Raw genomic sequence first — 72,089 nt, 5'->3', positions numbered from 1 at the left:
CACATTTGAGGGGTGGAGGCTTTATAGTCCTAACTTGAGGTTGGCTTGGCACTTATGGCTTTGTATGCCAAGCTTTGTAGGCACAATCCCAAGTTGTCGTATTGTTGGGGTCAAGAAGTGGTGGCGCGTTTGTTGCCATGTTGTCCCACACCTTAAGAGAGGCAATCCATTGAGTTGTTGCATGTGTCGGTTCCCCCTTTCTTTGTGTCGTCACCTTGGGCCTTGGGGACTTGGGTCTCTTGGTTCATTTGCGAAGATGCTTCGCCCTCATCACCAAGTCAAGCACTTGGGTTGTCTTCTTTGGCCCCTTTACCAGATTTTTCTTGCTTGCTTTGTACTTAGACATGTTGGTTGGTTCAGCTTGCCTCCTTACACGTGCGGTCTTGGTGCATGGCACCTCTTTGACTTTTCTTGGCGTCATTTAGAGTTGAGGTTCTTGGCAGGAAATGGACTAAGTTATCACACCTAGATGAGATTGTGGTTTGCAGAAGTAGAGGTATCCTTGAGGTTCTTAGGGTGATGCCTATATGTGTGGTGCTTGGTGTGTCACAGATCCATATGATAAGGATGACAACTCCTTGCATTATTTGTGACTTGAATGTCGAGATCTCAATCTTTGTAAGCATTGAGTATGGTCCCAATAGGTTCTATAGTCCAAAGATATTCACCTTAAGAGTGAATTGGAGAGTTCTCCAAGGCTCAACTAGCAAGATTCCCTTCCATGGCATTAAGTCACCTTTTGGACCATATTGTAAGCACTCCCTTCTCTGAGGCTTTGTCCTCAAACTCCTTTCCAAGCTCATAAGGGTTTGCCTCTTTAGGCGCAAAGGCATAGCCAATGACTCCATTGTTGAAGTGCACTTGGTTTCTACTTTGATTCGAGTTGGTTGGGATGGGATGTGGCCTTGGATCAAAAGCTAGGGCTGCTTCGTCCTTAGCCAAAAGTTGAGTTTGAGGGTTTTGGAGGCATCTTCATATTCATCTCTCTTCTTGGCTCTAGTGGCCTGTCTCCATTTCTTGGTGTTTGGTTTTGGATTCTTCTTCGTCTCATTCTCATTCTCATTCTTCTCTATCTTTTGCTCTTCTTCCTCCTTGTTTTCTGTCTTTTCTTCTTTGGCCTTCATGCCTTGATCTATCTTTTCTTGCTCTCCTTGCTCTAGCTTATCTTCTTCCTTTGGCTTCCTAGTTCTGGATACTTGTTCTTTCACTTTTCTTTCTTCGTCTTTTTCTACTTGTTCAATCTTTTAACTAACTTTTTTCTTCTTGTTTTCTTCTACTTGTTTTCACCCATCATGGCCTAGCTTCTCTTCTTGTTCTAGCTTCTTTCTAGCTAACTCTACTTGTTCTTCTATTTTCTTTTCTCATCTTTAGACATTTTTGAATGGTATGTAGTGTGTCCCTATCACACCATGATTCCCTCTCAACTTTGTTGGCACATTAGGTTCTCTTCCAATTTTCAGTAGAAAAATGACCCTGGAGGGCGTCACGACGTGGGGCGTCGCACCTGTTGTGTTGCGTCGTATCGTGTTGTGTCGCATCGTCTCGTGTCGGGGTCGTGGTGTTGCATTGTTGTGCCTCTACATGGACACATTGTGAAAAACTCTGGAGTGCATTGCCATTTAACTTTCTTATTGATCTAGAGAGTTAATGCTGTATTAATCATTAGTGTCAGTGTTCGTAGTGTGGATAGTTAAAAAATACTAGATTTTTAGACAAGTTTAGCTTATTTTTGATATCATAGATATTATTTCTTGTAAATATCCAAAAGATGGAGACAACTTCTAGAGTAGGATGACATGTAGAAAAGCAAGTGGCTTTCAGCCATTTTTGGGGGATTTTATGCAAAAAGGAGGATTGGCGAAATTGCGCGATGCACGATCGCAGTTTACAGGTAGCAAACAACACTCTGAACTAGGAGGAGTGATCTGGAAGAATTCTAATCAGGTGTCTTGACATTTTATCCCCCTTGAGTCAACGGAAGCATCAGATTGGCGGTTTGAGTAGCACAGAAGAAGTTAATGTTTTATGTACGCTTTTGGTATACAAGAGATTTATCTTCTCAGGATGCAGAAATAAATTGATAGGCTTCATCTCTATGAGTATTCTTCTACATCTTCAATTTCTTTAAAGCCTTTCTCTTCCATCTACTCCTCTCCTTGAATCTCTCGTCACCCTATTGTCTCTTACCCCTATGGTAGACTTTTGATAGTGGTGAACTCGACGTGAAAGTCGGTAGGAGCAAGTGTGTAAAGATGGGGGATTTTGCAGGTTCAAGTGGTGGTGATGCTTTACAACAGATGATTGCTTTGTTGCAGCAGCAACAAGAGCAACAATTGTTGTTACAACAACAAATGCAAACTCAACACGAAGCGTAAAGAATTGATTCCTTACATGTGAATGCATTGCAGGCAGCGGGACATGAATTAAAGCAATTTAAGGGTAAGAATGTTTCGGCATTCATCTAGTTGTATGAAGAAAAGATGTTTCATGGGGTACTGTAGTATGCCTGGAGTCAGTATTTCTCAAGTTTGGCCATGCATGCGTTGCATAATCTGATTGATGAGTTACATAGAAGAGATGCTGATTAGGCAGCTTTTAAGAAAGCTTTGAGAGAAGATTTTTTCTTGGAAAATGTAGGATTGGTAACTAAAAAGAAATTTACAGATTTGATTGAAGATCCCAAAAAAGGGTTGATTGCTATAGCTTTACTCCATGAATTTGAAAGTCGGTATTTGCAGTTGGATGTCGATGAGCAACAATCATTGGAGAGTCAAAAAATTGATTTGTTTCTGAAGCCTGCAAATCCTGTCTTTGCAGGAGAAGCTGACTGATAGTTTAGAACATGCCTTTTCTAAAAAGGGACTGAAATCAGATTGGGCTAATGTAACTAAGGCAATGCATATGTTGGTAAAGAGAGGACGAATGGAATTAAGATGGGGTACATGCACCACACCTGTCAGTGCTCAGAAGGGGATTGAAATTGTAGCCAAGGCGCTTGTGGCTATGGCAAAACAATCAACTATACCTATTGGTCTGGCTCTTAAAGGTGATGATGTGGATAAATTAATCAAAGGCATATGTGAGTTGAGGCTCAATTTGACGGAATTCTATGCAAAGGTTGAAAAGTTGGATGTTAAGATAGAAGAGAAGGCTCGGGCAACAGCCCAAAGACCATACAAAGAAGGATACAAGAGGGGATGCATTTGGCGTGACATTTTACAGCATGAAAAGCGAGACTATATAGCCTATCATGAAGCAGAAATGTAAAGGTTAGTCTTTTGGAAAGATGGAAGAATACATGCAACAGAAATTAGTCTTCCAATAGAGCCAAATTTTGGAAATGGTGGCATGCAGAAGATGTTGGAAGATATGGGTGCAAGGACAACATTTGTTGCCATAGATGTAGTCACATATGAGTTGAGAATTGAAAGGACTAACAAAGCTCGTAAAGGAGGCATGACTGAAGCAAAATCTCACTTTTGGATGCAAGCATTAGATTGCATGGAATAGGGCAAAACAACATTGTTTGAATTCACTAATGCAAGTCAGAGTATACAAGGGAGAACATGATGGAGTGCCACAAACCTTAAAAAGGTCTTGGAAGATCACATACTTGGTAGTAGAGTGGATTTCACACTTGGCAAAGTTCTTAGAATCGCGAACCGTGAATTTCATGATGCAATCATTGATATGCGAAAACGAAAAAGGCAAATTGATGGTGAAGTTTTGCAAGCATTGATGTAGTTGACAAAGACATAGAGAAACAACTTCAAAGGGAATATGATAATGCATGTACTGTTGATTTGGAGCAGACTAATGTTGAAAATGGGTTAAATGGGAGTGTGGATAGCAAGCTTTTGGTTGAAATTGGTCTTATGGGCAATAGTAAGCATAGAGAGAAGGCTATACATAATGGGGATGTCCATCAACAAGTACATGAAGAAGAAAATGCTCATTTTATTCAAAGCAGTCATTATTCATGAACGCTTTGGGCTCGTGCTACAACAGAGAGAATTGTTAAAGTGGGAGAAAGAGAGATGCCTTGCATAGCTTTCTTGGATCATGGTTCCAAAATCAATGTTATGGCACGTAACTTGTATGAGAATGGAGGTTGGCTGATTGATGTTGATCCGGGTAGTGAATGCGGGCAACAAACAATTCATTAGGGGATCTTTATGCGGCTTGTCCACATGTACCGGTGATTATTAGAGACGTTAGGGATGAATATCATTTTTTTGTGTAGGATTCATGTGGTTATCCAGTGATTTTGGGGGAGCTCTATATTTCGGAATCAAGGCTGGAAACAAAAGCCTTTGATGATGATTCTTCATATGCTCGGGTTTGAAGTAAAGAAATACAAAGGTGGTACAGTTTCTCATCACTGTTTGTGTGAATCATCTCCGCAATCGAGATAGGCTACGTGATAATCCCATGCCACCTAATGCACAAATATTAAGGGTTTTTAGACAGCACTGCTGTAAGTGGAGGCTATGGCAATGCCTCTAGGAAGATAATTATGCCTCCAAGAAAGGGGGAAATTGCGTTTGTGTCTGGATTGCAAGAATGGATAGCATATAGTCTTGGCAGTTTCAAGAATATTTCAGCCATGTGTAGGGATGAAAAGAAATATGTAGAATGGGCTGAAAAAAAGCTGAAGACATATGGTCTGATGGTTGCAAATGAAGGTATTTCGGGGCTATTTTCAGGATTGGTTGATCTTGATATAGTGGCTGGGATTTTTGCAGCAATTAATGCAAAAAACAGGGCACAAAAAGAGGTTATTTATATTGACACTTTAGAGATGTACGAAGTCATTCAAGAGTTTGCTAAGCATGAATGTTATGGGCTACAATATGGGCTGCAAAACACGGCTGAAGCAAGGGTGGATACAAAGTACAAAATAGTTGCAAAGAAGGTTAAGCATGTGGCTTTGCCTTTACCACCTGAAAGTGATGGCTTGGCTGAAAAGGTGACTCAATAACCTAAATTACAGGATCCACATGGAGTAGGACATAAATTTACAGTTGAAACTTTACAAGAGCTGAAAATTGGTGATACAAGCTTTCTTTTGCTTGCAAAAAGAGCTTGTTTCTTGTAGATGTTGGTAAGGCATGGGAAAGCCTTTGCATTTCACCCAGATGAAATTGGATGTATTGATCCGACCATAGTTACACCTATGGTGATCTTTACAGTACCTCATGTGCCAGATGAAATTGGATGTGTTGATCCGCACCTATGGTGATCTTTACAGTACGTCATGTGCCATGGAATTTAAAGCCTATTTCAGTGCTGATATATGTGCCTAAGCTGCTGGAGCTTTTGAACGAGAAGATCAGGATGTGGAAGAGGAATTGAGGGCACATTTGCCAAGATCAAAGAGAAGTATTGGTGGCAGAACATGTATAAAAATGTGGAGCATTATGTGGAATCATGCAGTGATTGTTAGATGTATTCCATGATGGTAAAGCATAGAGATGGGTTGCAACTGACCTATCCATTGTTTATGTATTACAAATGGGCAGTTAATTTGGTTACCATGCCTATAGGTTTATGAAATATGAGATTTCTTCTGCATGCACGAGAAGACTTGACAAATCAAGTGGAAGGTTGAGCTCTTAGTACAAAGACTACTCAAGTAGTTTATAGGTTCTTATTGGAAGAAGTCTTTTGCAGGTATGGTTGTGTTGGTAAAGTGGTTGCAGATAAAGGAGAATCGGATGTGGATGAAGCTCGTGACTTCTTTTCATGATTGGGTATCAAGCTGGCTTTAACTTCAGCCTACAATCCTGAAACAAATGGCAAAAGTGAAAGAGGCCATTAGCCTATCATTAAGGCATTAGCAAAGTCATGCAAGGGCAAGATGAAAGAGTGGCTAAGAATGTTATCCTTTGCTTTATGGGGTGATAGGACCACTCATAATGCAGTTATAGGGTACATGCCTACTGAATTAATGTATGGACAACAACCAATCATGCCTATTGAGGAGACTATTGCTACTTGGATTGTTGTACCATGGGAAGAGGGTTTGAATAGAGAAGAGTTGCTGGTCCTACACATTAGATAGTTAGAAAGAAGGCTCGAAGAAATTGAGACAACCATGAAAAAGCTGAAGACTACAATGATCAAGAAAAAGAAGAGGTTTGACAAGCGACACAGACTTTGACCACTAGCTATACAAGAAGGGGACTGGGTGCTACTTGGAAAATCAGCATAGTGTCAATCTGAAGATGGCAAAATGGTGGTTTGGTTCATATGTGGTAAGGTTTGTTTTTGACAATGCTACCTATGCATTAAATGATATGGATGGGACAACTCTAAGGATTCAAGTGGTGGCTGGAAAACGTATCAAAAGTAGGGAGTCTTCAGCATATGAGTTGAACGAGTTGCTGCAATTGTCACTCTGTATTCGCACTTACATTATTTTCCAACACTTGAATTGCACTTAAGAAAAGTTGAAAGCTTGATTTCACACGCTGCACGAAAGAGAGCATGCGCACACACAGACCGAGTGAGTTTAAGTTGAGGACTATTTGTAAATAATAAGTAACTAACTCAGACCTAACCATCAGAATGAACCCACTAGTAGAAGAAGACCCTAAAACATAGTCGGGTGATTGAGAACCCCAAGCGTAGGACCAAGCAAGGACCCAAAATTTCATCATGGACGTGTGAAATTGTTTCCACCCTGTTATTGGACAACTCCATTATTTCTCCTTCAACTAGCTTTTCCTCATGTGCATTTAACTCATTTGGTTTTTCAGTCCCATGTCTAGTTTGCCTCGCTTCAGGCACTATCTTCACTCCTACTCAGGCTCCTCCAAGATAGTGTCCTCTCCACCTTCCACTAGATGTGTTAGTCTTGCTTCCCTAGTCTGCATCACTTTAGGCACTATCTTCTCAAGATCCTCTAAGATAGTGTCCTCTCCACCTCCCACTAGATGTGTTAGTCTTGCTTCCCTAGTCTACCTCACTTTAGGCACTATCTTCTCAAGATCCTCTAAGATAGTGTCCTCTCCATCTCCCACTGGATGTGATGGTCTTGTTACCCCTTCCTCTACCATATGGCAGGGCTTGTTGTTGCCAGCCTCTCCAATATATCGAGCATTTTGTTCTAAGATTTATCTACTCCCCCAGTGATGGGTATTATCAATGTCAGAGACTTTCTTGAGGACCCAACCAAGGAGTGCACTACACAAAAGACAAAGTGATAATATTTAGTATTAAAGTTCTCTAAATAGTTCAAGAAGAGAATGCACAATAAATTTTCAAAGTATTACCATTGTTGTCAAATAGTGATTTGAATGTTGCATCAACTAGTTCTTTCTCCACTTTATCTACATGGGAAAAACAAGAAATGTTTAAAGAATGAAACAACAATGAGAAGTCTATATAAGCTATACAAACATGTATTACCTACATTGTCATCATCCACACGTGCATCACCAGGTTCTAGCATTATCAATGCATCATTCAAAAGCTCTTTGCAGCCATGCATTAGACAATGGGAACAAGAGATACATGCAATTACAAAGCAAACTAGGTAGAATGGATCTAGAAACTAAAGTATGTAGATACCATAAGCCTTAAGCCTCTCAAGTGAACCTTCTTCCTTTAATATAGTTTATGTAGCCAAACTCAACTATTCTAAGTATGTACAATCATTGTCACAAAGAAGTTTGGGATCTTGCCCAACGTGGCTTAACCCATATTCTAATTTGAAGTCTTCCCTTGTAAGACAAAATCTAGTTTGATTTGGTAACGTTGCTCATGTTGACCACCTCTCTACAAGAACCGTATATAAATTAAGTATAGAATGAAACATAACAAATTGAAAACCTTACAAAAAAGTAAAAACACCATTTTGTTAGTGTGTGCAACACTGCAATGATGCTGGAGTGGTGAACCATTTGAACCGTGTAGTTTCTCTAAGAGTTAAAAGTAGTGTGCAACTATTAAATGCTAAGTGGTGGAGTAAGTGGTATTGCCACTACTAGCAAGTGATATTGCACTACTAGTAGGTGAAGACACATTGAGCTGTGAACGACAAAATGCAAAAGAATAGTGGCCTAACGAATGCAAAAAAATAGTGGACATTAAGCTATGTGTCTTCATGTATACCTCGTTTACTAAGTTTAGGCTAGTACACACCGAGCCATAGACAAACAATGCAAAAAATAGTGGTTGTTAAGTTAAGCCACGTGTTTTCATGCATGATTTGTTTGCCAAATTTAATTCGGCTATAGTTACACACCGATCCATGGATAAAGAGAATGCAAAAAAATACCATTAAGTCCATGTTTTCATGTATGACTCTTTTGCCAAATCGAGGTGATTCGCAAATAGACAGAATGAAAAAAAATAGTGGCCACTAGGCCACATGCCTCCACATAATTTGCTTTGCTTTTTGTAGTCTTATAGATACTTTTGGACAAAACCTTAAGTGTGTGTTAAGACCAAGAACGGGCTTGACACTAGCTCTAAGACTCTAGTCGAGGCTTCCACACTCTCCAAACAATCCCCATGGCCTCGTGGCAAGGAGCATCTAGATAATATGAAATGGTTTATCTAACGAATGTATTTGTAGACACGAGTTTCAAATGTTAGTCCAATGGTTTGTCCATCTCGACTCCAAGTAGAGGGAGTATCCCATATATATAGGTGACTGACACCTCGTTTTACATACAAATAGAGCACCCCCCATTTTATTGATGTGGCTCCTATGGCTCTCCTACATCCTAGGGATGATGCATCTTCTTAACACATAAAGACCAACGAAACATAGTCTACTCTTTTGATGTTGCATGATCCATGATATTTATTATTTCCTCACACAAACATTCCCTAAAGATCATAGCCCTATAGCAAAGGAACATCACACACTCAACGTTGGTCACAAGTAGGCATACAGGTGCAATGCATCTAGGAGTTATCCTTTTGATACCATGCTCAAATGCAAATGCAATGTTTATGACTCATTGTGCTCAAATAATTTTACTATAAATTAGTCAGGTGTTATGCGAGAATAGTCTTTTCGTAATTTCTTCCCTCTAACATTATACAATGTTGCAAAGGGATACTACAGGACTAACTTGTATTACTATTCCTCTTCAAACTTAAATAAAGTGAAATCTATCTACCATAATATCCAAGTAAATTAGAACTTATTCAAATATTTTTCAAGACCAAAACAGGCCCGACACTAGCTCTCTAGCACTAGCTGGACCAAAACGGGCCCGACACTAGCTCTCTAGCACTAGCTGGACCTCTAAGACACACAAGGCACACCATGCGGCCTTGCGGTGTCGTGCTACTGCGCATCCGAGCTGTATACACCTCCATTTCTTTTGTTGTGCATTTGTGTTATTTTTTGCGTGTGATTCATTGTGTGTGTGATGCATTACGATAATCCGCATCCAATGTATATATTCCGTTAGTGTGTGTGTGTGTGTGATTCTATTTGGATGCATGATGTGTGTGTGTTAGAAAAATATGAAAAAACTGATGCCAAAGGACATTATCAAGCTAATAATTTCAATGATGATCTCTAAGAAAAGTGCAGGGAATTGTGGAATCAAAGGAAGCTTTGTGGAAGCCGATCATCTAATTAAATAGAGTTGAAGGAAGTCTCTCAAAAGCTGCTTAAGCGAGTAAAGGAATCCTTCAATGGGGCTATTGACAGCACTAGTGAAGCACCGAGGGAGCATTTTGCCACCTAATCCTCAAAGCTGAAGTCGAAGTTTGTGTGCAGATCATCGTAAAGCTGACTGTTAATGGGGCAATTCATGACTCCAAAGACACCCTACATTAGTCCTTAAGGTCAAAATTAAAGTTGATGCATAGATCTCTTATGGGGTGTAAAAACCTAGAGTTATTTTTGCCAAAGAGGAGTTTTTGGTCGCTCAGCTAAAAGAGGAGAAGGAAAAACTAATTGAGATTGGCACGTCTGAAATGGAAAAAGCAGATCGTGAGGGTATTGCAGAGAAGAATTGGGACAGACTGAAAGCAGGACTTGGCTGAAAGGAGCGAATGTGTGTGAGGGTGAAGAGGGTGATGAAGATAGTGTGGAACAACCTCAAAGCTCTTGTTCAAATGATGATTCGAGTTCTTCAGAAGGTTCTCAGAATTTCAGGAGAGCAAAGGAGTTGAAGGGCAAAAACTATTCGTGGGATTTTGAAGCTGACATGCTGTCTGTGCTTGATGTGGACATTGTGCTTTGCTTAAGAGCCTTCTGTGCACTCTATAGGCTACAAACAGAGGACGAGCAGAACACGCAATAAGGGGTTCTCGCATTGCAGAGTTTCTAACTGATGGCGACCCCATCAAGGAGCACCAGATCGTTGAATTCTTCCTCGGTTCTGCGCTCAAAGACGATGTAATGAAAATCATGGCCGCCTAGAAGCAGACCGGAGTCGGCTAGCGTACCGCTTCAAGGTCTTCGTTGTCGTAGGAGACAACAATGACCATGTTGGCCTGGGTGTAAAGTGCAGCAAGGAGGTTGTGACTGCCATCCGTGGTGCCATCATCTTGTCTTCGAGAAAGTAAAAATTAAGCGTGGAGATCTTTAATAGAAAGAGATTCTATCCGTTCACGGGATCTTAAACATAAATGAGCACAGAGTTCACCTGAAAATTTCGAGGAAATCTTCGACAGGTAGGGAGTTTATTCTTTCAAGGGATCTACAATGAGAGGAGCACAGAGTTCACCTGTGCTCAACTCTCCATACGAGACATACAAAGAGCCTCACACAACGCTGAGTTGTAAAGTGAGATAAACCAGTCTACGAACAGAGTTAGACTGATTGTGAAGCATTAAGTTGAAATGTCCCGGTCAAGCAAAGAGAGATCTTACCTGAACCAGACCTGAAAGGTGCAATTGCTTCCTGAATCTAAAATTTGCCAGAAGACATCTAGAATAGTAGCTGCTTTACTAATGCAAGGTTGTGGCCCCAAGACAAGGATTCGTCATCCAAACCAATGCCACGCACAACACTTAATCCACATGCGGCAAAGTTTGTTCCTAAGGAATTGAAGCTTTTAGATGGGAAGGCTTCTTCAGTAACCAGTTCAACTTCCTGATGATTTGACACCAGAATTTGAGTATCTATCTGAGATAGTAGATGACTGATTAGAGTTTCAGCAGTTAATGCTGGAAGAGAATGCAGAAATAGACTCCATCAACCTACTTGTAAACGAGTTTCCGAGCTTTGGAGCAGAAAGTCTTGCTGATATCTATTTGGCAAATAATGGTGATCTTGGCCTCACCATTGAGATGTTCCTCCCACCACTGTGATGAAGAAAAATCAGGAAAGGGGTCTGTTGCTTTTCATGAAAATCTCTCTCACTTCTGGATCTTCTGAAATCCTCTGCTGATCAGGCAACTACCAAGTTACAGAATGTACATGCTGATGTGAAGAACATTTTTCTTCCTACTACTAAGAAACTGCTTTGAGATCCTATAAATGACTGGTTTTTCGTATTTGAAAGAAATCTCTGAGAGCATCAGAAATCAGATGTGTTGTACAACAGATTGTTCTCTGCACTAAAGGACATGCTTGGTTGGATTATTAGTTAATGCCCATTATTCTGTTCAATGTAACAGTCATCATACACCTGAATGTAAACAGTTTTTGAGATACTTTAGATTTTTCTGAACATGAACTTCATGTAACTCGCTTGACAAGGAATATAGTGAAATTTTGGCATCAAATATTTGAGTTCTTCTTGTTAGCCTCTTCCCTTGCTGTATCTTGAACTCCGTGTTCTGCAGCCTTTGTGTGAACTCTACGACATTTCTGGTGAACCCGACGTGAAAGTGCTGCGTCACTTTTCAGCAAGATGGGAGACTCGCAAGAAGAGACGAAAAATGACAATGTCATGAAGAACCCGTTTCAGTCATTTACCACTTATATCAGCAGCAAGCTCACGCGAAATGTGACAGTGATGCCATGGATGCCTTGAAAGCTGTCCAACAGGAGATGAAGCAGTTTAATGGCCAACAAGTGTCAACTTACCTGCATTTGTATGAAGAAAAGATGAAGTTTTTTGGGGTTTCTCAAGATGTTTGGAGCCGCTACTTCTTGCGGATCGTGGTGCGCGCTCTTGAAGTCCGAATTTCAGAAATTCAAGTAACACATGTAGGTTGGGTAGAGTTTAAGAAGGCATTAAAAGATGAATATTTCCTAGAGGATATAGGTCTTATGAATCACATGAATTTCTTAGCATGGGTTTCTATGCCTAATAAGGGACTTTCAGTTTACCGCCCTTCTGCGAGAGTTTGAGAGCCGCTATGATCAATTGGATGGAACTGAGCAGCAAGCTTTGGAGATGCAGAAAGTGGAATTATTTTTACAGGCCGCTGATGCTGATTTACAGGAAAAGTTGAATGATCTTTTGGAAGATCAAGCTACCGATTCAGGTTTAAAGACCGAGTGGAGACATGTCATTGATGCTGTGAATGCTCTTGTTAAGAAACAACGCAGGAGAGTACGATTGCATCGTAATGCAGGATCTGTTCTCCTGAAAAATCCTTGGAGACCTCTTCTTCTACCCCTGCTGCAAGTTCTATGCCTAAGCCTACTCCTCCTGTTGTAAATCCACCAGTTTCTGCTGCTCCAGTGCCCTTATTTGTAGATGATGTTATTAAAGGCTTGGCAGATTTGACGATTGAAGCAGTCAAAGCTGAAGTTGGTAAGTTAAAGGAGCAACTTATGTCAGTACCTGCTGTAGCACCTGCTCCAGCGAGACTGCTTTTCCAGCTGGTCAAAGAAAAGGGAGACGATGTATTTGGTGCGATAGTACAGAGCACCAACACTGCAGAGATTGTGATGCTTTTCAAGAAGCGCGTAAGAAGAATGTAGTGTTCTGGGGACAAGATGGGAAGATATGGCTGACAGAGACTGGCACTCCTCTTGACACGAACTTTGGTAAGGGAGGCATGAAGAAGCTTGTTGATGATATGGTTGCGCGATCAGCTTATGTGAGTGTTAGAGGAGATGCTTCAGCTTATGGAGTCCAGCTTGAGCAGAAATCAGATGGAGACTCTGCTTTATGGTCCTTTGCCTTGGAGATAGCAAGAAGAGGGAAAGTTCAGGCATCTACTATGACTTGTGTGGACTCCAGCATTCGAGGAGAAACGGGATGGGATTCGCCTGTTGACTGGTATTCTATCTTTGCTTATATGGCGAAAACACAGGGTTTAGATGCCATGGTTGAGGAAAAGAGAAGAAGAGATGAGGAGGGTCCCAACACCTCCAAAAAGACTAGAGGGGGTGACTTTGTTTCACCACCTGTTACAACTCCACCTATGTCAAGTTCTCCAGCTCAATCAGGTCCTGAACAACCTATGGGAGACAAGTAGATGAAAGAGAAGAGGCAACCAAGAAAGGAGCCAGGATTCAAGCTCTTGTCAGACCTTGATATGCAGATGGATATGAGTAAGATTTTTCATGAAAGAATTTTGAATAGTGAAGTCACTTTTACTGTTGGAGAAGCTCTTGGGATTGCTAGAAGAGAAACACATGATCAGATGCAGGATCTTTTGCGGAGGAAACGACATGCGATGGAAGGACCTGCTTTACAGGGATTATGGCATGGAGCTCTTGGGGAAGAGCACGATGATGCAGTGATGGTTGAGAATGCTTCTGTCAATCTGCAATTGGAGAAAATAGTTCAGCCTATGTAGTATGAAGATGATGATACCCCTATTCTCATTCCTCACAGCCATTTTTCACATAGTCATTGGGCTAGAGCAACCACTGAGACGGTGGTAAGGATTGGAGAGAAACAGATTCCTTTGGTCGCTTTAGTCGATCATGGTTCCGAGATTAATCTTATTGCTCGAGGTGTTTATGAGAGTGGCAAGTGGCCTATGGATGTAGAGCATGGCTGGCGCATGAGAGCCGCCAATAATACTTCTGGTGATATGTATGCTGCTTGTCCGAGCATCAGAATTTCTATTGGTAATGTTGAAGAGGATTATCATTGCTTTGTTCAGGATTCTTGCTCTTATCCGATTATTCTTGGATAGCCTTTCATTATAGAAGCAAGAATGGAGACGAAAGTGATGGATGACGGCTCAGCTTATGCACGGATACGCAGTAAGGATGGTATGCGAGCTGTTTAGTTTATGACTGTTGGGGTAAATCATCCGAGAAACAGGGACTCCTTGCGTGAGGCACCACTACCTACGAAGGAGTTGGATTTTCATTAGGTACCGCTATCTTGCGAGACGCTAGTGGTACGGAGCGGAGAAAAGAGGGGATCTCGCCTCCTAGCAGCCAGTCTTTCTCCACTAATTTTGTTGGTTTTTCTTCAGATAGTTCAGTGAGTTATTAGAGAATTTCAGATTTGCCTAGAGCTTCCAGGCAGTACATTGGTCGTAAGGAGAAAGAGTTGAAGATTGCAGGTATTTTGCAAGCAGAAGAGCATGTAGATGGATTGTATGAAGGGATGTCTTATGCAGATACATTGTTTGAGATGGGAACAATGCTGAAAACTGATGTATGTAAGGGTTCAAAGATCATACCTATGCAAACCTTGGATATGTTTAAGGAAATTTCTGATTTTATGCTGAAAACAGAGTTAGAGGCTGAGAAAACTCAGCAAACTGAATTTATGGCTGATCTTGATCAGCTTACAGAGTTGCAGAGGGCTGAAACCTTTCAGCCAACAGAGTTAAATGCTGGAAAAATTCAGCATATGGAGTATGAGGCTGCACCCATGCAGTCCATAGAGCCGAGAGCTGAATCCATTCAGCCAACAGAGTTGAATGCTGAAAAATTTCAGCATATAGAGTTTCAGGCTGCACCCATGCACTCCATAGAGCAAAGGGCTGAAATCTTTCAGCCAACAGAGTTGAGAGTTGCCGAAAATTTACAGAAATTGTAGCAAAGAAAAGAGTGCCTGACTGATGCCAAGGTTGACACGAAGTATAAAACAGTTGATAAGAAGGTTAAGCCGGTTGCAGGGCCGCTTCCTCCTGATAGTGATGAGCAGATAGAAAAAGCTATGAAGCAGCCTATGTTGAGAGATCCTGCAAATATTGGACATAAATTTACACCTGAAACTCTTGCAGAATTGAAGATTGGAAATGATGATTTCTTGCTTCCAGTGGAAAAAGAATGTTTTAGAGAGATGCTTGGACGTCATGGTAAGGCATTTGCTTTCTTTCCTCATGAAATTGGCTGCATTAGTCTCGAATTGGTTGCACCTATGGTCATCTTCACTGTCCCTCATGTACCATGGAATATACGTCCTATCCCTGTGCCTAAAGCACACTTGCCAAAGCTGATAGAGTTGCTAAATGAGAAGATTAAGATGGGGATTTGGAACCTTCTTTTGTGCCCTATTCTAACAGGTGGTTTACTGTACCAAAGAAAAATGGTACTTTGAGATTTATTCAGGATATGCAGCCCGTGAACAAAGTGACAATCAGGAATGAGGGAACGGGTCCAGTTGTGGATGAATTTGCTGAGGCTTTTGCAGGACGAGCCATCTATTCTCTAGGTGACTTGTATTCAGGTTATGATCAGTTTCAGCTTGCCTTGAAAAGCAGGGATATTACTACTATGCGGACACCTATTGGTCTTGTGAGGATGTGTACCTTGCCTCAAGGTGCCACCAACTCAGTTGCTCATATGATGAATGCTATGCATAGAGTTCTATGAGACTATATTCCGTAGTATGCCATGCCTTTTCTAGATGATGTGCCTATTAAGGGTTGTGCAGAAGAAGAAAAGAATGAAAGTCTTGATTTGCGAGGATGTAGACAGTTTGTGGCTGAACACTTGGATGCTTGTGAGCAAATATTGACACGATTAGAGGAGGTAAACTTGACTCTTTCAGGGCTGAAATCTGTCTTTGGTGTTAATGAAGTCATCATAGTTGGTTGGTTATTATGGCAGGAAGCCTTCACCTATAAAGGTGGATGCCATAAGCAGGATTGCAGAGTATTGCTCGACTACTTCAGAGGTGCGGAGATTTGTGGGAGCTTGTGTATTTTACATGATTTGGATTCCTCATTTTGCTCACATAGCAGATGTTCTCTATTAGCTGCTTCAAAAGGGGTAGAAATTTCATTAGGATGAGAAGCATTCGAAAGCCATGCGTAAACTCAAGAAGCTGTTGCAGTCAGCTCCTACTCTTCGCAAGGCGGATTATCAGTGTGGACGGCCAATCATGTTGACAGTTGATACTAGCCCTATTGGCATAGGCTGGGCAGTGGGACATGATGAAGCTGATGGAGAAACAAGTCTACTAGAAACTGATGAAGGACTCGACCTGTTTGTGGACTTGAATGATCCTAGATAGTTGGCTCATCCGGAGGATGCGCAGGTTTAGAGGGGGTGGATGTCGTGCTGCTGCGCATCCGAGCCGTATACACCTCCATTTCTTTTGTTGTGCATTTGTGTTATTTTCTGCGTGTGATTCATTGTGTGTGTGATGCATTACGATAATCCGCATCCAATGTATATATTCTGTTTGTGTGTGTGTGTGTGTGATTCTATTTGGATGCATGATGTGTGTGTGTTAGAAAAATATGAAAAAACTGATGCCAAAGGACATTATCAAGCTGATAATTTCAATGATGATCTCTAAGAAAAGTGCAGGGAATTGTGGAATCAAATGAAGCTTTGTGGAAGCCGATCATCTAATTAAATAGAGTTGAAGGAAGCCTCTTAAAAGCTGCTTAAGCGAGTAAAGGAATCCTTCAATGGGGCTATTGACAGCACTAGTGAAGCACCGAGGGAGCATTTTGCCACCTAATCCTCAAAGCTGAAGTCGAAGTTTGTGCGCAGATCATCGTAAAGCTGACTGTTAATGGGGCAATTCATGACTCCAAAGATACCCTGTGTTAGTCCTTAAGGTCAAAATTAAAGTTGGTGCATAGATCTCTTATGGGGTGTAAAGAAACTAGAGTTATTTTAGCCAAAGAGGAGTTTTTGGTCGCTCAGCTAAAAGAGGAGAAGGAAAAACTAATTGAGACTGGCACGTCTGAAATGGAAAAAGCAGATCGTGAGGGTATTGCAAAGAAGAATTGGGACAGACTGAAAGCAGGACTTGGTTGAAAGGAGCGAATGTGTGTGAGGGTGAAGAGGGTGATGAAGATAGTGTGGAACAACCTCAAAGCTCTTGTTCAGATGATGATTCGAGTTCTTCAGAAGGTTCTCAGAATTTCAGGAGAGCAAAGGAGTTGAAGGGCAAAAACTATTCGTGGGATTTTGAAGCTGACATGCTGTCTGTGCTTGATGTGGACATTGTGCTTTGCTTAAGAGCCTTCTGTGCACTCTATAGGCTGCAAACAGAGGACGAGCAGAACACATAATAAGGGGTTCTCGCATTGCAAAGTTTCTAACTGATGGCGACCCCATCAAGGAGCACCAGATCGTTGAATTCTTCCTCGGTTCTACGCTCAAAGACGATGTAATGAAAATCATGGCCGCCCGGAAGTAGACCCGAGCCGGCCAGCGTACCGCTTGAAGGTCTTCATTGTCGTAGGAGACAACAATGACCATGTTGGCCTGGGTGTAAAGTGCAGCAAGGAGGTTGCGACTGCCATCCGTGGCGCCATCATCCTGGCTTCGAGAAAGTAAAAATTAAGCGTGGAGATCTTTAATAGAAAGAGAGTCTATCCGTTCACGGGATCTTAAATAGAAATGAGCATAGAGTTCACCTAAAAATTTCGAGGAAATCTTCGACAGGTAGGGAGTTTATTCTTTCAAGGGATTTGCAATGAGAGGAGCACAGAGTTCACCTGCGCTCAACTCTCCATACGAGACATACAAAGAGCCTCACACAACGCTGAGTTGTAAAGTGAGATAAACCAGTCTATGAACAGAGTTAGACTGATTGTGAAGCATTAAGTTGAAATGTCCCGATCAAGCAAAGAGAGATCTTACCTGAACCAGACCTGAAAGGTGCAATTACTTGCTGAATTTAAAATTTGCCAGAAGACATCTGGAATAGCAGCTGCTTTACTAATGCAAGGTTGTGGCTCCAAGACAAGGATTCGTCATCCAAACCAATGCCACGCACAACACTTAATCCACATGCGGCAGAGTTTGTTCCTAAGGGATTGAAGCTTTTAGATGGGAAGGCTTCTTCAGTAACCAGTTCAACTTCCTGATGATTTGACACCAGAATTTGAGTATCTATCTGAGATAGTAGATGACTGATTAGAGTTTCAGCAGTTAACGCTGGAAGAGAATGCAGAAATAGACTCCATCAACCTACTTGTAAACGAGTTTCCGAGCTTTGGAGCGGAAAGTCTTGCTGATATTTATTTGGCAAATAATGGTGATCTTGGCCTCACCATTGAGATGTTCCTCCCACCACTGTGATGAAGAAAAACCAGGAAAGGGGTTTGTTGCTTTTCATGAAAATCTCTCTCACTTCTGGATCTTTTGAAATCCTCTGCCGATCAGGCAACTACCAAGTTACAAAATGTACATGCTGATGTGAAGAACATTATTCTTCCTACTGCTAAGAAACTGCTTTGAGATCCTATAAATTACTGGTTTTTTGTATTTGAAAGAAATCTTTGAGAGCATCAGAAATCAGATGTGTTGTACAACAGATGGTTCTCTGCACTAAAGGACATGCTTGGCTGGATTATTAGTTAATGCCCATTATTCTGTTCAATGTAACAGTCATCATACACCTGAATGTAAATAGTTTTTGAGATACTTCAGATTTTTCTGAACATGAACTTCATGTAACTCGCTTGACAAGGAATATAGTGAAATTTTGGCATCAAATATTTGAGTTCTTCTTGTTAGCCTCTTCCCTTGCTGTATCTTGAACCCCGTGTTCTGCAGCCTTTACGTGAACTCTACGACAGCGGCGGCCAAGAGCATCTAAGGGACACGATACACTAAACTCTAATATCTAGCTTGCATTTGTAATAGGACACAATCCAATGTTTGCCCTCCCCTACTCCTTAGAGGGAGATCCCATACACATTGGTATAATATACCATGTATCGCATACATAGGAGGCAACCTCTCAACTGAGTGCCGCCGTGGCCCCACTGCAGCTCCCACACCTCAAGGATTGGCCCTTGATGTGTTACTCCAACATTAAAAACAATCGTACAAGCTCCACTCTTTTGTATATTGAACAATCTAGGAGTTGATATTTTCTCAATGAACTTACCCCAAGGAACCGCTTGTCTATTCTACAGTGCCTAAGAATCCTCACGCACTCCACATTGGTTATTTATTTAGGCAATCAAGTGCTATGCATCCAGGTTTTATACCATGTGGCATGCAAAATGTAGAAGTGTATGACCATTGTGCAAAATCATTCTATGATTAGAAATCAACCACATGGTGTGAAAACAATCCTTTAATGATTTTCGATCTACTCGTTGTTGCTGCGTTGCTAGAGACTAGCACCGAGTTTCCTCGTGCTACTAGTCTCCTTGAACTTAAATTATTATCAGTCTATATGCTATGCATAAACCAAATGAATCATAATTTGATGTATTTCCAGCAACTAAACACACTCACAAATGCTCTCTCCCCCTAACCGTTTAGGTTTTGCAACATTGCATAGATTCAAGGTTCATTTGTATGTCATTTTTTTATATGGAAAGCAATAAAAACGCACTAAAACATACAAACAAAGATGAGATGAGGCTTAATCCTCATGCCCCAACCTTGTCACACATCCACAAATATGGATCATATTTTTTCTTATTTATTTATTGAGAAAAACCAAACTTTTTCCATTTTTCTCTATTTATTTCTTCAAAAATTATGAAAAATAAGAATTGTGAACTCTCACTCATCAAAAGCACTCAGCCCCATTTTTATATTCATTTTTATTCCACGAAAACTCAATTCCATGATTTCTTCGAAAATTGCACTTAGTGGATTTTATGTGTTTTGAGGAAAAATCATTATGTCATCAAAATTTCTAGTTTTCTCCTTTCATTTTAGAGATAATTTAGCATATGCAACCAAGATCAATCATGGTCAATCATTTCCTTCAATTATCTTTCATAAAAAAACAAAGAAAAAGAACACTTGCCCATAGAAACCTATGTGTTCAAGGAGTGTATCCCGAGATTGAGAGGTCGCCAACTCTTCCCTCTTGCCACTGATGCACTCTCCAGTCCCAATCTACGTCCTCTACTGCTCCATTAGTATCATTTGCTTCAATATCGTCATCACCCCCACCCCCCTTCTCTCTTTCATCGATGCATATGAACAGCCTACAAGAGGAGAGAGGAGGAGGAGAGAGAAAGACTAAAAATCAAAATTTCATTCCCTTCATCACATTACACCTGGTTACCATAAAAATCTTGCTATCTCTGCATAGATTAGGGATCTTCCTCTCTCTCTCTACATGATTGAGAATCGAAGAGGCACAAAAGTCCCCAAAAAATGGGGCACCAATAAAAAAATGGCCCCTCCCTATATCTTGACATGTTTTTTGCATGTTTTCTTCATTTAGAGTTTCATTTCATTTCATTTATAAAATGTCTACTTCAAAAAAACCACTTTCACACTACCGCAGAAGGATTTTCGGCATGTATGGGAGATGCAGACGGACTCCGATTCGTGATCCAATTGGACGACTGGCTTCGTGACATTGAAATCTATAAATCACATACTTTTCGACTCTCGGATCCAATAGCTGCTTTATAATGTCAAACCTTGGGGGGTCAAATGACCTCTGATTGATGAATCGAGACTTGCGTTGGATTCATAACGTCAAAATGCATTTAGCAATACTCGAGATTAGCCATGTGCCACAATTTGATGTTTCATGAAAATTGACTCTTCAACGCCTCTTCGGCACTTTTCGGCTCCAAAAAGGGGCTCCAATGCTTCAAGAACGGGTCCAAATCAGGTCTTAAAATCCAGCTCTCATTGGAGACCATGGGATAGGGCAACTCAGCCCATCAAATCCCATGAACAAACTTGCATATAAACACAGCCACAAAGAGGATCAAGCTGATACAAAATAGATACACAATAAAACCCACACCAGCTCTCACCCTACCCCTGACAAAACCAAGGCATGAAATCCACAAGGATTAGGCCTAGCATAATCTGGCAAAAAGCCCAAAGCTAGTCACTAACCGGTTGCTCCAACACGGCCAAGCTCAAAATAACTATCAAAGAGGTCGTCCTAAGTGGTGGTCTGAACTACCTACCTAACTGAGGACAACTCAACCAAGAGCTCCTCCTAGGGGCGAGGATTCCTATAGCCTAAGAAATAAATATTTTTATTTAATACGTTTTCCTTTGGCTTTAATTCTTCTATACTCGAGCGTGTAAAAAGAAGGGAACTGAGCGTAGTGATCCAAGGAGAATAGGGTATCGGCCTCAAGTCCTGTCTCGGTACCCTAGAACCTACCAAGCCCTCGCAAGGCGACACTTAATCATTTGTCCTTTTCATGTTCCGCTCACTTTTATTTTTGCTCCAACCTTTTCTTATTCTTATTATTCAACTAGATGCCACCCCTAGGAAGACAAGGCATTAGGCCTAGGTCTTGTCTTGGACCCAGGAACATACTAGACCTTCGCAAGGTGATGAACAGCTACTCGAGGATTTTTTGTTCTTTTCTTTTCTATTTTTATAGGGATTAGAACCCCTTTTTACACGCCTCTATATATTTTTATTCTTCAGCTATTCACAATTTTCCTTTTTTACATATATTTGTTATGGCAGGCTTTTCTAAATGCCTCACAACTAACAAAAACTCCTAGAATGGCCACCTAAGCATGTCAACAGAACAGGGTCACTAGGATTGCCTTCTAAAACAGGTCTTTCAATGCCTGACAATGCCTTTGCAGGAGGCAACGACTACTTAGACCTCCCTCAAACATATCTGACCTATACCTAGGACTTCATGCCTTGATTGTCGGTCCCCAACAAAAGAAATCCCTCACAAGTACACAAACATATGTAGCATAAAAATATGGTACTCATAAAGGAAAGATATTACCTATGGATTGGGCCATAAGAAGCTCCAACATAGCAAAGGCTCCCCCCAGGTTCCCGATAATCTGTCTAGCAGCACAACACTAAAACAAAACTTGTAAAATGCATCCGTACTAAATAGACAAATGGCGCTCTTGGCCTAATGAAATAGAACATTTTACTGCAAACTAACTGGCCCTCTTGGCCTAACAAAAATAGCTCATGTGGCTGCATCTAATGGATGTTCTTTTTGGTATATATACTGCATCTTATCTAGCTAGTCGAGACCAAAGATATCATGAGATGTGAGGGCTAGCCACATACTACTTATGTGAGTCAACTCAAAGCTTGATATTGGGTTTTTGTAGATCCACTGGCCTAAGCCATTCTACTTATATCTCACTAATAAGGGCCATCTCTTCTTGGGTACTATGAGCTAAATGAATGACCCTGTTGGGCTTGTATATCTCATCTCCTTGGTTATTATTCAAATGAACCGGTTGTCCAAACTTTCTAGAAACTCCCCCTATAGGGAGAATCATAGATTTATGATCATTCAACCCTTCCCTAATTGGATCATTACCTATTTCAATGATACGACCCAAACTAGGTGGAGCTTCAAGCCTAGGCCCATCACCTAGATGTATCTTAGGGTGGTGCATATTGTCAAATGAATCAATATGACCTTTGGTCTCCTCCTCAAAATTCATCAAAGCATAACCACATGGAATTCTTGACCCTTCATCTAACACACCAACCACACATTTATAAATTTTGGGTCTCCAAACCCATCTCATATTACTTTTCGTATTCTTAGACTACCTCATTTTGCCACACTGGTCTAATTGACTCAAAGTGGACTTATTGCTATAGCCAGATGGCCTCACATCCTTATGACTTCCGTCGAGCACAGATGGACCTTTGGCATCATGTATCTTTGTCATATGAGATGTCTTTACTTGCCTTTGTCCACTCTGCGGCAATTGATTATTCATAGGAACCATGCTCTTACTAAAAGGAATAGCATCTACTTAAAAGCATGGTTCATCCATAAATTGGAATGGTCTTTCAAGAGCCCTACTAGGAGCACAACAGGAACCACGCATAGCACGCATATCCACACTTGTGGGCCCAATGGTTCTATCACTAATGCTTCCACAGCTACCTCTCATGGAAGTGTTGCAAGCCTTAATGGGACTTGCTTGGCTTGAAGTCTTTTTACCAAGAGGCACACTATCCCTCCTCATAGGATTCCCATTTCTTACTTGGAGGTTTTGGCTACCAAGATCCCCTACAGAGGTTTTCTAGGTATCAACAAATAAATTATCTCCTTGTAGAAATGGTTGGATATTAGGATGCACTTGCAAAAATGGTTGGATATTAGGATATCAACTTCCATCAATCGTTAACCCATGCTTACATAGCACATCCTCTAGCAACATAGTGGCTCTTCTTGGCCAAAGCCTAAGAATATCATCAAAGGCTTTAGCATATTCTTTAGTAGAAGGATAAGACTCCTGTCTAACCTACATTACCTATCCTAAAACGTGGGTCATAGGCACCTTCTTTTCATATTCATCTAAAAATTTACCACATAGCTATTGAATGCTAAAATGACTAGATTTTTAAGTTGATTTTTGTTATTTTTGAGGCATGAATGGTTGATTTTTTATGGATTTTGAGAGATGATTAGTTGTTTTAGAAGTGTTTGAAAGTGTTTTGGATGAGATTGATTATGTTTTGAAAGCTCATGATGATTCTTAGTAGAAATATGAGGCTCTTGATCCTCTGATAGGTTCTGTTGAGGTTCTAATACCTTCTGTTTAGCTTCTGTTTTGTTCTGTTTTTCTTCTGTATGAAGCATGGATTAATGATTGATGGAAGTTGATATTGTTTAAAAGATCATTGAATGGTTTTTGATAGTTTGTAATGGTTTTAGTATGATTTATGAGGTTTTGATGCTTTCTATTGACCTTCTATAAACCTTCTGTTGAGCTTTTGTAGAGCCTCTGTTCCTGCTCTATTTCCGTTCTGTTCTGTTATGTATGCTTCTGTAAGTGTTATGTGAAAATTTTTCTAGCCTTGGAAAGAGGTGAATATAATTTCAAAAGATTTTAAGGAAGTGGAAGAAGAAGCTGTTGAAGACTCAAAAGAAGACTGGAGTGAAGTGACAGTAGTGAGTTGTGAGAAGTCATTGTAGTGGCTCTGGTGACCTTTCATATCAAACATACCTTTTGGAAGGGTCATCCACAACCAAAGAAGGATTATTATGAGTAAGTATTGAGCATTGTAGTGAGGAGATGATGTACTATTGATTGAGAGAGAAAGAGAAGTTAGAGAGAGCCAATTCTATGCCAAACAATGTATCTTTCTATGAAAGACTGTGAGAGAAAACTATGAAGACAATGAAGATGAATATTATGTGATATTTTTCCATTCAAAGTGGTGTTTCTCTTGTATTCTCTTTGTTTGTTGATGAATTCTATGAAGAATATGAAGATAATGATTAATTTTGTTGAAGATAAAGATGTGGGAGATTGTTTGTATGATACTCCATGAAGATTTCTTGCTAGTGGTGTTATTTTCCTTGTTGTGATTCTATAAAGAATGAAACAAAAGCTTATTGATGTTACAAGATAGATTTTCTTGCAGTAGAAACCCCTTTTCCTTGGTGTCTCTCTTGGGGCTCCATGTTTTTGGTGTGTAGCTGGGAAAACTTGCCATCAGCAAAGCATCAGAAGAGGTTGAAATGAAGGAATGGCAATGCCAAGAAGAGAAGAACTCAATGGATGTTTGCGAAGTTTCTTATTCCACTGAAGAGTTGAAGATTCTTATTATCAAAGCCACATTCCACAAGAATTTCATCCCACAATGGCAAAAACATATTACCATTATGATGCAAGCTCTAGGTGGTGGACTACTTCCCCTTTCAATTGAAGCAACAGAGACGTGCATCTTGATGGCAAATTGTTTGGGAACAAACTAAAGTGTAGAAATAGAGAGAATGACCATCTATGAAAGATTTGGCATCCATTGAGAAGTTTCCAAACATCATCAAGTGGGAGATTGTGAAGAAGCTTCAAGAGTCATGGTCAGTGGAGATTCACGAAAACAAGAAAGAAAAGAGTTGGAATTTGTTCATGGATGCTCAACAACAGGACATGTGGGATGTATGGTGCACTGACAATCTCATGTTTGTCCAATTAGCAACCCACTGGAAGTTGGTAGATAAAGTGTTCTTCACAACTTACACTATTGAAACTATTAGAAGATGGCATTATTATGATGATGGCATAACAATGATCCTCAGAAGAATGAGTTTTGATACCTTCAGAACAGAATATCTCCCCCTCTGTAGTGGTTTGAATACTAAATTCAGAGACACAGAGAAGAAGGAAGTAGAAGAAATGTTGGCCAAAGAGTCCCACAAAGTCTGAAGCTCCCTCTGATTCTGTTCTATTGAGTATAGACCAACTGGTTGGACTTAACGCCCCCTGATGAATGACATAATCAAGAGGCAAGCACTAGAACGAGTCCAAAGGTACGTGAGAAGAGAGAAGGAAAAAATCAAGGCTGAGACTCCTTTGATGCCTTAAAAGCACTCTTTACATAAGTCCCCATGGCAACTCAATTTCCCCTTCCTAGTCAGATTCATCCATGACAGGCCAACAAATGTAGTCCCATTGCCAATTTTTAAGGGAGAGTACAATGAAGACCTTGATCTTCATATAGTAGAGTTTATGGTAGCATGTGTGGCTAACAATGCTAGAATCCCTGAGCATTGGTTAGCAATATTCCCCACCACTTTTAAGGGCGTGGCGTTTTAGTGGTATGAAAGATAAGAAATAGGAACTTTTGGCATATGGGGCGACTTGAAGTTGGCCTTCCTCACTAAATTCAAGCGTGAAGGTTTTTAAGAGCGGATGTGAGAGGAGTTCATGAATCTAAGTCAGTCCTTTGGAGAAAGAGTAGAAGCTTATGTCTCACGAATGGAATCTATTCTAAAGAGATAAACCAATCATCATTTGAATGAAGGCATCTAGAAAGGAGTGTTCCTCAGAGACCTACAACCAAAAATTCGCAAGTTCGTGGAATTGAGAAGATTGTATGATGAAGTTGAAGCAAGATTATCAATGACCTCAAGAAGAGGAGTCTTACCTCCTTCCATGCCAAGAATGGTATACCCACGAAATGCAGTCCCAATGAAAGTTCCCTACCCCTACCCCCAAATGCAAACAATGCCGCAATACAATGCACCTAATCCACAGTGGCCGCAAATGACAATGCCTCAAATGATGGTTCAACCACAACAGAAGTGGTCTCAAATAGTTCCTCCGATGGCGATTCAATAACAGTGGAATCCTACCCACTGGAATCAATAACCCCAAGTCTCAACAGGAGCTCTGAATCAGAACGAGAACAGAGGACCTCTTGGATCAACCCAAGCAGTGTATGCAGTAATTAGAGAAGCTTCTCAAAACCCTACTACAAGTACTTCAGGAGGTGAAAATCTGAAGGACTACCTGTCCAATTCAATGGCAAGTATCAAAAAAGAGCTTATGGATGTGATTACAAAGTAGCTATAGATGTTGAAGGTGAATACCGCCCATATATTCACTCCTGCATGAGGTGAGAGAGATGTGATGCATTCTAATACATGGTGCGGAAAGTGCCATCAAGTGAGACATTTAGCCACTGAATGTACATGAAAACCAACCATTCTTAGAGCCTTTTGTTCATATTGTTTGAGGAAGAACCATACAAAGGATATATACTCTCTGAAAGAGATACACGAATGAAGAAAGAAAGATGAAGATGCAAGATTCAACTTGTTGGAATCCAAAATGACAACGCAGGACATTGGACCAAAGCCTAGGAAGTTTGGTCCTAATTTCGGTCCAAGGAGATTTTCCTCCCAAAGTTACAGAGGACGATAGTTTGGTGGTGGCCAAAGATCAAAAGTGGAGAGTTACAGATGTGGGAAAAATGATCATATCTCACCAAATTGTCCAAATCCTAGAGGGTTTGTAGATTACAAGCCCTTATGTAGTCGATGCAAAGGAAAAGGCCACACTGCAAAAGATTGTCCAAGTCCAACCCTTGTGAAATTTACTTCTGATACCCAACAGAAGACCCAAGAACCCACTTCCAATTTGGTGGAATTGGATGTGGTCACCATAACGCGTGTAAAGAAAGGAGAACCTGTAATTCCAAAAGAGAATGTTCCTTTTGCTAAGACTGTGAAGTTCAATCTTCCTCGGGAAAAGTAGAACATTGCAGTCTAGAACAATGAAGTACAGAGCACTACAAAGCCACAGAGAGCTACGGAGATAGTTGCAAAGATAGGGCCAGAGGTCTAGGAAATAGAGGATGCAAAAGGACCTCCTCATGAAGAAGAAGTGTAAATGTTGTCGCTCCAAGAAGAAAAAGGAAAGATAAAAGTGGGTGTGGTTCCATTTTCCAATCGCTTGGAAAAGCCTATGGATCCTATCAAAGAGTATGATTTGGTCAAAGATCTAGACACTTTTAAATCAAACTTAACATTTCGACAGTTGTTGATGTTGTCTCCCAACAGTCGACATAAATTCAAAAGCATACTGACTAGAAGAAGAGGCTTAAGAATTGTTCCCTCCGTGGCGACTAAGTCCAACAGAGCCTCATAACCTTTAAAGGAAGTAGATATAGCTAATGCCTTCCTGGATCTTGGAGCCCCAGAGATTGGCGTATGGATTGAAGGGTGCTTTATTACATATGCATTGATTGATGGAGGCTCATGAGTAAACATAATAATAGATGTGACAATGAAGGATCTAGGATTGCAAGGAATGCAACCTACATAGTGGCTTATCAAATTGGTAGGCTAAAGCAGAATCAAACCGTTGGGCATCCTCCCGTACGTAAAGACAACCCTCGCAGGAAGATACTATTGGTGGTTCACATATTTGGTGGCCAAACCAAATTCCTACGGGACATCATACCCTCTGCTGTTGGGAAAACCTTGGCTTTTTAAAGCAAGAGCAAGGATAGATTGGTTCAAAGAAACCCTAACCCTTAGTAGAGGACCCAACAAAGTGGTGTTGAAGTTGTATGAATTGCAAAAAGACAATGGATCCACATCCATTGAAGTTGTAACCGACTCCTCTAATGAAGTAACAGATGGTACATCAGGAGATGAAGAGGCCATCAAACAAATATTTCCTAAGAAAATAGAGGCACAGTCCCTAACAGTGGGCACTGTAAGCCAATTACTGATAGAAATAAAGTATGTTTCTATGGGTGAATACTTGCTCTCCCTGTTACATGGTAGTCGCAAAGACATGAGCAAAGACAAAGCTAGAGACAAAGGCAAAAGTAGAAGCAGAAGACAAAACAAAGGGCTTATTCTTCTCTTATAGAGTACCCACAGATGTAGAAACAAAATATGAAGAGGACAAATGTGATAATGTAGAAGAAGATTATGAAAGTGAGCTAGAAGGATCTATCCTACTCACAGAAGGTAGAGATGAGAAAGAAGTTCCTAAAGTCTCAAAAGCAAAAGATCCCTTTCTGTTTGATAGAATGATTGTGGTACCCTTTGAACTAATTAATGAGTCACGTCATGAGCAAAGTCTTATAAGAAATGGATTAAGAAGAATAGGCCTTCCTTTGGTAGTGGCTCTTGTCGTCCAAAGTTACTCTTTCTTAAAGAAGATGATGACGATGCACCTTGCCAACAACCCTTAGCCTTGCAGCTCAAACAGAATGCAGAAAGTTCCTATTATGTGATGTTCTCTTGGATGCATCTTCAGAAGACGAATCCTCAAGCCAAGAAATAACTCATCCCCAACCCAAACTCGAAACCTCAATGATACCCTTTCAGCCTCCCAAAGAGCGAGCTAGGCCTCCATTAAAAGACAACAGTAGTTCAGTGTATCATGAGTTGGGGGAAGAGCATACTCTCATTGTACGCAAACTCAAGAATTTGTTAATTTTAGCCCCCAAAAGGGTTGATTATTCAAATGGTCAACTCATCATCCTTATTGTGGTTACAAGTCCCATTGGGATAGGATGGGCTATTGGCCAAGAAGACCTTGAAGGTAACATGTATGCAATTCATTTTGGAGCAAAGGTTCTCAATGAACATCAAAGAAGGTATGCACAAGTAAAAAGGGAATTGTGGGGAAGTGTGATCGTGAATACTTTATAGGTGCTTCCGTAGTGGTAGAAACTGATTGTGTTCCACTCTTGGGCATGATTGCCAACTGCTCTACACCTGACATTACTATGCTAAGATGGATTGCATATATTAAATCTCTCAACCCTAAATTAAAGCATATTGTAGGAAAGGCAAATCCAGTTTGTTGACATGCTGTCACGTGCAAGATATGACAATGAAGAAGAGTTAATGGAAGAAGATGAAGCTGAAGAAGCTATACTTGCTGAATTTCATTCCATGACTACTAAAAGTACATTTTCAATTGCTACATATACAAACCCAAATCTGAATCTTGTAGGTGAATTTGATCTTTTTAATGGTATAGCATTAAGTACAGTAAGAACAGGAAAATATATTGTTGTAAATTAGCATACATCAACAAAGATCAAAGATTTATCTATGGAAGAAGGGTGGTCAACTAGAAGCCAGCATGCTCATTGCATTGCTCAAGTTCTAGTTCATTTCCTTGAAGAAGATTGGTTGAAGATCGGCCAATATTTGAGCACAATGAAGAAGAAAGAGACTCGGATTGATGAAGAGTTCAAGCATATTAAGAGGAAAGCTTATGGCTTCTTTCTTAAAAATGGGCATCTATGGAAGCACGTAAAGAAAAAGAAAGGACGAGTTTTAGGTAATAAAAGGTTGCAACTATAGGTAATGAAGAAATTTCACGAAAGCTTGTGGGTTGGCCATAGAGGTATATGGGAAACCTTTATTAAAGTCAAAGAAAAATTCTAGTGGCAGAACATGTATCAAGATATAGAGCATTTTCTTGAAACCTGTTATGTGTGTCAGATGTATTCTATGGTCAAGCATCGAGATGGATTACAACCGACTTATTCCTTGTCTATACATTATAGATGGGTTATTGATCTTGTAACCATGCCTACAAGGATATGGAATATGCACTATTTCGTGCTTGCAAGAGAAGATCTAACCAATCAAGTTGAAGGTAAAGCTTTAACAACCAAGACCACTCAAGCTGTTTGTCGCTTTTTGCTTGAAGAAGTATTTTGCACATATGACTGTGTTGGCAAGGTAACTACAGATAGAGGAGAATTGGATGCCGATGAGGCACGCAACTTCTTTGCTCAATTGGGTATCAAGTTAGCTTTGACATCGGCCTACAATCTTGAAGGAAATGGAAAGAGTGAGAGGACATCAACATATTCTCAAAGATCTAGCAAAGTGTCTTGTAGAGGAAAGATCAAAGAATAGCCTAAAACACTACCTTTTGCATTATGGGCTGACCGGACTACTCACAATATAGTGATTGGTTATATGCAAGATAAACTTATGCATGGATAACAACCAATTATGCCAATTGAAGAATCTATTCTCACATGGAGTCTTCTACCTTGGGAGGAAGGCATCAGTAGAGAGGAGTTGCTGACTTTGCGCATATGGCAGCTAGAAAGAAGGCCTGAAAATGTTTAAGCAGCTATTAAGAAGTTAAAAACAACAAGACTAAAAAAAAATAAAAGAAGATTTGATAGGCAACATCGACTTTGGCCAAGAGCTATCCAAGAAAATGACTAGGTGCTTGTCTATGACAGCAGCATAGATAATCAATACAATGCTTCTAGGAAGATAGTAAAGCGTTGGTTTGGCCCATATGTGGTAAATGTCATTCATGACAATGCCACATATTCATTGGCTGAATTGGATGGGAAAAGCATGAAGATACCCGTAGCTAGAAAAAGAATCAAGCTCTTCAAACAAAGAGAAATTTCAACATATGAGTTAGAAAACTTGGATATAATTCAAGAGTATGAAGACAAAGAAGAAGAAGAAGAGGCAAAAGATGAAGACATTGACATGGTAGAAGATACTTCTTTTGAAACTGCAGATCCGTAAGACTTTGGCATATGCTAGAGGATGTGCAAGTTAGGAGAGGGTGAATGTCGTGCTGCTACATGCACATCCTGTGAAAAACTCTAGAGTGCGGCTTCCTTATAGATCTAGAGAGCCAATGCCACTTTAGGCATTAGTGTTAGTGTCCATGGTTCAAAAATATTAGCTTTTTGGACAAGTTTTAGCCATTTTTTGATATTTTAGACATTATCACTTGTAAAAATCCATAAAACTGTAGACAACTTCTAGATTAGGATAACATGGAAAAGAAAGCATGTATCTTTTAGCTATTTTGAGAGGATTTTATGTAAAAAGAAAGATTAGCAAAATTGCGCAATGCACGATCGCTATTTTCAGGCAATGAACAGCACTCTAAAGTGGGAGATGAAGAGGGAGTGATTTGGCAAAATTTTGGCCAGGTGTGTTGGTATTTTACCCCCCTTTTGGAGCCAATGGAAGCATCAGATTGGCGATCTGAGTAGCATAGAGAAAGATATTATTTTATATACGTTTTTGTCTACAAGAGTTTTATCTTCTCATAATGTTGAAATAAATTGACAGGCTTAATCTTTGTTAATATTCTTCTACATTTTATAATTCTTTCTGTAAGTATTCTTGTAAGTCTTCTACTTCTTCAAACCCCTTCTCTTCCGTCTACTCCTCTCCCTGAATCCCCCATCACCTTGATATCACTTACCCCCGTGGTAGACTTTCAACACCAAATTCACCGACACCGTGTTAGGGGAAGTTTATGCTATCATCAAAGGTGAATTTTGGAAGATATTTGGACTGATTTGGGTTTGATATCTTCAATCATATTCAGAGAATTAGCTAAAGCATTGTTCTTTTAATTTATTTCTTACTCTACAGAAGACATATTGTCAAAATATGCAAGTATTATGTGCCCTATGGCAAGGCAATGTTTGCAGATCATTCATAGATGCTTTGAGTGGAATTAAGAGGAACTTTTTCTCTTATTTCTTGGCTGTGGTAACTTATCCTTATCAGGAACTCAATTTGAAGCTCTCTTGAAGCAAGTCTCTTTGCCCTATAAGCCTTGTAATTGACTCATAAGCTTTTGTCCCTAACAGTCTACATTGAATGTAATCATGCAAAGTTTATTCATGTTATGGCATCATGTATGAATGATGGGATGCATACTTGTTTATGATTCATGACAGCATATTGTACTTGATTTTATAATTTTTGATTGCTCTTAAAATCAAGAAAAAAAGCTTGATTTGAGTTAGAACTTATGAGATAATACTCTTGTGATCTTTATTAAGAATATGCAGTTGGAAGGTATATTAACATCTTCAAGAACTTGGCTTGAAACCTTCAACCCTTCTCTTATCTTTACCATCTCCGGAGTCTAAGCTCTTGAACCCCCATACATTCTTCTCTCTCAAACCCTTGTGATTGACCGTGAAGTACCTCTTGAACCTTTAAACATTCATTGTAATCTACTTATCTCTTGAAGACACATCTCTAGCTATCTTGTCCAATTTTCTTGCCAAAACCCTGTGGTGACCTTCAACCCTACGTGCTATGACAACGTGCGTTCATGGCCTATTTATAAATATCCCAATATGTGAATTTTTCTAGGATAAAACACAACCCTTTTCTATTCAATCTATAAGTAACCCCTTTATATGACACCCTTCTATATGTAAAAAATGTATAAAAATGGTGTTTTAAAAACCCCTTATTTTGAACTCACGTTATATATGCATATATTTATGAGTGACCCCCCCCCCCCTTCCCCGAGCCTGTTCATGGGATAAAGGCATGCTAGCTCTTTTTATTTAAGAAAAATAGTACTTGAACATCCATGACAGGTGCTTGGTTGATGATATTGGCTACTTCATTTGTAATCCCCGTACTCGCCATTCTATTTGTAGTAATTGTTTCTACAATGTTATTGGCAACTCTCGCCTCTGTGACCTTCATGGCTTTCTTCTTTGGGGCCATGGTCTTTAATCGCAAGATCAAAAAAATGGAAATTTGGCGAAGGAGCTTGGGGATATTTAGATTGGCGGAATTTTGATTGATGGGGGAAAAGGTGATCATCAAGAATTTCAAGAAATCAAGAAGAGGCTTAATTCCATAGGGGAAAATAGAATAGAAGAGATGGAGGAATTGAATTTGAGTTCGCGAGGTATCCTCCTTGTCTTCTTGACGAGAAATTCCCGTGCCCTCGATTCTCTTGCCCCACTCCCTCTTGCTCTATACTCCTGAGAAAGGCCTCTCCCCTCTTGCTCGAACTACTCTCCACGGCTCTGTATGCCTCTTATTTATAGCTAAATTAGAGAAGAAGGGTTGTGGCTAAGAAGAAGAGCTTTTTATGGAGGGGATCTTGGCAAAATTAGTAATTTGAAGCTTCCAAGATGAAATCCGATGCTAACGATTTGATATTTGAGGTCCAGAGAGTTTACCAGAGATGCCATGATTGATTTGCCTGGCTCTTGGATGATCTTGCTTCATCCCAAGCCTCTCGTTGAACTAAAAAGAAGGGGAGATTGCTCGAGTTGATTGTTGAATCCCTGGAGTTGAATTCGGGCTTTTTGTTATAGAATTGGAGATATCAATTTGGGGGAAGATTGCACCATTTTTTTAATTCCAAAAAGGGGGAGGGGGTGACGGCCCTAGAACTATGTCATTCTCTTCTTTTCTCTTCATTCCCTTAAGCTTTTTTAACCTTTAAGGATTAAACTTACCAAGTTTTAAATGAGTGTAGTCATATTTGACTTATGGCTCCTAACTCTTATTCGTGTGGTCACTTTCACAATGGATTGCTATAGTCTTTGTTAATTCGGGAGAATGTCGGGTTATGATCCTCGGGTTTTTTTGCTTGAGATCTTCTCTATTGAATGATTTTAGAGTTGTTTGAGTTCATTCTGTGAGAAGTCGAGAAGATTTTAAATCAAAGCCAAGATATTACAGATACAAATTTGATAGGGCATATGCAAGATTTCTTCTTTGTAACAAAATTTCAATCTAGGGGTAGCACATATGACCATGGTCTTATATGGATTAAATATGCAGCACAACAAGGAAAAAATAATTGACCTGAAATTTGTAACTTTATTGATAAATACATATCATGTGATAAACAATTGCTACCAAAAAAACTACAATCAATATATTTAACACATGTGCTTTTCCATACTTGTAAAAAACAAGCATCAAAATTATGTAACTTTAACTTCCCTCATTTTCCACATTATTACACAACAATAGTTGATCCAATCAAAGAACCAAGTAATGACTCAATTTTTTAAAAAAAGATTATAGAATATTTGCAAAAAATATAGAAAAACACTTGAAGTAATGCTTGATAAGCTTCAAATCTCAAAAAATGAATTAAAAATAGTGATACAATCAACACTAACATGCCCCACAATCTTATTACAAAGAACATTATCCAACACAAATACAAACCCTTTTCCAAAGAACTTCATACATTTATGGGAAGAAAATATGGACATGCAATACATTTTAGATCCATATGTTGTTGCTGCCTACTATACATCATATATAACAACAATAGCTACAACTCTAACAAAAGTATTAAAAATGATACTTGAACATTGTAAAAGAGGAAAAATGATACAGCAACAAGAATAAGAAAACTAGAAAATGCATTTATAACAATACAAAAAATGTCCATCGAATGCAACGTGCTCGACTGTCCAGACATGTTTTTAGTGGTCCATCGAGAGAGGAGTCTAAGTGACGCCACTCGGCACTCCCATGGAATGTCGCGGGGTTTTTCGCCTAGGGTTTCCTGAGTCTACCTCGCAACAGAATGTCTATGATCAAATCCACTAGGATCGACCTAAAATTTGGGTTCCTAGTGGACAAGGTCTCCTGACAGCATCCTAGGGTCAGATTCTGGACATCCTACTTTACGCAAAGATACCCAAAATCCGAAGCATATCCATACTACACTTGGTTCAAAGAGAATGGGAAATGAGAGGGATGCGCCGCTCAACCTCTCTGTCCGTAGGGAAAAGTCCCATTCCGGTCCCCTAAAATGGTATGAATTGGGTTCTAACTTAATAATACCTAAAGGTTGAACGATGGTAAAACCTTGTGAGAAGCCTCCCATTTCTTGGGGAGGACCACCCTGCTGTAGAACATAACCATGAGGGTTCCACCCACCCACTTCCCTTGATAGCTTTGGTTTTCTAACTAGGTCCTACCACAATTACGTGTGACATTAAAAACCAGCTTCTTTAATTAAGCCCTTAGGGAACAAGGTTTGTTTGTCTAATTTACAACACTAACACGAATACAGAGTAAGAAACCTTTGACAAACAAGTTCAAACAAATTCCTTAACTTATCTTCACGTTAATCTTTGTCTCCTGCCCATACATAAGAAATTATGTATCCCTTTTGTCTAACAAAAGTACCCAGTCCAAATCACATGGCACCATAATTTCCATCCATTATCTAGAATAGGATCTTCCAACACCCAGAGCTCCACTAACCCCAAGTGACCTAAGAGTGAGACACAACTTCCGTGGTTGGCCCTTTTACCACCTTTTTACCACTCAACCTTCAGCCCGTGAATCGAGTAGTGCCCTCTCAGGTTGAAACGTGTTGTAACCTTGGAGATGATTCACCTGTGCAAAATATCCTTCCTTAATTAATCCAATTAAGAACCAAGCACAATCAAGGCCATCAACCTATTATCATCCTCCAAGAAAACATTCCTTTATTTCCATGGCAACTTGTCATCATAGACCCCTGCCATGCATTTACTATCAAATACAAACACTTGGAATAATCATCCAAATCACATCCCATCATCAGTTTAATGCAAAAGCATTTAGAACGTTCTTTGATCATTCGACAAAAACAATGGTTTCCTTTTCCAAACATTGTAGGAATAGTTGCAATAACCTTTCCATCGCATATTTACTCTCCCCCTTGGGATGAGGAGGGGTTTTACATAAAATTTACTTAACACACCCTTCTTTCGACTAAGGCATATGTTAGGGGTTTTTAATATTGTACGTGATGTAAGTTCTATAGGTCACTTGCAACCCTGAATTGGATTGGTGGGAGTCGTAGTTAATAGATGAATCTTTAGACATCTCAGTTCCAATCTCTCGTGATTAATTACTTGTACTAGCCCCTAGTCAAGCCATGAAGCAATAGGAAATTATTCCCATAAATTGAACATGTTTAGGCATAATGTGTAAATACTTGATAAGATAAGTGCTAGATAATCTCAACTAAACTAGACTCTATTAGGCCTTGCATTGAACTAGAATCTAGGGCTCCTTGTTGTTTGGGCCCTTAGGCCAGGTACTTTTGAAGTAACCAAACTGTAACTAGAACCTTCTATTTCTTGAATCTTAATGTCATGTTCTTTTGTCAATTATGCTAGTTGTAAACCTTGACTATGCTTTATTTTAGCACTTGTATACACAATCTTCTAGTGTCATTCTTAGCAACTATACCGTTCATAGCCCTTGACTTGTTCCTCCTTGTAATTGTGCGATTAGCAATCACGCCGTATGCAACTAAGTTGGGTTAAAAGGAACAATTGGAATGCCAAATTATAATGATAGAAATAGGTTCAAGCCACTTGCACATATTGAAATGATGTAATCTATGACTCACGAATAGGGAAGAAGGCAATTTATACTTGGGTATTCAGAGATGGCTTAACCATACCCAACGTTGCATTCAAATTGATGGTATCGCCCTGACCGATGGCTCCATTGTCGGATGCAGGATTTCCATTGCTGCGTGCCATCCTCCATTTTGGTGCCATACTTCGGCTTGTAAATCTCTTTCTTCCCTTCTCTCATTGGAGAGATGGCGTGCGGGTGACTTCCTTCTACCACAATGGGAGGGGTTAGGCTTGCGGATAGAAGGGGGGTAAACACGTGTGGTCACTCTCTAAGGAGGGGAAGGGAAGGAGAATCCTTAGAGAGTCTCTCTCTCTCTCTCTCTCTCTCTCTCTCTCTCTCTCTCTCTCTCTCTCTCTCTCTCTCTCTCTCTCTCTCTCTCTCTCTCTCTCTCTCTCTCTCTCTCTCTCTCTCTCTCTCTCTCTCTCTCTTCTTCTTCTCCTCTCCCTCTCCCTCTCCCTCTCTCTTCTTCTCCTCTCTCTCTCTCCGCAATGTGTCTATTTGGTGTGGGTGCATTTGATGATTCTTTGTTTTAGTGCTGCACTAGATAGTTTTGAAGGAGCACTTGAAGGGAGCCAATTGCTATGTGAAAGATTTTTGCCACTAGTCCAGGTGATATCTTTTCTTTCCAAGTTATTTTCCCTTAAGTAGAATGTGTTATGTGTATTTTGGGGATTTCTCTTTCTTGTGTGGGGACCGCAGTAGTCATAGCATAAAGTCCCAAGATCTCGGGTAAATTACTCATAAATATATGTGTGCATCACGTGGGTTCAAAATAAGGTACTTTTAAAATACCATTTTTATACATTTTTTACATACATAAGGGTGTAATATAAAGGGATTATTTACAGATTGAATAGAAAAGGGTTATGTTTTATTTAGGAAAAGTTTACAAATAATGATTTTTACAAATATCCCTTGAACACACATGATGTAGAGGATATACACATAGTAACTTCCACGAGCCCAAGATTAGGTTAGGTATGTCTGGGGAGCAGTTGTCTGTCTCTTGTGAAGACATTGTCAGGCATATAAAGAGTTGTTTTAGAGGGTAGTTCTAATGACCCTGTCCTTTTAGCCTACTAGGGAGTTGGTACTAGGAATCCCTATTAGTTGTAAGGTAGCTAGGGAAGTTTGCCAATTATATATATATATATATATATGAAATATCTATAGTACAAAGATGTGTAAAAAGGGGTTTTAACCCTTGAAATAAGAAGATATAGAGATTGAAAAAAAATCAAAAGATCATGTATTCATTGCCTTACGGAGGCTTGGTAGGTTCCTAGGGATGATGCCTTGTCTTCCTTTGGTGTTGGGGGGGGGGGGGGGGGAGGGGTGCATTTTGTGGAGGCTTGGTAGGTTCCTGGAGACAAGTCAAACTTGCCTTGTCTTCCTGGGGGTGGCATTTTTCCAAAAAGGAAATAAGGATGGTTGGAAAAAAAATAAAATTGAGTAAGAATAAAATGAAAAATCATGTCACCTCATGAGAACTTGGTAGGTTCTTGGATACCAAGACTGAACCTAAGATCAATGCCATGTTCTAATTGGGTCATAATATGCTCAACTCCCTCCTTTTTGTGACACATCTGAGTACAAAATAATGAAGAACAAAGACTGAGATAAATGGAAACAAATATATAAATGAGATATGCTATAGGAGTACTCACCTAATAGGAGTTCTTGGTCTAGGTGTACTAGGTTAGTTAGGTAGGTTACGCAGACCATCGATTAGGATGGCTCCTTTGATCGTTCTTTTAGGTAGTTTGTGTTAGAGCAGTTGGTTAGAAACTAGATTTTGACTTCTTTGTCAAATTATGCTTGGACTATTCCTCGTGGAATTCATGCCTTGATTTTGTCAAGGGGTAGGGTGAGAGCTGTGTTGTACTATGTTGTGTATTTCATTTGAAGAAGATTGATGCTCTTTATGTTTTGTGTGTGCAAATCAATTCGTAGGTTTGACGAGCTAAGTCACCCTATCTTTTACTAGGTATGTAATAAAGGGTTGAAGGGACAAAATACTAGCCATATGTAACTCTATTGCTACAAATAAAGCATGGAGGGGAACAAGACTCTGAACTGAATAAGCTAGTCATAGCTAACAACATAGAAGAAGAAGAAGGAGAAGAAGAAGAGAAGACAAAGAAGGAGAAGAAGACTTGGAGAGAGAGAGAGAGAGAGAGAGAGAGAGAGAGAGAGAGAGAGAGAGAGAGAGAGGGAATCTGAACACTCAAATGACTCTATCATTTGAGTATGTGTAATGGCATCCTATAAGAGAACAAGATTGTGGGGGAGATATAGGGAAAGGGAGGGAAAATGAAAACCTCAAATGGTAGTAGCTCAATGATAGACCATAACGACTTTAAGGGTCATTATAGCACACTAAAAACCCATTTCTAACCACGTCCTACCCAATGTTACTCCATGTCCAGCCCATTCTTTTTCATGCACCTCTTCATGTGATGACTACACTTGGCTCTCTCTCTCTCTCTCTCTCTCTCTCTCTACTTTTAAATCTTAATTTTATATATGCCCTCTTGTCAAAGACATTCCCAAGGAGACCCCCCCACCCAAAACCTCCCCCTTATTTTTAAGCTTGGGGGAGGAAATTAATGGGGATCTACCCCTAATATATACACTAATGTGTGTTTTGAGAAACCCCCCCCCCCCTTATATTTCACTTACATCATTGTATAAGTTATCTATAATGAATCCCCCATGGTATTTTCTATATTTTTCCTACTTGAAAAAATACACAAGTTTGGCTATTAATTATTCTTTAAATGTGTGTGTGAGAGAGAGGGGGGGAACGGAGGGAGGGAGGGAGGAATTCAATACGAGAGAAGAGGGGTTATAAGAAGAGGGAGAGGGTAATCATAAAATTTGTATAGTGCTGTAAATAGGGAGAAAGAGAGCTTTAAGTAATGCGAATGGGCTTTAAATCTTGCATCAAAGAACAATGAGAGCTGATTTTAAGACCGAATTTAAAGGGCAAAAGTTATCTGAGAGCTGTAAAAGTGATGTTTCGGCAAAAAAAGTGCAGATATCATAGATCGAGGAGATAGAATTTTCTTAGGTGGATTTTGACATTAGGAATCCAACGCAAGTGTTCATTCGTCGATCAGAGCCCATTTTACCCCCCCCCCCCCCCCCCCATGTAATGGCCACAAGGTTTGGTGTTACAAAGCAGCTAGTTGATCTAGAAGCCAAAAAGTAAGCAATAAAGGCTACGGTAATAGTTTTCGATGCTAGGAAGACACCGTCCAATCGGATTGTGAATCTGAGGTCATTTGTCCCTCTCTTTGGCCTAGAACTACTTGCCGAATAATTTCCAAGTTAGTGTTTAATGAGGCTTAAGAAGCCTCAAAAATCTCAAAACTTCATGAATGGAAGGGGGCACATTTTTCTCGATGCCCCATTTTTAATTAAAAAATGGGTTTTTGCACCCCTTTGAATCATTCCTCATTCTCTAGCAGTGAGATCTTTGATTTGGATGCTCTGTTTTGGTGTAGATAGTAAGAAAAATGATGCATTTAATGAAAAGATCAAAATCTAGTATTTCTCTCTCTTGTTTCTCTCTCCTTCTTATTCCTTGTTTCTATGGCTATATTTGAAAGAGAGAGGGAGGGATGATGTGATGGTTTTGGCATGAGTGATGATTGCAAGGCATGTAGATTGAAGGATTTGGAAGTGTTAGCGGGTAGTTGTGTGATGGCGTCACAATGGCTTTGTTATTTTGAAATATGATGCATCACATGTGTGGGATTTAGTGTAAGTGTCAATTTATTACATATTATGTCGTATCTTTTGTGTCTATCGTGAAAAATGGTTAAGAATGCTTGAGTTATATTTGTCAACATCGAAAAGCACAAAAAACTCAGTCACTTTCAATCATTTACATAAAACAGATTAAAACCACAAAACTTGAGATGTGGGATTTAATGCGAAAAAGGGGATCTTGTTGGATTTTGAGGGTCCAATGTTGTTTAAATGGAATAATAATTGATGTACTTATGTGGAGGACAATCGATACTAGTCACATAAATTAAAAAATTAAAAAAATTAGTAATCTATATTCAAATAAACAGAAAGACAATGAGAAATAGTCTTTTTGAAGGGAAAAATAGAGAAACTTTAGTTTTAATACACTAAAATTTATCAAAAATTAAGAGAGAGTGTGTGTGGATGTACAATGAGGGTAGATCATAAGGATTTGACTCAACTTATCTCGATTTATGCGTGAAATTTGCATATTTACTTCCTATTCATACAAAAATGACGACAAAACCCTTTCACACCTATGCACAAAAGCTAAACCTAAGTGATAGGGAAAAAAGGGGCTAAAAAGAGATAAGATTGTCGGGACCTAAAATAGGCCCGACACTGGCTATAGGCACTAGCCAGGCCTCTATAACACTCACAAGACAACCCCACATGGCCTCACAGCCAGGAGAGTCCGAGGGTACACTACCCTAATCGCTACTAGAGATATTGTGTTTGTAATGGAATGTAGTCCAGTGGTGTGTTTGCTAAGAGCTGCCTATAAGTGGCAATCTCTGAATCTAGGTCGTGAAGGGACCTATGTCTATTATGTCCATTAGGAGTGTGCTAAGCTGCCCATAAAATGGGGTTCATTCAAGGATGGAAAACCTTGGCTTTCCATATACAAAACTTACTGATGGACTTAGTTAGTTATGCAGAGCATGAGTCCTCTACAGAAGGTAATTTAGGTGATGGAGAAGAGTAACCAGTTAGTGGTTACCCCATCCTCTAATGTGATGGCATGGACCAAGGTTTGCCTTGGTGTGGTCTCTACCCAAGAGAAATCATGTACAACCATCCATCAACCTAGAGGGCATGGAACAAGTATGTTGGAAGATATGGCAGTCATGGCATGAACAAGTGATTGTGCTAAAGCCATAGTGCCATGGGAAAAAATCGACATACAGTGGAGTGTAGCTATGGCTGAAACATCCCATGTGGTGGGGCATTGTGCCAAGTATCACAAGGATGTTAGAAGCCCTAGCTGAAAATGGAAACCGTTGCTTAAAAGGCACGGTCCCCAGGTCCTAAGTGCTAAGGATAAGTTTGCTTTTGATGAGGGGCAAAAGTTGCTAGATAAAGCCATCATGAAACTACCTAGGAAGGGGCAAGATATGGAAGATCCTCTAAGAAAGGATCAGAATGACATGCTAAGAGCTATAGGCCTCCCTAGACCACTTTATGAGTTAGTAGAAAGGGACTTAAGGATAGTATTAACCTTCCTACACTAGTAGAGATGGAAATAGAAGAGGTCAAATACCCTAAAAGGCTGGAACTAGGTCATGATAAATATGAAGATTTTAATGACCCAGTACTAATCCCAACAAAGAGGACTAAATGCCCTCCTTCTTATAGGGATCTTTAAGTGTTTCATGGGCTAGTAAATGAGGACCCAATGTTGCACTTAAAGGAATATGGCCTAACATGCATTGCAAGTGGGTTTGATGACACACATTGGATGCTTGTGTTCTCTAGCACCCTGAAGGGAGAAGCTAGGAAATGGTACTGGAGCCTCCCAAGAGGGTCAATTAAATCCTTCAATGAGCTATTGAAGCCCCAAGAGAGACACTAAGGAAAAGGGGTTTCTATTGCAAGAAAATCTATCTTGTAACATCAACAAGCTTTTGTTTCATTCTTTAGAGAACCACAACAACGAAAAGAATACCACTAGCAAGAAATCTTCACACATCATCATAGAAACAATCTCCCACGGCTTTATCTTCAACAAATTTAATCATTCTCTTCATATTCTTCATACAATTCATCAACCAACAAAGAGAATACAAGAGAAACACCACTTTGAATGGAAAAATATCACATAGTATTCATCTTCATTGTCTTCTTAGTTTTCTCTCAAAGTCTTTCATAGAAAGATACATTGTTTGGCCTAGAATTGGCTATCTCTGACTCTCTCTTTCTCTCTCAATCAATAGTACACCATAGCCACCACAATGACTTCTCACAACTCACTACTGTCACTTCACTCCAGTCTTCTTTTGAGTCTTCAATAGCTGCTTCTTCCACTTCCTTGAACTCTTTTGAACTTATATTCACCTCTTTCCAAGGCTAGAAAACTTTCCCAAAGTCACACATACATTCCACAGAACACTTACAGAAGCATACATAACAAAACAGAATAGAAACAGAGTAGGAATAGAGGCTCTACAGAAGCTCAACAGAAGGTTTATAGAAGGTCAACAAAAAGCATCAGAACCTCATAGCTCATACTAAAACCATTCCAAACTATCAAAAACCATTCAGTGATCTTTCAAACAATATCAACTTCCATCAATCATTAATCCATGCTTCATACAGAAGAAAAATAGAACAAAACAGAAGCTAAATAGAAGGTATCAAAACCTCAATAGAACCTATTAGAAGATCAAGAGCCTCATATTTCTACTGAGAATCATCATGAGCTTCCAAAACATAATCAATCTCATCCAAAACACTTTCAAACACTTCAAAAATAACTAATTATCACTCAAAATCCATCAAAAATCAACCATTCAAGCCTCAAAAACAACAAAAATCAACTAGAAAATCTAGTCATTTCAACATTCAACATATCCCCACACTTAATAAGGGAGCATCCTTGTGACCTAAGAAAAAGGGAATACAAGTTCATTAAAGAGCTCAACTCAATCTTCTCCAGTATCTTCAATAAATCACCCAACCACGACCCCAACTTATCACCTGTATCTAAGAAAGCATAACGAAAGGAAAACACCTTTATTCGTGAAAAGATCTTATAATCAATAGAAAATTATAATAAATTTGTAAAGGATATAAAAGGTTTTTTCCATCCTTCAATCGGATAGAATCGCAAACCACCATCCATCAGTTGCTCAATCAGGTCCATCTTCATCTTCAACTCCACATAAGAAGATAATACACCACATGAGAGCGCAAAAAAAGTTTTTCATTAAGAAAAGAGAATACAACAAGGACAAGGCTTCACTTCAAAGTAGGACAAAGATATTTCTCTTTAAATTGAATGCTAAGCTTGAAACGCTCAAGAGCTTTACTCTCATCTACAAAATATTGAGGTACATTCAATAGGAACTGTAAAAAACACATCCTTTCCATCAAAATAAGGTAGCTGGTAGGGAAAACCTGTGCAAAGTAATATAAGACATCCATTTGAGCAACAACCACATCCACATTTGGATTTATGATCAGTGGTGGGATACTCTTTCGAGTATTCAGATGAGATTGCTGATGCATGAAAGCAAGATACCAACAAAAGTGAGCAGCAAGACATACAAAAGTATCCTTTGATTGAACATGCACTTGAGAAAATTTAAGATAAGAAGTCGAACATGTAGCAGATGTCTCCCAGGACCCTAGAATAAGAGGCCATAGTTAAACACTGGTCTTGTCAAGGAATCATCCAACGCCCATTGCCTTCTGTGAAGAATATCACTATAATATCCAAGTGTATCCAGCATGGATTGGGAAGGAAGGTTAATAGAATCAGATGGAGATGGTAATGGAATGAGAGGGGAATATTGCAAAGGTGGATAAAACAAGTCATAAAATGAAGGTAAATGAAGGGATAAGGAAGATGGAAAAGATGGAGAATTTAGCAAAAACGTTTGAAGAGATTCTATGGAGAAAACAAAAGGAATAGGAGGAACTATAGGAGGAAATTCAAGAGGAATAGGAGACGATGTAGGATTAGTAATAAAAGGACAAATAGTAAAAACAAGAATATGAGGGAATCTAGGAGTAAAGGATAAAAGAGGAATAGTGTCAGGATTAGAAGAAAGAAGGGAAACATATAAAGGAAAACAATAGGACATGAGAGAATAGGAAAGAAGATCAATAGGATCCAACGGATAAATGGAAAAAATTAAGACTAAGGGCCTAGAAAAAAGAATCAATAAACAATGGATGATCAGCAATATAGCTCAACAATTGAGTTTGCAATGGCTGGATATCATACTTATAAAAGATACTTTGTAAAGGGAGAGGTTACAAAGCATCATCCTCCAAAGGCGAATGCCAAGCATGCCCTCTAAGTCTTTAAGCTTTCTACTAATAAGAGCTCCACTAAATGAACATACATGACTGCTTGCAAAATGACATCCCCGTATAAACATTCAGATCCTCCTCATCAAGAATTTGTAGGTGTCTTGTGAGATACATAAAAGTTAACAATTGGGTTTCATGTGAATCTAACTCATCCACAAATCTATCAAAGACAGCTCTCAACAAATCTGCAATCCATAGAGTTAACCACCCATCCTTTGGAGGTTCCAAATCCACATTGCTTAGAGAAATATATAAGGAAAACCTCTCTTGATTGTACTTAATCCAAAAAGAGGGGGGAGGTGACATAAATTTAGCATAGCAAGAAAAATCATCATGCACACAGTTCATTCGTTGCTAAAGTCATTCTATATTAGTAGAGAACCCATCACACAGCTTAGCCTTTTGCTAACTGATCAAGCTCCTATGTAGTAGAAGATAAGACAAAAGAAACTACCAGGGCTGGAGGAGGAATAGAGAGAACAACAATTTGCTGGTTAAGCTCTTCAATAAGCTTCTTCTGTGATTCAATAGTGTCTTGGGAATGTTGCAATTCACCCTCGCAAGTACCCAACTTACGAGCTGACTCTATCATATCCTCAAGAGCTGCATTCTTTTCTTGAGTTAAAGCCACATTTTTAGCTTCCAAAGTAGCTACTTTATGTTCTAACTCTTTGATTTGGGCTTGTTGGGAATCCATCAAAGTAGTAGCATCAATCATCTGTTTATGAATATCACTGAGGGTAGCTTTTTTAAATGCCAAGTCCTTCAAAGCTTTGCTCAATTGATTAGTCAGGGAGTCAACTTTGTCTTGCAATGAATTATAAACTCCCGTATAGATAGATTGAAGACATGAAGTAAGGAAAGTCTCCAATGTAGACTGGACACTAGAAATCAACTAGGAAAACAAAGATCCAGGCAACATCATTTGTAAAGCAAAGGGAATCTATTGATCTAGCTGTCCATCCCTTTGGGCAGCAAATAAGTTAGGACAAGACAGGAATGAAGGGAGGGAACTACTAGAAATAGAAGGGGTAGTGTCTTGCACAGAAGGATTTTCAATTGAAGCTGAAGAGGGACTAGACAACCCTATAGTACGTTTACGTTTAGTTTGAAAGAACCTAAGAGGGGGCTCATCCTCCATGTTTGAATTCGGTTGCAATGGAGGAGGAGATGGAACTGAAGGTGGAGGCTGCTTTGGAAGAGGAGCAAGATCAGCCAAACTGGTACACCACCAGGAGGAGGGACAAAGGTAATAATCTTTTGAAGGAAGACACCATAAGAGACATTACTACCTTGACATTTTTTCACTCTCTGAAAATGTTGATCCATCTTGGCCAACATGAATGCAGCCCAATTAAACTTGGCTCCCTCAAGGATTCGGACAGACGCAGTAAAAAGCTCCTTGGAAAGACATTTGGAAGTAGGCTTTCCAAACATGAATCTGTCTTGTAGGAATTGGCAGAGTTGCTTCCACACTGGAGAGGAGATAGGAGCAAAAGAACTAGTAATAATTTTGCTGGACACCAAAGGGGGAGATGTCACCTTCTGAAGAAGTGAAAGGATCTCATCGACCATCAATAATTGATTACCACTAGGTACAAAGGAAGTAGAAAGGGGTAGACATAACACTTCACTGATATTGGCATTGGAGAGGCAAAAGCGTCTCATAGGCCAAATCAGACTGTTTTTTGTATGACGCATGAAAGAGTAGCAAAGCTTGTGATCCACTGTAATGTCCCCATTACTTAGTTTATTTTAAATGTACATATACGTTCCAAAGAAAAATTAATTCATGTCGCACATTTATTTATTTTAAAAAACTTTCTCTAATTATGAAACTGGCTCTCATTATGAAGATAATTAATGAGGTATTATATGCCAGTTCATGGAAGAAAGACTTGGGAGACCCTCCCAAGATTAGCTTATTAAAACTATGTTTGTAGTATATAACAACAAAAAAAAAACTAGCCTAGTGGATAGTCACTTGGCAATTAAGTGCACTTGGGTGATGACACTGCGAGGATGGGTGACCTCCCAGGAAGATTTTCCTACAAGCTAGTGGGAGATCCTCACGCGCAACCAATTGCGCCAACAAAGCCATCGTAGCCCATTGCCAAGTATGCCAAGATCTATGCCTTGGTCGCCGCCTGGGAGTGACGCCTAGCCACGCGGTGCACAGTGCGTCCTCGCCCATATGTTCATCAATTTTCATCTTCGTATTGGGAAAATGGAGCCCCTCCCTGATGTCACCAATGATGTCATCAAAAATGCTAAAAGAGAGCGTTCTCTCTTTGTCATCGATGATGTCATCAAAAAATGCGACAAAAGCAAGTGTCCTCTCTTCTACCCCCCCCCCCCTTTTACAAAACTATAAATTGAGGGCTTGGGGCTGACCAGAGAGAGCGACAAGACCAATCTTGATGGGATGAGATGCTGATAAAAAAGGAGGAGACTCTATTCCATGAGACGAAGAGACATCATTATGTTCAACCCAAGGAAGGGGATACGCTGAAGATCTCTCATCCTCTTCAACTCTGATCTAAGAAGAAAAGACATTGAAGAAATCTATCCTATTCTATCATACCTCTACTCTCATCTCTAATCCATCTACTAGAGAGAGTGAAATATTGCTCTCCATGAGGCAAGAAGAATCATCCGCGAGGCCTACATCATTGAATCCCGCAATATCCATCATCATCATTGAGAGTCTTACACCCTTGCCAACTAGTATTACTGTCGTGTTCTTATTCTTCTTCTACGAATCATATTTCCGTCATGGCCTTGAAGAAAAAGAATTCAAAAGCGGAAATTGCGAATGACCCTACTAACATGGAAGCAACAGTTGGAGTTGCAAGCACGGGAGTCACTAATAGAGTCACATGCGCGGATAACAACCCTTTCCAAATCGCGATACCACAAGTTTTCCTAAAAAAGTTCTATCCAAATAAGATAAGTCTCTTGAGAAATACTGCCTTAAGGCCAATAAACTTGGTTGCAAGAATTGGGAAGTTAGAGATCCCAAAATCTAGATACCCCTAGTTAGATTCCAAGGGAAAGATTTCATTATGTGAAACTCAAGTGTCGATTGCTACTAGATTTAAGCATCACTTGAAAGTTGCATGATTGATTGAAGTCATAACTGCTTGCAAACATCAATCTTGTTTGTGATTTTCTAGATTAGATATTGATTGAATTAAGAATTGGAACAGATAAGAATTGGAGTGGATGCACATGCTAAGAAGGAAATATTTGATGAATTCAATATCCTTGCTTCTATCCTATATAGTGTAAGTCGAAAGATTTGAAAGCAATTATGTTGAGAACATCCACAACACTTTAAATCATGTTCACATGAGTTTTTTGTAAAGAAATCTGTTATTATCAGATGTTGATGAATGAGAAAGTGGGAGGGCAAAGCATTGACATCAATGTGTCCCAAGTTGTCAGGCATGGAAATCCAAAAAAGAGACCTATATACAACCAAACATCACTTGGAAATGGCAAGTGAAGTTGATGCATTGTTTCCCACATTTGCATATCATAGACAAGATAGACGAAGAATCCACATCTCTCAAAGTGTCAAAGACATAGTATTTCCATTTTGGATGGATGAGCGTAGACAAGATAGACGAAGAACCCACATCTCTCAAAGTGTCAAAGACATAGTATTTCCATTTTGGATGGATGAGATAGGGTTCTCCCAAAAAAATGATGTTTATAGTAAAAACTCACTAGATATTCATATGTAAGACATCCAATCCACCTTCTCAAGGAGCCTTGGATAGTGATTTGTTTTGTACATATCATTATTTACTAGTGCTACAACTTGATTTGGGTGTTTTTCACCCATGCTGTAGTGCTACAAAGTTTTGAAACATTTAGTATACTAGTATCCATCAATTTTAAATGTAGTTTTGCATCAATATATCTATGTTTTTGAAGCAATGATATTGGTGGATGAAGTGGGTTGAATCTTTGACATGAGCATAGCACAAGCTACCAAGTTGTGGGAATCTACAAAATCAACTTATATACACCCAAACATCACTTAGCAATGGCAACTAAAGCTAGTGGTTTGTTACTTACATTTGATAATTCAATATACTAGTCTATAATAACTTACAATATTGTTTTGCTTCAATATTTCTAAAACACTTTATCTTCTTGTGCTCATTTGCCAAACTTTTCTATCTTTGAGCCAATTTTCCATTTTATTGGAGCTAGTCACAAGTAGTGCACTAACTCTTTTCTATATTTGAACAAGTGATTTATTTTATATATCACTCTTCCATCTATAAACCAATTTTTCATTTTATTGGCATTGTGCACAAGTAGTGCACTATAACTCTGTCAACACTAGCACTATTATGCTACCACTTACAAGAGTCATGTGACTAGTTACAAGTGATTCGCTATTACTACTTAGAAGTGCTATGCTACCAATCATAAAACCTTTGTGCTTCACTTTATAATCACTTACAATTGTTTTTCCACGGTGTGCTACTTACAATCGCTTCGCCAGAGTGCTTTACCGCTTACACTATGCAAGTTGTCATTACCACTTACACATGGTGCATTACCAATTGTAGATTGTCCCCTCTATGACTTGTACAACTAGAAGACTACCCCTTGAAAGTGGGGTACTACCATTCATAAGTTATGTGCCACCCCTTACAAGTGATTCCTTACCACTCACAACCACTCCTTTAAAAATTTACAAGTAGTCTCCTAACACATGCAAGTGATCCCCTACCACTTGGAATTGGTCCTAAAGTACTTGCAACTTGTCCTCAATAACTTGAAATTGGTCCCTTGCCACTTGCAAACAATTGGTGCCCCACTACTCCTCTAAACTTTACAAGTGGTCCCCTACCACTTGCAAGTGGTCCCCCACTACTTAAAATTGGTCCTATATCACTTGCAACTAGTCCTAAATAACTTGCAATTGGCCCCTTGCCACTTGCAAGTGGTAAGCTACCAATTGCAACTACTTCCTCCCACTTACAAATGGTGCATATTGTAGCTCTCAAGTGCTCCCATAGAACTTGTAATTGGAGCACTACCACTTCCAAGTGGTGAGCTACCATTCTCAAAGTGGTTTTATTTTCATTCTAAGTGGTCTCCTACCTCTTAAAAGTGATAAATAAACTTTCAATTAGTCCATTACCACTTATAAAAGCTTTATGCCCGCCTTGCAATTGTCTTTAGCACTTGCATACTATGTGCCACCATTTGAAAGTGGTATCCTACCACTTATAAACTAGTACACTACCACTTACAAGTGATGGACAAGTGGTGCGATACCACTTACACCTAGTCCCCTATCACTTACAAGTGGTATGCTACGACTCCCATGTGTTCTTGTAAAACTTGTAATTGGAGCACAATCGCTTCTAGCTGGTGAGCTACTATTCCCAAGTGGTATGCTTTCCCTTAGATGTGGTCCCCTACCATCTAAAAGCAGTACATAGAACTTTCAAGTGGTATTCTACCACTTGCAAAAGAGAGGTCATCCTTACAAGTGCCTTGCTACCACTTAGAAAAGCTTTATGCCCACTATTTAAGTGACTTTACTAATCACATGTGGTACACCACCATTTGAAAGTGGTCCCTTAGCACTTACAACCAAATCCCTACCATTGGCAAGTAGTTCACTACTGTTCCTAAGTGGTTTGCAGCCTTCTAAGTGGTCCTACACCACTTCAAGATGGTGCGTATCACTTCCAAGAGGCCTGCTACCACTAACAAAAGGTTTGTCACACTAGTAACCAATAGTGAGCCACTTGTAAATATATGTTGGCCAAACTCCCATGGACACAATTTGCCTCTTTATACTCATCACTTATTTGTGGATGCATATCCTTTATGGCCACCACTTTCACTTTTTGTGCTATCACAAACAAGCAAGCATAATGGGTAACTTACAAATTAAAACTAGTGAATCAACACTATCAAGTGATGATCACCAAGTCCAAGTGGTGGAAAACAACTCTCTAGTGGTTTGTTTTCTCTTATAAGTGGCTTCCACCTCTCAAAAATGAATTTCTTGTAACTTATGATTGGTGGGGTAATCCACAATATTTAGCAATTGTTCACCTCTTCCTAGAAATTGGTTGCTCACCACTTTAAAGTGCAACCACTCGAAAGTTTGGATGGGATGGGCCTTATAAAATAGTACATATAGGGAAGAATGGCTCTTTAGACCCTTGTTGTGGATTTTAGGGAGTATAGTCTCAAAATATAGTGAATTTAAATAAACTTAAGTACTGCTATGTATAGGGGGTCGACATGAAGCTTGGTGCCTTTGCAGGTGCTTAATGTCATAGCCCAAACTTGCAGAGGGTAAGCTTGTCGAATGGGGCTAATAATTTTGTATATGGAGCATCCGTACTTAGAATAATGTTATCACTAAGAAAGAGTCATTTGTTGGAGCAAAAGTCATAATATTATTGAGTGGCTAGATGGTTCTTTTCAAGTGGGATATTAACATCTATTATCACCATTTTCAATGGGTTCTTTTTAGCATTCCTATTGTGTTTAGTGGGAAGGGAGGCATTGTACCAATGAATATCTCATATCATTGTTAGATTTTGATTACCATAAGTATGAGCAGCTTGATCTTGATAGTGTGGCATTTCAATGAGGCTCTAATTTACACTCTATATTGTGATGGAGATTCTAGAGGACCAGCCAAGCATGTGAGTATTGGGGTTGTCATAAAAGGCCCTTGTCATTGAGTCATCATGAAAGTGGGTGTTTATTTAGGTGCCAATTTCATTAAAATATGTCAAAATACAAGGCCTTATTGATAGGGCTAAATTTTGCTAGATGTGGTGGTATCTATCATCGGTTAGTGAAAGTTGACTCACAATTGCTAATCAATTAGTTGAATGGGGTGTATGGGATCCCATTCTGTAGATTTACTATCATGGTGCTTGAGGTATGCTCGAGACATTTGAGTTGTTAACTTGCCAATTAATTCCATGTTAGTGGAACCACTTTGCAGATTCCTCGACAAACTATGCTTATATTAAATATGTGTTCTCTAATTGTGGTCTCAAGGATCTTTTGAGATTTTATGATGATATCATCTCGGGGCTACTTTGGGGGTTACTTATTGAAATATCCTTCTTTGGTCACCAATGGTTAGTGTGGGTGATAAGTTATGTGGCTATGGACCACCTTCCAATTCTACCTTAGATGCACAGGATTATTTAATGTCATATCTATTGGATGCCCCTTCTATTTATGCATGGGGGTTGGCCAACAACTTGATGCATTTAGCATCCCCCTTGGTCTAGGACTGGTAGAAGCGGTGCATTATGTGAGAATTGTAGGGATCAAAGGAGTGTTTCTCAACACTATGCTCCTAAATGTTGTGTTATCTTGATATATCTCATAAGGCCAAGAGGGCCATTCCATTTCCTTTCTTGGGTGTGAGTGCTTTTGACCTATGTGTTATTGTTGAGATTTGTTGTGCATGTTGCTTGGTTCACATTTATAGGATGGGGATTATTTGTGATGTGTTGTATGGATCTAATGCCAATATTTGGGCTAGGCATTAAGTGGTCTTCTTGAGAAGGATGTATCCATTTCCTTTTCCCTTCTTGAGGGTGCTCATAAGTTAAATGTGAGAGTCCTTTTACCTAGCTAGATGTTAAATAGGTATCAACCTTTCTTTTGTAAGGTAGCTAGCCTAGGTATGAGTTCCTAGCTAGATTCTTATCATGATGAGGTCCCATAGTGGGTGAGGGGCTAATTTTGAGCAATTTCCTATGGGCTAAAAATTACTTAGAAGTCCCATCATGTATAAGAAAAAAAGTAAAAAAAGCTAGAAGATATTCATTACCTTGCTAGAACTTGGTATGTTCTTAGCTTCAAGCCAAGCTTGGAATTGATGCCCTATCCTCCTTGGGATGAGGCCTAGCTGTAGGGAATAAAGTAAGAATGAATAAAGAAGAAAACCTATCTATCACCTTGTGAGATCATGGTAGGTTTCTAGGTGTGAGATCGATGCCTTGATCTCCTTGGGGCATGGTGGTGACTAAAGTAGTCATTGCGCCATCCCCACTAAATAAAAATATAATGAATAATGATTGCCTAAAAGAGAAAAACAACAAGGAAAATAAATAAGCTTTATATTTTTTTCTCACTAGAGGGTCCTAAGTGATGGGGAAGCTATCATGGGATTCCTCCTTGTGTTAGTGTGCCTTATGTGGTGTAATATCCCTTTGGGCTCACATGAACTAGAGCCAAGGGGTATATATTAAAGGTAATTAAAAAATTAAAGGCTTTAGAGACTCAATGCTTTCTTTCTCATCTTTTTAAAACGTTTTCACTAGGAAAAACAAAATGATGCCGTTAGAATCATCTTCATCTTTAACATTACCTTCAATACTACTAAATCATTATGCAGTGATTGTTGTTCCCCCCCCCCCCTCTCGATGTCATTGCAAAACTAATCATCATCATTGTGACTTCTCTCTTTCCTAGTCATCATCAATGGCATATCTACTAATCTCAATCTTATCATAGAATACATCATGTTCATTGACCATCGAAATCATCATTAGAGTTGGAGAGAGGAGCTGCCATGTTCCTATGAGAGAGAGAGAGAGAGAGAGAGAGAGAGAGAGAGAGAGTTTTAAGGCCATGCAAACTACTCAAAAGGCTGGCCCTCATTATTTCTTCCATAAGGGGAGAGAAACTTGACCATGACAATCCTCTTTTGACCTTCTTTGATGTATTATCCATGAAAATTCTTGGAGCTATCACAACTATTGGAACATCTTGCATAAGGGGTGATTGAAGGATGGATGTGCTAAATTAAGAAGCATGGAATGAGACCTAAGAGGAGCATCTTGGATTAGGAGCACACATCTACAATTTTTCCAACTATTCCATCCATGTTTTGAGCCTTCTAGGTTCCTTCTACACACGACTCTTTTATATTAAAATGGTTATTAATGTACACATAAGACATGTACTTTGATAGATAGAGAAGGAGATTGCTTGAAATATTCATAGTAAAAGGATTGTTTAGATCCATAGATTAAAGACAACCTTTTGCAGAGGGCAATAAGCTAAACTCATATAGCTAGTGGTTATTACCAAAAGTCATTAAGGACCACTCTTAGAGGAAGACTTGGTAAGATAAGAAAACTTGAAAAGACCAAAAAAATCTTAAGGATAGGAAGGATAGACTTGAAACTCTAAATGCAAATATTACTAGTAACTCAATAATGAAAAGAGAATCTTGGGGATGATGAATTGAGTTGAGACTCGAGAGTTCAATTGAGAGTTTATAAACTAGATGTGATACTCAAGGATTGGACTAAGTATTCTTAAGTACAAATATTCTCAAGCATAGACTTGTAAAACATGGGCTGAAGACTAGCGAAAGAAACCTAGGAGGACCTAGAATGAGAAATGATGATATGAAATTGTCTATATCTAAGTGTGCATGAAAACTTATGGATGAACAACCTTTGTGTATTGAAAAGTTGTGTGTTGAACTCTAGGACAATGATACCTAGGAGGAATATATCATGAATTGTAGTTTCCCTTGTTGAACATTCAAAGGGATTGTTTTGGCTTTTGTTGAAATTTTTTAAAATACACTTGTTGTTTGGAAGATGAAGATACTACTCATGTTGACATTGACAATGTAGACAACTGTTACACAAGTGAATTAGGTTTCAAGATTGAGACTTGAACTGATAAACACAATCTTGTGTAGGACTGACAATGACATAGACACTTGATAAAAAGAGACAAGTACTATTGCATTATCATCATCTGAAAGTGATAGTCAAGTACATCGTTATATAGGATTGCTTGGTAGCACACTACATCCACTGTGCCTATGGGATGTGTCTCTCTTCCTAGAATGAACTGCATCTCCCTAGCCTAGTTGTTCCATACAAAGGGGCATACATAGGGTGTGATTGGCAGATTCTCAACAATTCTAGGCGTCAATCTTGGCTATTAGATTCATGTATGTGGGGTTGAGCATCTTATCTTTTTCATTTTTATTTGTCGATTGCTGGTTTTGAAGACTTGAAGTCCAAAAATGAATATTCAAGACTCTAAGCAAACTTGTTTGGATTCTATCCATGTTTCTGCTTCAATTGGAATTTCCCTTCCTTTACCATCAAACTCTTGTGACTTGTACTGCTTGAGAAGAAATTTCTTCTCTTGAGCTTCCGTAGTATTGAGGTTTGGGGTGATGTTCTAAGAATTATGCAATTTTATGATCAATTTTCTTTCTAACCATATTTGGAAAGAAAAATATGTTTACTTGCTTACTCTACCTCATTAATTTAGGAGGAAATTATGTACTACTTGTCCTTCCTATAATGATCAAGGTTTATACTTCAAAAGAGAGTTTTGATCTTTAGTCGGGAAAAAAAAGTCTATCTACAATTTTTTATTTATTAAGGAGACAAATGGATGGACAAAAACAATTATTTACGTCAATAGGAAGGGAAGGAAGACTATTTCACTTATGCAAGAACTGCACCGTCAAATCAAGCCATGATCTCCAAACTAAAACTCACAGGAGGTACCCGTCTTTAGTGGAAACAATGGTGCCATGATCAAAGAATGCCCGAAGGCACTATCACTTAGGACAGAATTAAGGGCATGGTATGTGGGACATATCTTCCACCCACATATCAAGCCCGAAAGATGAACGAGTTCTTCAATCTAAAGTAGTTAAGCCTAAGCCTAGAAGCCTACTATTCCAATTTTGTAACACTTCTAAAATATACACCGATGATGGATGTTTCACAGCAAGTATCCAGATTTTGCAATGGTCTAAATCCACCCCTAAATACGTGTCTTGAATCAATGGGACCATCTGATTTACAAGATGCATTAATTCAAGCAGCTCCAATAGTTCAAGAGATTGAACAAAGGGCAAGAAATGCAAAAATTTGGAACAGAAACAACTAAAATAAGGGCAACTTCCAAGGTTATGCAAAAAGAGCCCAAGGACATTACCAACAAAACAAGACGAAGAAGGCCAAATCAAATACAATGGGAAGCTTTATACCCACGCGAAGGAGCAATGAGACTCCAAGGTCTTTCTATTACAAGGAACGATAACATTTCAAGAGGCAATGCCTAAAGCTTGTTTGGCCAAGGTCAATTTCGCGGGCAAAGCCAAGATGCAAGGGGAAAGGTCGTTGGAATAAGCCTAAAGGAGATCAGTAATGATAAAGATCCCACGATGGAGTCCGATATGGAAAGAGCTACAGTACACACCACTCTCAATACGAAGGGTCCAAATCACCAATTCTCAGTAATTCAACCACACCATCCCATTATCAAGGTAAACCCTTTTGAATTTTAATTGACTATGGAAGTACCCTAAACCCATCACCAAAATGTGCAAAAATGCTAGGCATAAACACTATTCTTGCACTTAGAATGCTTGTGGAATTAGCAAACGGCAAAGAAGTTCTATCAACACAACAAACTAGTAGGGTAGTTTTTAGCTTGGGTGGAAATTCTTCCAAAATGAACTTTTGAATTATGAACCTCAGGGCTTATGAGTGTTTGCTAGGAATGGATTGGCTAATTCCAAATAATGTCCATATCCATTGTGGAAAGGGCCAAACCACATTCCAGAACTCAAAGCAGGAAATCCTAAGGTTCAGCTAGCTAAAGCCTCTTGAATAGTAAAGGGACAGAAGAAAGGATTACACATCTATCTAATTAAACTCAACACGACTGAGCAGGATAGTGAAGCCAACGATCAACCATCTTGGCTAAAAGAATATGCATATGTTTTTCGAGAAGACCTAATAGAGCTCCCATGTACAAGGGAAGTAGATCATGAAATTCAACTTATTCCAGGCACTGCCCCCATTGCCAAACGACCTTACCGAATGTCAATTCCTAAAGCCATTGAGCTGAAAGAACAACTCAAGTAGCTATTATACCAAGGACACATTCAGTCAAGTAATTCACCATGGGGAGTCCCTGTTTTATTTCAGAAAAAGAAAGAAGGAACACTTTGCCTTTGTATCGATTACCATGGATTAAACTAGGTGACATTGAAAAAAATATATCAAATTTCCAGGATAGATGAGTTACTTGACTGACTCCAGGGAGCAAAGATCTTTTCAAATATCAATCTCAGATTAGGATATTATAAAATAGGAATTAGGGAGGAAGATATCCCTAAAATTGCTTTTAACACAAGATACGATCATTATGAGTTTATTTTGATGTCGTTTGGGTTAACAAATTCTCATGCCACCTTCAACAGGTTGATGCAATACATTTTTCTACCCTACCTTGACAACTTCGTCCTCGTCTTCTTCGATGATATCTTAATATATACTAAGAATGAAGAAGACCATGAACCATAGCTACGAACAGTTCTTGAAACAATGAGGGCCCACAAACTATATGCTAAAAAGAAGAAATGTGCTTTCTTCAAGAAGCAAATTGAATATCTAGGATTCATAGTATCGATAGATGGCATTTCAGTGGATCCTGCCAAGGTCCAGGATGTACAAGACTTGCAACCCTCGACAATGGTCAAGGAAGTGCGAAGCTTTCTAGGGCTAATGAGTTGGTATAAAGTCTTCATTAAAGACTATGCCTCAATCACCATGGCTCTCACCAACCTTCTCAAAAAGCAATTCTTCATTACATGGATATCTGCCAAACAATCTAGCTTTGAGAAGCTTAAGCAAAGTCTAGTAACTGCCCCTATCTTAAGGCTACCTGACCTAAGTAAAGAATAAGAAAACTCTACCCACTTGACATCCTCAAATGAAATGGGAGTATATCAGCATGGATTTCATAGTTGGATTACCCTAGGTACAAGGAGGACATAACTCCATAATGGTAGTCATTGATATCCTAACAAGAGTTACACACCTTATTCCTGTAAAAACCAATTACGAGGCTTCCGATATCACCATGCTTTTCATTAAGGAAATTTTTAGGTTACATGGATTACCCCAAAGAATCATCAGCAACCGTGATACTCTCTTCACCTCAAAATTTTGGAAGAGTTTGTTCGAATCTCTAGGAACCCAACTCTGCTTCAGTACTACTTACCATCCCCAAATTGATGGTCAAATAGAGCGGGTTAACCAAACCATCAAAGTATTCGAATGACTCCTTTTCAAGCACTATATAGTCAAGATTGTCTTACACCATTAAATTTTTTCCAATCCTACTCTACGGGTAGAAGCATCTAAGAAAATGCTAGAAGAAATGGATCAGCAACAAGTGAAAGCTATAATGCAATATATTCAAGCCGCCAAGGATCGACAGAAGGCATATGCAGATCAACGAAGGCAAGAATGCATCTTCAAAGAAGGTGACATGGTTTTCTTACGAGCTTTCCCAAAGAAAAGTTCCTTATCTTTGGGGGAATTCAAGAAGCTAAGTCACAAGTATTGTGGACCATATAAGGTGCTAAAGTGTCTAGGGCCAAATGCCTACAATCTGCAACTCCCTAATAACTTGAAATTACATAGTGTATTTCATGTTAGTCTATTGAAAGCATATGGCTCTAACCCAAACCATGTATCAAATGACCAACAAAGTATAATGGCCAGTCAAGGAATCCTCAAACTTCAACTAGAAAAGATACTTGACATGTAGGAGAAGACTCTATGAAGAATAACCCTTACATAATATCTCGTCCAGTGGAAAGACTACTCTGAAGAGGATACCACTTGGATTGGCCATGAGTCACTATGTAACCAATATTCCCATTTTCATTCTAGATGAGGACATCTCGAATCCTCTAAGTGGGAGAGGATGTGATATCCCGACTTTGATTTGAAATCTTCTTGGAATGGACTCAAAGAACTCTAAAATCATTAAATAGAGAAGATCTCGAGCAAAAAGACTCGAGGATTGTAACCTGACATTCTTCCGAATTAACAAAGACTGCAGCCACCCATCATGAAAGTGACCATGCGAATGAGAGTTAGGAGCCATAAGTCAAATATGACTACACACATTTAAAACTTGGTAAGTAGAAATCAAATCACAAACTTGAAGCCTTAAAGCTTAAAAAAGCTTAAGGGAATGAAGATAAAAGAAGAGAATGATGTTGTTCAGGCCACCACTCCTCCCCCCTTTTTTGGAATTAAAAAAATGACGCAATCTTTCTCCAAATTGGCATCTCCAATTCTGTAACAAAAAGCTTAAATTGAGCACCAGGGATTCAGCAATCAACTCCAACAATCTCCCCCTCGTTTTTGTTTGGCAAGAGACTTAGGATAAAGCAAGATCATCTTAGAGCCAGGCGAATCGGTCATGGCATCTCTAATAGCCTCTCTTGACCTCAAAGATCAAATCACTAACATCAAATTGCATCTTGGAAGCTTCAGATTACTGATTTTGCCAAGATCCCCTCCATAAAAAGATCTTCTTCTTAGCCACAATCCTTCTTCTCTAATTTAGCTATAAATAAGAGGCATGGGGAGCCGTGGAGAGCAATTCGAGCAAGAGGAGAGAGGCCCTTCTCACAAGTATAGAGCAAGATCCTCAAGTATGAAATTCTTACCTAAATTCAGTCCAAACTAATCCCCAAGGAAAAGAAAGTCCAGGAAGACTATTCGAAGTTATTTTGCCACTTATGTAGATTTGTCTCGAAGTTATTTTGCCACTTATGCTAATTTGTCTCGATGTTGTTAAGTATTGCCACTTATGCTAATTTGTCCCGATGTTATTAAATTTTGGAAAGAAAATATTTGTTTTGTAAACAAACATGTTAGAAGTTTAAGTATAATACATTCGAAATAAAGATGTTTGTGATTGCAAGCTAGTACTGATCTTTTCTAAATCATCATGCTAAAAGATGGATGACTAAGTACAGATCACTGTGACTAAGGCATTATTCCGGTGAGCACAAAATGCTAACTAAGGCAATGTTCCTAATGGTGCTAGACCTCCCCAAGGCTAGCGTGAATAAAACCTACTCTAAGGGGTTTTCTCTTTTGTTTCGCGTTAGTGAGAATAGACCAATCATGACGTGAATGGTCTTGTCATAGGGAACTCTAGTCGGAAGGAGGAGGTGAGGATACTAGGGGGGGTACTAGTCATAAACTCCTTAGGCTCTTACAAACTACCAACTACCCTTCGATTTCTAGACTGTATCCTGGAAGTTCGAATACTAGTTGGGGAAAGGAACTTGGAGAGAGTAATACTTTGAACATTAAACATTGTTAAGGTCTTTTTTTTTTTCGAAAAGGAACTATTAAGAAGGAATTGCTTTACTCTATTTTGTGTTGACAAATTTGTATCAGGAGATGATTCAAAGAAGTTGTTTTTATATGTTGAATCTAAAGTGGTGGGTAATTAGATAACTAAAAGGGAAGTGGGAGGTGAATCCAGACGTATGGCTAGGTGGTCTCCGTAAGCTGAGAGCTTTCCTAAGAAGGAATAAAAATTGCTCTTGATGGACCATTAGAAACCAGAAAGCCTAACTTACATCACTTTAGAATCTGTTAGTACTAATTTGCCACTAGTAATAGATTTGACCAAGAAAACTCAGGGCGATCCTCGTGGCAGCAGCCAAAACTTCCACTATGAGGTAGACTTAAGCGAGCCTAGTTAGCAAACTCTAAGGGTTTTATCAAAATCTTGGACGGCGCTTCCTAAGACATCTCTTGATGGGCTACTAAGAACGTACCACCAAGGAAATCTCGAGCAGGCACGTTAGAGTATCATGTTTAAGCAGTATTCTATTGCATTTTTTCGATGGGTGTAATATCTAGTGCATGTTATTAGGTCAAAACAAACTAAATATAGTAATTCGGATGCAGATAATGTACTAGCAACTAGTTTCTTGCTCAATGTAATTAGTGATGTTTGTAAAGGTTTCCAATTTCATTCAGTACTAGTAAATGTAATGAAGAAGGTTGGTAGTCCTAGTTGTCGAATCATGGCATACAAGTTCCTTCATAAGTGTTCATAACAATCTAGTGATAGGCGCAAATGCTTCAAGTCACGATAGCCTATATCAAAGTGTAAAATTTTATCCAAGTCTACTTATTCTTTAACATCACGTGCATACAATGATTGATTTTTTAGTTTGGCTTTTCTAATTCTTATTGTTGTTGCTTGTAAAATTTTTAGTACCATGATTTTCATTGCTTTGAAAAATATGTTAGTAATAGGATTTGCAAACTGGTGATCTACATTCATTAGTTCCCATTTTTCTTTTGTGACATATGAAATATTTTTTTTGTTATCATTATATGGTGGTATGCTGTTGAATAATGTTGGATAATTTAACTCTTCACAAAATTTATCTTGGAAAAATCCTAGTGGAATTTGTCCTTCTAGGGTGCAACTACAATGATTTTGTTTATAAGATCATAACACTCTTGAGCACTACCAAATCCATGCAACATTGTATCAACTTTGTCTTCTAATGTTTCTAAAGTATTGGTTTGATTGTGATTTTTTATTGAAAATATATCATTATCTAAATTCATGTGATTGTTGATGTCATTGTTATTGTCTATAGTTTCTGGATTCAATCTATTGTTATCTTTCCAGGTTGTTGATATTTCAATTTTAAATCTCTTATGAAGTTATGTGTCTTTTAATTCATCTAATGCATTCATTATTATTTGTGGCCTTATTGTTCCAGTTGTATAAAGTGATTTGTATGATTATGTGATTTATATAATAAATTCATCTAGTGCAAATTTACTCTTGGAGCAACAAGTTTGTTTGTAACAAATCTGCCATAGGTTAGAATTTCTAGTTCCCGTCACAATGTGTGTGTGTGTGTGTGTGTGTGTGTGTGTGTGTGTGCGCGCGTGCGCGTGCGCGCGCTTGCGCGCGTGCATGCGCGCGCGCGTGCGTGCGTGCGTGCGTGTGCGTGTGTGTGTGTGTGCGCGCGTGCGTGCGTTAGGTACTGACATGGATATTGTACTTTTGTTAGTATAAATACAATAAATCTTTTTCTAAAACTAAGACATATACAAATAAAGTGATAGTAATTACATTAATATTGGTTTTTATCATTTTGTATTCATATATCGTGAATAGTAACCATTTATCTAAGCTTTTTGAAATTGATATGAATTTCTAAATTTCAACTCATAATAAAAAAATAAGAAACATGCAATACCATATTTTACAAAAGTAAATTTCTACACTATAACTAAAATAAGAATCGTTAAATACTATATTTTACAAAATTAGATCTAGATCTATTAATTTAAAATAAAAACCCATGAAAAATATTTTAAAATTAATTAAAATAATTTTTAAAAATTAAATTTATTGAAAAATTCAAGACACAAAATTTTGTACTAGATTTTATTTTTTATCTAAATATATTGAATAATTTGTAACAATCTCTAAGTTCTAGATTGTTTAACTTAAAGCATAGATAAAAACTTCTAAATGTTGAAATTTGGAAAATCATGTTTACTTGTACAAATAACATTACATAAAAAGTAATAAGCCTTTTGTAAATCAATGAGTCTGAGTTTTGAAATATAATAATTGTCAATGGAAGCATAATATACAATATTTCATGAAGATAAATATAAGCAATCAATGATCAACTTTTTATTGAAATCCCTATTGTGGAAGCTATTTATAGTATGAAAGTACTTTTCTTTGATTTGATCCATCCATGGTCTACCAATGGGTGTAACCAACAAGCTACTTTGTATTGATCCATTCGACTGGCATAGAGATGCACTTGTGCAACTGTGTATCTACTCATCATTTGAAAAATGCATCAAGATTTCTGATGGGTGCAAATATCCATGTATGAAGCTTGATGTATTTAGATAGGTAACAATTTCTAAAATGGCTCCAATGATATGTAATATTCCTTTTAAAATGAGTCATAGACATGCTTTTTGTTCTAGTCAAATCCTAACACCTTGATTATCTAGTGCAAGAATTGTTTGCAATATTCCGCCATTCATCAAGTTAGAAATAATCCAGAATGGCGAAAGTAGTACAAAACCAAAGCTTTGTACAAACTAGAATGCCTTAATTGGAAAGATATAGTTTGGTACTTTTTTTTGAACCTATTTTCTATGCCTTTATATTCCAATAGCATGTGTGGAATATTAGGATCAATATTTGGCATATAATGTATCTTAATGACATATGTAATTGCATTATACATCACATGTAGAGATTTTTGGTCAATTTTATTTATATAGTCTATTAGTAAACTCCACAATGTTGAACATAGTTGTGCTGTGGTTCGTAATTTTTGGACATAGGCTTCGAGGTCTACATTATTGTATCGGACTTTAACTTGTTCAATTACCTATTCGATATCACTTATTTTCCTCTTGTTTAGAAGATTGATTTAGGACCATTTTTTGTAGTGCAATATTTTGTTGACCATGTTTTGACTAATTCCTTTGCACTTGCTGTCTTCATTTGGTTTGCTAGTACAGTTGGGCTTTTTCCTAGAAGTAAATGAATTTTGTTAATAATTTTATACCACTTTACAGTTATAGTAATTATTTGGTCTAGAATCATGATTTGTATGTTGCATTAGATGTATGATGTTGCTTGCTCAATCATGTATGGATAGCCCCATTGTGCAAAATCATTTGACAGTGCAAATGCTACTGAAGCTTTTGTATCTAAATACATTGTGAAAGTTTTTTGTAGCATTTTACTCAGTATAACTTTCGTCAATTCCATTGTTTATAAATTCTATTGAATCAAATTTTAAGCAGTATCACAAAAATTGTAGAAATCTAATTTGTAGAAATAATAATTTTTTGTAAATCATTGAACTAATCAATTATGTTTACCTTGTTAAAGTCAGAAACAAAAAACAAGTAACTTCAAAGTAATTTAATGCTAGCACTTGTGAATTTTCAAGAACAATTAGTTATAAATTAAAAGTTGTAAATACTATCTAAGTAGCTATATAAGTACTTTATAATAAGAAGGTAGTAGTAAATGATATATTAATTGTAATGAAATATACAAATTCAAACTAATTTACTTGATAATAATTTGAACAAGTAATGTATGGTAATAAGAACATTGTAATAGAATATAGATTTTGTTATTAACTATGATGAAATATACAAATCTAAATTAAATTACTTGAGAAAAAAATATAAAATAAATTTCATGTAACTAAATCTAAATTTTAAAAGCACTGCTTTATGACAAGATTTTATATTGAAGTTCATATTGCAATTCAAGAATGATTTTATATCTATTACTTTGATATGAACTTAAATCGAATATAATTCTAAAAATTTCAAAAAAAAGTTAAAGATAATAAAAATATATAGATTTAAAAATCATACATTTTGATTTTTAACATTATTAATTGATTACTATTTTTAAGATATGTAATTGGTTGAGTAGAGATGAAAACATGTTCTTAAAATTGTTTACATGTAACCCTAATATGTTTCAATATTGTTGGTCAACTTATCAAAACAAAACAACACTATGCAAATATACTGTCTTTAAGATAGATGAGTGATTATCTAAAAAGAGTAAACTGCTATAAGAATGGTTACATGTAACTATATCTTTTTTAAGTGATATTAATCAATGTACAAAAAACAAAACACTAAATTAAAAAATCAAAAGACTTAGGAAATATGTAACTTACATATGCCATTAACTTATTCTATTATTTTTAATGGTCATGACCTTAGAATCTGTAGCAACATATATTGTACATAATATAATTTCTTAAATTAGCAATATTTGATATAAATTAGTTGTTGGAAATATGCTAACAAATGGTGTTTCAACTTTGATCTACATGTTAGAATTTCTAACAATATAAAACATATTTAATAGAAGATCTAAAATTAATTGCTTGATATAAATCAATCTTTGGAATACATTAGCTAATACATTTCATTTTTAGAACCTATGTGCAAAATCTGCATGTGTGTGTGTGTGTGTGTGTGTGTGTGTGTGTGTGTGTGTGTGTGTGTGTGTGTGTGTGTGTGTGTGTGTGTGTGTGTGCGTGTGTGCGTGTGCGCGTGCGCGTGCGCGTGCGCGTGCGCGTGCGCGTGCGCGTGTGCGCGCGCGTGCGCGTGCGTGCGCGTGCGCGTGCGCGTGCGCGTGCGTGTGTGCGTGCGTGCGTGTGTGCGTGCGTGTGTGTGTGCGTGTGTGTGTGTGTGTGTGTGTGTGTGTGTGTGTGTGTGTGTGTGTGTGTTGCAAGGGTTGGGGAGCTGCATTTGGAAATATGTTTGAAAGACTTGGAAGAGGTGAAAGATCTGAAAGACAATTTCATGGGTGGTGCTGAAATTGTTGTTTTTTATCTTGTACTTTCTTTAAAGAACCTATTTTGTAGAAGTCCAATCATACTATGATAAGCAAGTCTCCAAATGAACACAATAGTCTTCATTTTGAAGCAAGATATTTAGAAGTGGGTCTACTTGAGGCCATAGATGAAGGAAGGATTGGATAAAGGGATGTGACTCTAAAGTTTATAGCAAGATATTAGCTAAAAAGTTTGGCTGCAAGAAAGATTTGGCAAAGAAGATATGGTGCTTTGGACCTAAAACCATAGGACATAACATAGTTGTTGAGATATGTGAGTGAGCCCAATTTCTGAATTAGATCAAAGATTCTCTAGTTGTAGCATTTCAATGGGCTATGAAGCTAGATGCTCTTGCAGAAGAAAACATGAGGGGGGTAGCTTTTGAAGTTTGCGATGTAGTATTGTATGATGATGCTATTCATAGAGAGGGTAGTCAAATTATTCATACCACATGTCGAGCCCGCAAATTTCACTACTTACTAATGAAAAGTATGTTGATGCTTATCCTATCAGAGCAATGAAGTTTTATGTGTTTCTTGTTTTGTACATGTTGCAGTGCAGTGCAAGGTTGCATCTGATCTTCTTAAATTGGTGGAAGGATTGAAACATTTAGCCAAACTAATCCCATGATTGTCTATACCATTGGAGACTCTAGCCAATGTAGTATTGCACGAACTAGGAAGTTGCACTTCGAAATATGTTTGAAAGACATGCAAGAGGATTTCATGTGTGGTTTTTCCTTTAAGATCCTTCTCTTCCTAGAGCAATGGCTTGTGTAAAGGCATTCTAGAGATCATATAGAGGAAGTAGAGGACCATTTTGGACAGTTTCAAGCCACATGAGTAGCCTAGAAATTCTAGTAGCTTGTACTATCAAGGGAATCTCCATCATCATGAAATGACTATGCCTTGTGCCTTAATAGGTCTCTCGTGCTTGAAAATAACTAAGAGCAACAAATAGTAGATCTATATGCATGATTTTGGAGGAGCATCAAGGAGCAAACAATCTATGTAAAATGGACTATTGATAATAGTATATTAGCCCATAATTTAACCAATCTAGCTTCTTGGTCTTGTCCTATTGCTTCGCCTAAAATTTGAGCTTCAACTAAGGGTTATACTTCGACAAGATCAAGGCTTATATCCTCAACAAGCTTGAGTTGAGCTAGTCTTATATGATTGATCCACACGCTTCACTAAGGTTCTTAAACTAAGGCTCTATAAAGTGCTACTATCTTGATCAAGGCATAGATCCACCATTTTATACAGCAACAACTTTGCATTTGACAAATCTATCACTTGCACCTGCTAGGGATTGTGGTTGGGAGCAAAAGAAGACTTGAGCCCAAACAACTATCAAGAAGGTGGTCTATACAACAAATGTTGTGTCATTATCTCTACATCAGTATCACTATAATTATTAATGGATGAACCCCTATAGCAGATGGCATATATAGCATATGGATGTCACTATTCTTGAAACAAATGTTGTGTCATTATCTCTGGAGTAGTATCACTATGATTATTAATGGATGAACCCCTATAGCAAATGGCATATATAGCAATTGGATGCCACTATTAGACACAAGAAAAGTCTAGAATTAGCACATGTGCCTATTGAGATTTGTTGCCTCCTAGCATCCTTGTAAACATGTCCTTGTCTGCATACAAGGCTATGTTGTCATCTTTCTACAGCTCATTGATTAGTTTCTTGCTACATAGTCATGCCTAGGCTATTGCTAGAAGTTTTATTGAAAGTTCGTTGTTTGTTGAGAATTATGACTTGAAAATACACAGATGAAGGCCTCTCTCAATGGAGGGTAGTAATCAAAGAAAGAAGTCTTGTTTGGAGTACAACAATCTTAACTTGAAGTGAAATTTTTTTATGATACCCTTTTAGTTCATTTTCAAGTGGGTTATCATGGTTTGCTAGATCTTCCATCTCCTCAAGAAGACGGATGGGTCTAGAACATTTTTGGGGCCCACATGTGTAGAAAAGTTATCTTGCTCAATGTGGTTGTTTTCTCCTTTTGGATGCATCTAAAATAGATCATGCTTGAGAAATCAATTTTATGTTTCAAATATTAGCTGAGATGATATTCCTCGGTATCATTTGTTTGATGTTCTCTTTTTGAATGCATCTCATAAACATATTGTAATTGAAAATTTGCCTTAAATGTTTAGACATTAGTTGGTGTATGAACTACCATGGTGCACTAATGATTAAACTAATCATATACATCACAAGTGTCTCATTTTGGTAGAAGTTCAATGCATCTTTGATCATCTTTATGTATGTTATTGTGACTTCATGTGGTAAGGGGCCTAGTTGCCAATGTGCTAGGGAAACAAAAACACATTTTCTGTAATTCTTATGAAACAAAAAATGTTTTCTGTGCTTTGTGGATAAGGAGACTAGTTTTTCCTTTGTTATTAAAATCTAGTTGTCTTGGGTACTAGTAACATATACCCATCAACTTAAAATGGGGGATATTTGTAAGGGCATCCTATGCAAATTATAATTTGCATCACATGTCCAATTAGTACACTATCATTCTACACTACAAAGGCAAGCAAGGTATTTTAGTGGATGGTCATAAAAGTGAGTTGCATAAGCATGAGAAGCTTCCAAGAAAACATTCCTTAACATAAAATATCAATCATGACAAGATCTTGGATGCATGCTTAAGTTGTTATTAATAAGAATGTGTCTCTATCTTCTACACCTCATGTATCACCTTTGGAAACATGTGATTAATACTAATCTCATAAAATCTAGTCCTTATTATGTACATAGGTCAAATTCATGTGGAAACAATCCATGAAATTTGACTCTTACATATCATTATGCAAACTACTTCCTTGCTTATATTCTCATGGATTATTTAATCAAATGTGTTATATATGCTACTAGAGTTCTATATGATCCTCAAATATGAATATTGATTTGGAATTATATTTTATGAAGGCAACTCCTCAAAAGGGTTTATCATAGTTGCTACAGCATTCAAACTAGTTGTGGTGTATACTAAGCAAATAGAAATTGTTTGAAGTATTTATTTGTGTTTTTGGGAATTGTATGAATTTCTTGTTGGTTATGCATCATAGGCTAAGAGAAGTCTATGGGCACAAATCAATGTTTATCCTTGGCTACATAACTTATTTTTGGTGCAACTATAATAATGCTCCCTTGCAAATGGATAACTCTTTCACACTTATATGTTTGAAATTTGGCATGGTCAAATACAATTTACTTGATGGGACTTTGAAAATTTGGACCTATATGGATGCACGATGGCATACTTGCCCTAGTGGCAAACCTCACCTAGCACATCACTAGAATTAACTCTTATTCATTAGCTATTGGAACTTAGGAAACCTTGCCAAACCATATGATTGAGCCTTTCATCGTGAGGTGGGAGATGAGCTAAGCAAGTCACCAATATGTTCATGATGGTAGCTATCAACCCATCCTATGTGGTCCAAACTCTAACGAATAGCATAAATACAAAATAATTTGGACTTACCTCAAGCATCCTTGCTTTAGAAATAAGTTGCACCTGGATATATTCGGATGCAACCAATACACTCAAACACCAAGCAAGAAATGTGTATATTGATGTTCAATGTATAGGGCAATGCTTTAAAGGTGATAGGGTATTGTGATGGGTCAAAGTATAGAGAGCAATGATTCAAGTTGATAAGATATGGTGATGCTTCCAAGGAGTACATTTGATGATGATGAGATATTGTCTATTGTGCATGACAAACTTGTCTAGAGGCTCATGGTACAATCAAGAAAACAAAAGAAAAGACCAATGCATCTTTCAAAAATGAATATCTAAATGCTTCTCTTTCTCATGGGGATCAAGACAATACAACGAATTGCTTTTCCTAAACTATCATGGTAGAAAAAACAGGCAATAATGTGTGATCACTACTCTTAGTTGGCCCCCCATGCTGGGGAGATATAATAATGTCAAACTTGGGGGTAATTGAATGAGGGGCTTGAGGATGAGATGCAAGATAATTATTCTAGGTGATGCCATGGCATCTTAGTCTTTTCTAGGGCTTAGACCGAGAAGTTGAATCAATTAGGGGCAACTAAATTGGATGCTTCTCAATGTATATTTTCTTGATCTAGTCATTAATGTGAAAGTAGTGAACATGAATGAGAACATTGATGCAATAGGAGATTGGCTACTCAAAATTTATAGGATTGATAGGGGCTTTTGAATGATCTAATTGTAAAACTAGTTTCTTAAAATAGTTGCCTCTAGGATAGGATCCAAGTGGATGTTTTTAAAGCTAGGGTAGGATCCAAGTGGATTTCTTTAAAGCTAGGACCATCAACAATAGTTGAGGATGGCAAAGGGATTGTATGCAAGAAGGATGTAGAGGACAACCACACTTATTCCATTTGTGGAGTGGGAGATGAATGTAAGTCTAGGGGAAGCACATGATGAAAAGACTAAGGGAAAAAGTAAGGTAGATGGTGAGTGTGGTGGGGAGGAAGGATGGTTCTAAGGGTCAAGATAATTATGCATGTGAGAGTGAGATGAAAATAGGGTTTTCATGTTGGGTTCAATGACCAAGAGATAGATTCCCAATCTTTGAGGAAGGGATATATGGTGGGCAATGGATCGCAATTGGGGGAGGGGACTTGTGGGGCAAGCATGGATGATGAAGATGGGCATGTGGGTGAGGAACCTCTACATCTCATATGCCATCATCAGATATGTCAAGGGGTAAGTTGTAAGGCATTGATAGTGAACTCTTTCTTGATACTAGCTTGATGAGGCAAAGGTGTATGGTCTTGAAACTTGCATAGTATCTCTTACACATTTCATGGGTCTCTTAAATGTTTTCCCTTGAAGTATTTTCATTGGCAGTCACATGAGGTCCATGAAACTATGTAGATTTCATGGCCATGAAGTCATTAATTTCTTGTAAAAGATCTAGTTTGCATGTTGAGCTAGCAATACATCATTGATAATATGCTAATTTTTGTGGTGGGTTATCAAATTTTCCATGAAGTTGAGCAATCTCTTGATCTTTTAGATCAACCATTGTAAAACCTTTCTCTAATACTTTAGCTCTTTACACTATGCCAAAAACCAAGATGGAGGAACTCCTACCATCCTTAAAGCAAATAATTCATCATTAATGCATACAACTATCAATAGTAAATTCCATGATATAATGATACTTGTGATTTGCTACCTCTACCTTATTGGAAGCATATTGTCCTATTTACTTGGATAAAGTAAAAGATATTTGATTAGATTATAGTGATATCAAGAAAATATTTAAGCTAAGCCATCAAACTTAGGCTAGTAGTAGTCCCATGCTTAGGTTAGTAGTCAAAATTTATTGGATAGTTAACAATTGTAAATGAGCATAGATGGGTGAGTTAGGCAAGTGGTAAATATGTCAATGGATCTCATATGTTCAAGATAGCATGCATCACCTTATAGCCAAATTATGGCGTGTTACATGTTCAAGATAGTATTCATAACTAGATCCATACATCAAACTTGATACAAGGTGGAAAGAGGTGCACATTGTTCCCTAGATTAAGTATGCTATATATGCATTCAAGATAGTATTCATGACTAGATCCATACATCAGACTTGATACAAGGTGGAAAGAGGTGCACATTATTCCCTAGATTAAGTATGCTATATATGTAGCACATCTTTAATCAAATGTTGCATACATTAAGTATGATATATATATGTAGCACATCTTTACTTAGATGCGTTACATATAATACTAAAGTCTTTCTAATCCTAAAAAATGAAGAATAGTTTTGAACTACATTACTAGTAAGGAACCACATGTAGTGCATCAATATGGCCATAAATTTGGGGCTAGCATGCCATTTTTATAGTTATCATATTCTTTTATGGATGTAATTCCTCAAGAGGGGTTAGTGTATTTATAGACTCTAAATTGTCTTTCACTTATAATGATCAAATGGAAAATGGTTGCTAGTGTAGATTTGTATTCTTGCCATGAAGCATATGAATGTGTTGTTTTTTATGCATAGTAAGACAAAGAAAATGTATGGGCAAAAATGGATGCTTATCTTTGGCTACACAACTCCTTTGTTCATGCAATCATAATAATACTCCCTTGAAAATGGACAACTCTTGTGGTCACTCTCATAAATTTCTATTGGGAGGTATTTCTATGTAACTTTGACTCTTTTGATCTATGTGGAGATGCACTAACCTAGTTGCCACATTGGCGTCATATGGCAAAGCTAGCCATGCACATCACCATGCACCAATCTTAACTGCTAGTATGGGAACTTGTGAAACCTTGCTAACTCATATGATTGAATCCCTCACTATGAGGTGGGAGATGAGTTGAGGGAGGGTCACCAATGCTCTCATCATGGTGCCTTTGATTATGGCCTAAAAATATGTTTGTTAAAATAATGTGTACTTATGTTAAGGAACATTGTCTTTGTCACAAGCTTGACTCTTGGACCCTTGAACTTCTATCCACTACCTTAGATCTGCATATGTACAAGAGCAAGTTGGCATGCAAAGTTGAGAAAGAGAGGAGGAGAGAAATGAATAGTTCATTCCACTCTATCACACATAGTTCCTCTTACACTCCTTAGCTCTTAATCTTCCCAAACAAACAAGGCAACAAGAAGGAAGCTTATCTCTATTGCAAGCCCATTTTATGAAAGAGAGGATTTCAAAATGTTCAAAAGGTGTAGCAAGGCCATAAAGCGAGATGACATCTCTACTTTAGAGATGCATTATTAGCTTTTGACATAGATTATCCACACTCATATATAGATGGGAGAGAGTGTGACAACATGAGTAAAAGACTCAAGGCTATCCTTCACATTTATGAGACTAGCACCTTTTCTATAATCTAGGTGTCCCCACAAGACTAGGTATTTGGTTGATCAATTGGCCTGTCATTATCCTTATACTCGACTCTTCCTTGGTAAATATACCAAGGGTGTCTCTACATATCTGGTATTCATCCCTTGCTATTATTATATACTCCATAATAATAAGAAACCTTGTGGTGATAACTTTCTCACTATGGAACTATTGAAGATCAGTAAACTTTG

General features: G+C 38.4%; 1 pseudogene; it reads left to right on the top strand.

The window, feature by feature from the left end:
- Window positions 1-45,864: 45,864 nt before the first annotated feature.
- LOC148018627 (elongation factor 2 pseudogene) lies at window positions 45,865-65,617 on the top strand (annotated as a pseudogene).
- The last annotated feature ends 6,472 nt before the right edge of the window (window positions 65,618-72,089 follow it).

Source organism: Lygodium microphyllum, chromosome 21 (genome assembly GCF_053477565.2).
Source record: "Lygodium microphyllum isolate KBCC chromosome 21, Lygodium_microphyllum_v1.1.10, whole genome shotgun sequence".
Lineage (NCBI taxonomy): Eukaryota > Viridiplantae > Streptophyta > Polypodiopsida > Schizaeales > Lygodiaceae > Lygodium > Lygodium microphyllum.
This window is presented reverse-complemented; position numbering and strand designations above follow the sequence as displayed.